The sequence below is a fragment of the Rhipicephalus microplus genome, chromosome X (genome assembly GCF_043290135.1).
Source record: "Rhipicephalus microplus isolate Deutch F79 chromosome X, USDA_Rmic, whole genome shotgun sequence".
NCBI classification, from domain to species: domain Eukaryota; kingdom Metazoa; phylum Arthropoda; class Arachnida; order Ixodida; family Ixodidae; genus Rhipicephalus; species Rhipicephalus microplus.
The window spans coordinates 278,490,099-278,551,273 of NC_134710.1; the positions used below are offsets into that span (position 1 = coordinate 278,490,099).

Here is a 61,175-nt window from a genome sequence, read left to right on the forward strand (position 1 = left end):
AGAAAGTTTGTGCTATGCTTTTGATGTAAGCAGTTAAGCAATCAATTTATTTTTTTTATTCGTATCCCAGCTGTCTACTATGAACATACGTATTCCACCTCATCTCTGATGCGATATCATTTATGCAAGATGTTACTATTGCACTACCATTGACAAGATTTCTCCACCATCGCTTATTCTAAATTGCACTGCTTAGTTGTGGCATCTTAAGAAATAATGACGATCGTGTTTAAACGTGTTGAAAAATATATGCGAGAAATGTGGCTAGGATTTTACCAGCTTAAAACTTTTTGAATAAAATTGTGTGTCCTCCCTGCAGCAAATATTGGGAGCTTTTATATTGTAACGGCATTGCTTGGTAACTAGAAGCAGTTTTAACACTTTTTAAAAAATTTAGCAGAAAACTTTTAACTTCTAGGCCTTGGGAACTCATCTTCATACAAAATGTTGGAAAGATTTTTCTTTAGTGCTGATGCAATTACCCACCATACAGATTCAGAACGTACCTGTACGTATAGTATTGCATTGTGTTGGGTGCATCTATCCTACATTTTACAAGAACAGTAGGCAAAATTAGCGGAAGTCCGATTACAACATTCCGAATTTGCACACAAATATTAATGAAAACCACATTCTCATATTGAGTTGAACATGGTATACTTTTCTGTTCTAAATGAAATGATAGTCTGTTAAAATAAGAACACTCCTTTTAGCATCATTTGACGTATGTAATGCTGTTCACCCTTGAATGTACAGTCTAAGAATCACGTCAGAGAAATCAAAGATTATTGAATCTTCTGCATGTTGGCAATGACCAACATGCACCAGTAAAACAAAGCATAATTCATCATCAAATGTGGGCAGAATGTTGAGTTCATAAAAGGAGTTCAGTGAAATACTAAAAGTCATCATAAAAAGGCAGAAGTTCAGGGGAAGATGCTGGTTCGAAATGATGAAAAATCGAACAGAGGAATGTCACTGGAGCAAAAGTTTCGACCAGTGGATTTGCTAGCAGCATGTTCATGAGAACTTTGCTCAACCTCCCAAGAGTTCAAAGTGGAGGAGAAGAGAAGGCATGTTCATAGAGGAGGGGGCACCTGAGAAAGAGACAGTGCCAAATGAGAATTTTGTAGTTATAGTAATGTACGAATGAAAAGAGAAAAAAGGGGAGAGATAGGCAAAGAGCACAAGGCACTCTGTGTACATTGATATGTGGGGTTCATCATCCCAAAACCACACATGATTATGAGAGACGCCGTACAGGAGAGCTCCAGAAATTTTGACCACCTGGGGTTCTTTAATGTGCACCCAAATTTGAGAACACGGGCTTGCAGCATTTTGGCCTCCATCGAAAATGCAGCCGCTGTACCTGGGACTCGATAATGTGACTTGTGGGTAAGTAGCCTTAACCACTAGACCACCTCGGCAGGGCACTCTGTGGACATGTTTTAACAACATTTGATACCAGCCTTCAGCGTTGGCAAGATGTGACATGAATAAAGTCAATACTACATGTTCCAGCTAATAATAACACAGTCAAGTCCGCTCACCGATACTGTTTATTATAACATATCAGACATAATGATGAACGGTGGCACCATCCACGTTTGTGTGCTTTCTATGGTAAAATAAACTGTTTATTACGAGGCTCCAATACCGTGGTATTGGATATAGTAATTGAATCTGGCTATAGCGCGCACCGCAAAGAGGTCTTGGCACCGACCACGTTGTGCTGTGGATAGTGGTGAGAGTAACGACTCCGACAATGTGGTTGAGTAGACCACCCAGGCATTGTCATTGCAGGAGGTCTAGCAGATGATACAGTTCCTACAGGACCTTGTTTTTGAGAAGGACTTCCCGCTTAGCTACGTGGAGCACCTACATGCTTGCGAGACAGATGTCAGCCAGCTCTGTGTCAAGCAATCAGAGCTGACAGACTATGCGCTTTCTTCAAACGAGTAGTACAAAGTTGCACTACTTTACTTGCATGTAAATGAACTTTATCTCTCTTTTGTCTTTCATTTCTTTTTGTCAGCCCACTTATGACAATTATTGATAACAATGATGAGATTTCCTTGTCACTTGGACATCGTCATACGTGGACTGCACTGTAATGCTATCTGGGGTTTTACATGACGAAATCACAATTCAATTATGAGGCACACTGTAGTGGAGGGCTCTGGACATTTAGACCATTTGGTGTTCTTTAACACGAACCGACAGCGCATGGGCCTCAAGCGTTTCACTTCTATTGAAATGTGGCCGTTGGAGCCGGGATGGCTATTCCTCGTTACTGAGAGGTCGCTAGTCATTTGCTGCCTTCCTACTTAACCTTGCCATCCAAATGTTTCCACCAGAAAATTATGACCACAAATGGACACAAAGGAGACGACTAATGCACCTTCAGAAGTGATGCAGGGCTGCTGACTCGGTGACGTGGCCATTCTTGCGTTGAACACCAATGCTTGGATTTCTTTGATGAGGGTTGAACTTCATGATTGAGTCTCAAAGGTAAATACACTTGCTCATGCACCAGTTTGTTTGTACGGCCAACACATGAATGCCCACAGTTCTTGGGATGTACACTGCCTGAACCACTATTGCTGGCCACCCTGCTCGTCTTATTTGCCATGTTCATATGTGGCCTCCATATTGAATTTATGCTCCATCACAAGTTGCCATGTTTATATGTGGCCTCCATATTTAAATTATGCTCCATCACAAGTTGCCATGTACTATGTCACCTTGATGTCACATCGCATGCCCCTGTTACCAGCATCAAATAGATGTCCTTATTTGATGCTAACTGCACCTTCTTTCCATTTCTGAAAATATCAGTTAATCTACTCAAATCATTCAGACTTCATTCAGAATCAGCGCTTAAGTGTAAAAAAAACAGGAGCCTTACTATCACACATCATAAGATTTTTATAAAAGATCTGTATTTTGCAAAAAAAAGACACACAGAAACATTTTGTATTGTGCAAAAGCTAATACTGGCTAAAACATTTTATTAGTGGCAATGCTCCCAGGCTAAATTGAAATTCAGCTTTTTTGCAAATCTTGTTCAGTAAACGTTTGCTACTACATACTTACTCAGTAAAGCTACTTAGTGGTTAGTAAAGAAACAGCTGTGGCAAAGTGGAGAGGCAAAAAAAAAAAATGTTGTATCCCTTGCAACCGCTTGTTAGTGACATTTTGTGAGTGTCGTAGGAGCAGAAGCCTTTGTCAGGCCACGTGGCCTTTAGCTTCTGCTTCCTGTCTGTTATAAACAGAAGAAATAAAATCAATTCAATTCAATTTTGTTAATTTTATTTGACTGTAATTTCAGTCCTTTTGATTTTTTTCGTGCTTATCGTCTTGTGCCATAACCTTAAAATAGAATGCTGATCCACCAGCATAGACCAAGGTTTTGATGTAGTGGAACAATTTAATTGATGGAAGATGAATTAAGGAGAAGAAGCTTTACAGGAGAGGGGTAAATTGATGCCAGAGGACATGCAATCAATCTTGTTTGTTCTGAGTGTCAGTGTCTACACCCTTTTCCTAACAGCAACTAGATATGTTTCACCATCTACACCAACAAGGAACGCTGCAGAATTACGGTGCCAGATAAGCTTGGCAGAAAAGTGCAACCTCCCTTTCACCAGTTATTTTTGGTAACTACTCGCATATTCCACTATTTATTCACATTCACTAAATTGCACACACAATAGACCAGAGCATGAAATAGTTGCCTGACCAGTAAATGGCACGGAACTTAGAATTGTTCAAAGCTGAATGTTGAGTTGCAAATGAAATGCAAACAAATGATGGAGGGGGGGGGGGGGGGGGGGGATTAACTTCAACACCAAGCCTGCAGTGTGGCAAAAACAAATATATGTCACAACTTAGCCCACTTTTGAGTGATCCATTAGGAGATGAGTAACCAGATTACCGTCTACCGAAATATTTTACTGAACAAGAATGTGACAGGCCAAGGCTTCAGAGCTGTTCGTAAATAAACAAAAACCAAAAGCAGCATTTAAAAAGTCAGCTTTGCCACAAAGGCGTAGCAATGAACACAATAGCAAGAAATTGGAAGGTCACGCGTAGAATGGCAAGCAGATCGAAACGTGCCCCGCGTTTCTGACGCACAAATAAACGGGCCAAAGGATGCATGAGTGAAAAGCCATCGCATGCTCCTTGCGCTATCTTGCTGATAATGCCGAAAATACTATAGTAGTCCCCCCCTCCAAAGATGCCTACCAACAGTGATAAGTGGTAGCTTGCCATTTGAACATTGAAGGAGGTGTCCTTCGATGGCTCAGTGGTTAACGCCTCGCATTCACGACGTGGAGGTTCCACGTCATTTACACCGAAATCATGCACTTCTTGGACTCTAATAACTTTTTTCATTCCGCACAGCATGGATTTCGAAAAAATTTTTCCTGTGAAACCCAACTTGTCCTTTTCGTTCATGATCTGTACACTAACCTGGACAATAACATACAGACTGACACTATCTTTCGTGACTTTGCAAAGGCATTTGACAAAGTACCCCACAACCGCCTGATGTTAAAACTTTCGAAATTAAACTTAGACACTAAAATTTTAACTTGGATTCGAGAATTTTTGACTAATCATTACCAATTCGTAACCGTTAATGGACATAACTCTTACCCTCTGGCAGTAACATCAGGTGTCCCGCAAGGATCTGTTTTTGGACCCCTATTATTCCTAATATACATTAACGATCTACCTTTTCATGTATCCAGCAATATTCGTATGTTTGCAGACGATTGCGTTATATACCGTACTATTACTCACACATCAGCCCAAGTTGCATTACAAGATGACATTAACCATGTGCTTAACTGGTGCAATCGTTGGCAAATGACACTAAACCCTAATAAATGCAAGTCCCTCTCCTTTCACCGTCGGCGCAGCCCCCTCACCTATTCTTATCAAATTGGTAAAGTTGCATCGGAAAATGTCATCACATACAAGTACTTGGGAGTCACTTTGAGTAACGATTTATCATGGCGCGCCCACATTACCAATATCATATCATCAGCTAACAGATTGCTTGGGTTCTTAAAGCGGCACTTACGTCATGCTCCCCCTCCTGTAAAGCTACAAGCTTATAAATCTTTAATTCGCACCCAACTTGAATACGCGTCGCCTATCTGGAGCCCTCATCAAGCATACTTAACCGACGCATTAGAATCACTCCAGAATAGAGCAGCTAGATTCATTCAGTCCTCATATTCATATAACGTGAGTGTTTCATCTCTTAAACAAGAATCCAATCTTTCAAACCACCTTAACATTCGTCGCCGAGTTTTCAGCCTCATTTTGTTCCACAAGCTCTATCACAGTCAACTCGGCCACCCGCCCTATATCTTGCCTCCTGCCCGCACATCTCACCGCACCACTCAATCTTTTCATGTCGGCCGGCCACGCGCCCGTACCACGACATTTTCCGCCTCCTTTTTTTTTCGTGCAGCTTCCGACTGGAATGGCCTTTCCACTGATCTTACCACCATAATGTGCCACTCAACATTTACACAAAATGTCACTCGTTTCTTTTCAATTTGAATACATTACATTGTTCCTTTTTGTGCCACTAGTCCTCAGTTTGTCTTCTTTTTTTGGCAATGTGTTACGACTGTTAATATGTATACTGATCCTGCACATGTATTATTTTATTTCTGTATTGGTTACCCCTGTTCATACTTGTACCCATCCTGCATATGTATTACATTTGTTACATGTTTCCCACCCCTTATGTAATACCCCCTCTAGGGGGTCTTTAAGGTAATAAAGTGAAGTGACGTGAAGTGAAGTTCGGTTCCGTGCGCCGGAGTCTTTTCTTCTGGAACTTTTTTCTTGCATTTTCATATATATAGCTTTATTTCAAGATTTTTTTGTTTTGTGCATTTTCATATATATATATATATATATATATATATATATATATATATATATATAGATATGTATACATACATGGTGCGTGGCATCGACAGCAAAATCCAGCCGAGAGTGTCCATATAATTGCTATAGCAATAATATAAACAAGAATCTCAATGAAGTGTATTGGCAGCAAACGCACAGTAGCTGCCTCTAGGAAAACTTGGAGTGCATCATACGGGAGTGCTTAACATGTCATGAGCACAGAAGAACGGACGTACAATGATTATATGTTTTCTGATGCTGGGACAAAACTTGATGTCACTGTTAATCCCAACTCCAGTCACTGCTCAACACAGACCATGAAGCAGAGGCTGGCTGTGTTGCACCACTGCAATTAGCTGCCATAACAAACAGAGGCAGGCTGAGGCAAGCATTAACAGTACTGACATGCAACCAAACATAACAGTAACCTGTCAAGTGCCATGCTGAATAGGTCTCTCACCACTGGTGAAGATGGTGGTCAGTGTCAAGCTGCCGAAGTACCACCTTGAAAATTATATGAAGCTGGAGTTATCCCTCAGACAAGAGCAAGCTCATGTGTATTTGGATATAGTTGATGGATGAAAAGCTTTTGAATAAGCTTTTCAAACCAACCCAATGATTCCAACTTTGGGAGGGAAGAGAAGGAGTCTGAAAGTTTTGACATCGCAGGCCAGTTTAAAAAGAAACATTTTTTGCATGAATTAAGTGATTTAGTTAAACTTTATTACTCTTGTGATTAGCTATAAGTTTTGGGGTCCTCAAGAGTAAACAAATATTTGAATTCTTATGAGCCGCTGTGGCCTAGTTACATTCTCTCAGGTCCTAATTATATATTAGCTTTTTCTAACCCAAAAATTAGTTTGAGAACAAATTTGCCAAAGAAGTATAAAATAATGCTAATGTGCATACCATCATGCATCGAATATATTCAATAAAAGCAGATCCATTGCATTATTAGGATGTGCGGGTCAATTTCATCAGCTCCAATCCTGCCGTCAAAACAACTGCTGAGGGTGCTTTAGCTTCTTATGGCCAGGTGCAGCAAGCCAAACAGCACTGCTCTTAACATGAAAGTGCATGTATAATGGGAAGGAGAGGACAGGAAGAGGAGTGTTTATGCATTCATCTGTGTGCTGAATATTCTCGTGAAACCAGATTTTGCAATCCTCACGTGTGCCTTCACTTCCCTATGTGGCCCAACTACACATCACACATTACACAATACTAGTTGAGCAGTCTTTTAAAGGTCTGGTAATATTTGCCGTGATATAAAATGCACCTTCAAAACTTGTTACAGATTGTTAATATTGGAACAGTGAGCAAATGCCTACTTTCCTTTATGGTGCTCCAAAAAATTTTTTTGCAATCCTTTCTAAAGGCCCACTAATTATCGAGTTCCATAGTGCTAAGAATATTTTGGTTTCATGCTTGTGTTTTTGGTAAAAAATAGCCAAGGACAAGGAGCTCTACTTGTCAACAGTACTTTTTATTTTCCAGCAATGCTACGAATGAGATGGTTTCACCTCCATGCTATGTGACACCTTTGGTAGATGGAAGCACAATTCACAAAGCAGAACAAGCAGGAGTGAATTAATCCAGGGGGACGAAGTAAAACATGTTAGGGATAGGAGCCTGAAAATAATTTGGCCATTTTAGGGTCAGAATTAAGGATAAGAACACTGAATGGAAGGAGTTAAGGTAAGCAATAAAGAATATTAACATTTAGCAAGTTTAGGATGCTCATGCGAGTAGAAGCACCACACAATCAAGGATACTATGTGTACTCAGGCTACTAAACTAACCGGGGAACTGAGTCAAGCAGAAGTAAATCTATGAGGTCCTTGCCAATGTTCTATAACACCTGTCAATCCAAAAACAAAAGAGAGTTCTCAAAATGACATCTAGGGCATTCAGTGAGTGAGCAGACCACGAAAAACTGCACAGCTGTGGCAAGCAGTGGAACTTTTGCTTTAAATTGCCTTCAGTTCTTGTATCTACTGCATCAAATGTGTTCAAGGTGTTGCCATAAGAAATAAAACAGATTCATGCTCTTTTTCAGGCATTTATTCAAGGACATTTAACCCAGCTTTTTACTTTGCAGGAGCTCAGTATCACAGATGTATATAATAGCTTTCACGAGACCACGTAAGTGCTATAGTTAGCCACTGGAATACAGCAGTGTTCCACAGTGTTTAGCTTATAAACCTTTTGATGCAACATTCATCAACAGCTTGGCATTATTACAGCCACATACAGACAACTTACTAGAAAAAAAAAGGGTCAACAGCAACAAATATATCCTGGCAACACACCAAAAGGTAAGGTGCTGGGAAAGGAAACGGGCCAGTTTACATACAAGCACCAGAAACAGTGGACTGTGGCCATGCTCAGCTTTAAGCAGGAACGATTCTCAGTGGTGGCCCATGTTAGCAAGAAGAAATATCTGCTACTGATGCAGGATAGATGGTTGCCACAAGAAAGCAGTACAACATAGGAGGCAAAAATGAGGCTTCCATGCAGCATTCTACTATTAGTTGTGTAATAAAGAAAATGGAAATCAAGTTCCAAGACTTACAGGTACACGATATGACACTGCCAATACAGTCTTGTGGTTATATACACCGTTCAAAACTGTAAAGCACAACAATGGCTGCAAACTGTGTGTTCATGATGGGCATTTGCTGCTTCACATCACTCTGGTGGCAGTCGTGCATCTGGTGAGGGATATGAGCCTTGACAGCTACCTTGTATATTGTGTGGGTTCACATTACTGAAGTGACAAGGCAAATACCCCAACCACGCGGCCGACAAGTAGACTTTCCAGATCTGCCATAGAGCATGCACTTTTCCAGCACAATCTATGGACCCTTGGTAAAATACCAAACAGATCGAGGTACACACCGCTGACTCAAGATACTTCGACCCCTGCTAGCTGTTCCCATGAGAGGAGGTCTGAAGCAGCACAGACTGTAGCAGGGCCAAGGTGTCCCTGCGCCACCAGCATTATGGACAGTTTTAAGGTCAAAAGCAAAGAGCAAGCATGTCTTCTTTGGTGCTACGACTACTCCCTCTATAAAGCAGTCACTCCACTGGCAGTTTTACTTATTTAGATAGTGGTTGAATATTCGTCCTCGCACGCAGGTGTACAAACAACGTACTGGTGTGCACACACACACAAACACACATTACCCCACCGTCCTTCCCCGTAACAGCAAGTACAAGAAATGTGCCTGCATAAAGCACCCACCACAGTGGCCAATGGCACAAGGTCTGCTCAGGGGTAGTCTCTTCTTTGTGGTTAGCAATGCCATGCATGTCAACACAAATTGCACCGACCCATTGTGCACCACTGATAAGGCGCGCTCTGTTTTGCACTTTGCAAATCTTCAAAAGTCAGGCATGGAAACAAGGTGAAATGGCAACAAGCATCAAAAGGTTCAAGGGCTCATACAAGCACCTCTTTTTCATCCCTTACAAACTGACTTCGGCTTCCATCACTGCATTGAGACGACCCGTTGGAGGTGACCAGGGTTTACGGTGGAAGACTACCGAGAGCATATTCTCCTGGCTGCTTTCAGCTGTTTCTAGCACAAAGAACGGCAACACAGTCCTGACAAATAAATGTGCAGCAGCAAGGCATTTTTCTTTTTCCAGCCCCTGCTCACTCCATGGCACACACACCTTGGCTGACTACAGCATGTGGCTGATGTCCCAAATCTGCACATAATAAAAAAAAAGAAGCTTTGCAACCTTTGACAATGGACACCTCTTAAAAATTATTTCAGCTAATGCTCATTTTTCCTAATGACACCATTAGAAGACTTTTTGCTGCCAAGGAAAAAGTTTGTGTTGTATTGTGCATTTAAGCTTGCTGTATGCAGAGATCTCACAATCTATTTTCTTAATTTTACCAAAGATGGTCAGGCAGTAATGTTCTAAGAACAGTTCAATAAAATATTCAGGGGTAGGATTATAGATTTCCCTTGATGATTCATGCCACAGTCTGGTGGATAACAATTTTTCACTTTCACAAGTATGTTTTGTATTGATCTTATCTATAGATTTTTCGAGCGTTGACAAGCCTTAGGCAGATATAAAAAATTATGACCGTAATTTTTCTAATCTTTATCTTTTCTTGGTGCTTGGCCAAAGAGTGCTGTCATTAGCTTGCTTGGTTCATATAAGTTTGCTCCTTCAAAAATAAAGTATCAGTTGCAGTTCAGAGCTTGTCTCCTGTGTTCTTCCTTCGTCCCTGTCTACATGCACTGTAGCCTTTCATCATGCATTAACAACTTATGTTTTTCACATTTAACAGTGAGAACAGACATATTTAAAGGTCACTACATACTATATGTAAAGACTATAATGCAAAATTATAAACAGGAAGTTTCGTAGTCTCACATGAATCATCTTAGCAAAATATGCTATGCTTTGAATTGTCAGGAGTGCAACAGCTGAAATAGGATTTGGAGCAGTTTTTGAAGCAGCAAGACGTTACTTTCGGAGCAAACAAATCCAAATTTCAAGCAGGTGACAGGAAGAAAAACCCCTATTTTTTTGCCACAAAATCGCCAATTTGGAGCAGAACAATAAAGGGAGTTAACATTAATATATATATATATATATATATATACACACATAAAAAAATGCGCAAGCCATTCAACATCCCTTAAATCGAGCACATTGAATACAAACACTGCTATTTCAATTAAAACAATAGTTTGAACAATGAAAACAATTATAAAGTCCACATCAGCGCACTAGCATTTGTAGTACTCGTCAAATCCTTTGACAGATTGCAAATTGAAACGTGGATCAGCCAAAAAGGTGACCTCAAAATTCAGGAGATCTATAGAACAGTAACGAGTAGGGGTGGTGAAAAAAACTGACACACATTTGTTTGTTGTTTTTTATGGCTGTAAAAACATCACACACTGCTCCAAATGATTGCCAGTAATTTTTTTTTATATGCCAGCAATCATACTAGCACAATTATGTGGCATATACATGCATGAGTAATTGACAAACAAAATGTGCTGTGTCCCTTTACTAGTGCTAACAAATCCTTTCAAATTTTAACATGCTTTTTTGCAGGACACCGGTGTACTGCAGCAAAGGTGGCTTAAGGAGCGTTCTGCACAAGATAGAACAAAGCCAAGAAATTTTGAAACCACTACTCTTTTCCCCACCCACACGCCCCCCTTTTTTTTATTGCGATAGAAATTATATGGACACTCTCGGCTGGATATTTTCGCCGGCGTCGCCGTCACTCATCGTATGTATGTGTATGTATGTATATATATATATATATATATTCAGGGAGGACCCCTCCCGAAACTGTTGGGAAATAAATATATTTATCCTTGTTGACAACGCTCCAGTTGTGCCATATCCCATATATATATATATATATACATACACACACACACACACACACACACACACACACACACACACACACACACACACACACACACACACACACACACACACACACACACACACACACACATCTACAGTGCACTCGCGATGATTCAAACTCTCGCAATTCGCATTCTTGGGTCATTCAAACAAAATTCAATTTTTTGGTTGGCCCTCTATTCTTTCAAAGAATTTAAAAGCCTTTCAATTCAAACTCCATCATTCGGTCAATTCATACTTTTGGAGTTCCATGCCAGAATATATCTGCTGTTTTCCCACTACTACTTAAAATTTGCGTGCTCACATAATCCTAACAGTATAAAAACGAAAACTAAGCACCTCGGGCATTCAAGGAAAAAGGCTTTCCTAATAAACAGATATTTGAAACAAAGCACACGCATGGTAAACCGTGATGCTTCTCAACTGGTAGGGAGAGCTTTGCGCTGGAGGCACATACCTACAGTAAAGAAGCAGTTGGCAATTCACGATTTCTTTAAAAGGTCTGATCAGCAGTAAATGGCCAATAAACTTGTGGATCTTACACCCCTGCTTTCTGATCATAGCGTGCAGTTAGGTTTTAAAAATACTTAAAAATTTTTAAATGTGATAAAATCAATGCATAATCATAACGTGTGGTGTCACCTCACCCATAGTCACCTATCTGAGAACTTCTGATAATTAACTTCTTGATAATTCAAACAAAATTCAGAGGTCCCTTCGAGTTTGAATTAACAAGAGTCGAATGTATATATATGTAAACATAAGAACGAAAAATATTTCAGAAAAAGACTTTGGCATGTGGAATTAAATGTGGGACTTCTGAATCATGAGTGTGAGGTGTTAACCACTGAGCTACGGAGGAGCACCTCCTTCAACGTTCAAACGGCAAGCTATTTATATCTACCACTTACCGCAGGTGACGGGCATCTCGGGGGGGGGGGGGGGGGCACTTTTATTGTGTTTTCAGCATTACTAGCGTGATGGCGCAATGAGAGCGCATTGCCAGATTGTCACGACTCGGCTCTCGCCAGCGCTCGCTGATCTCAGGGTGGGGGCAATCATACGCTTAGGGCTTTCACCGGAATGATTCTGTTGTAGTTACCGAGTGCACAATGGTGACTGCACTTGTAGCAAAGTCTATGTTTGCAAAAAGGGCGTCCTTTTCAAACACAGCGAAGTAAGAACTGAGACGCTTATTCGCATTCATCTGAGAACGTTTCGTGCATCATTTGTGCATAAGAAACGCAGGGTATGTTTCGATCTGCATGACATTCTGCGCGTGACCTTCCAATGTGTTGCTACCGCGTTCATTGCTTTGCCTTTGCGGCAAAGCTGGACTTTTTTTTCTTTAACCGTGGGGTTAGGTATAGGGCACAACTTCTCGGCTCAGTTGCAAGGCATGACTAGATAAACTAAAACGGCAAACATCCGTGATTCGAAGGCGCGCGCTTATTTGAGGGCTCGTTTGTGACAACTGGCTGGACAAAACCCTTGTCCCTAGCTGTTGCTGTGGTATGTGCTATGCGTCAGATAATCACTTGGAATAACGGCGAAACCATGAAGGGTCCAAAGGAGGGTAGAACGGGCAGGTGAAAGAACATCACGCATCCGTTGGTTCGAAGGCGGCACTGGATATCTATCAGTGGGACGACACAAATTCAAGACAGAAAAATTTTTCATGTGCTGTTGCGATGGCAATCAACATGGTCGGCGGCAACATCAGCATTTCTAGCAGGTCGAGTTAGTTTGTCCGCAGAAAACTCAGCATATGCTTTCAGCTTTACTTCCTAACACGCCATAGCCACGTTTGCAGACTAAGAAATTAATATTTCCCGGGAAGTGTTGGTGGCTACGTCAACGCATTTGTGTCTTAAAACCGCATCTTCTCGTCGATAGTTATCCGCTGCGATCAGCAGACCGAGGGTACATGCCGTTGTTACTTTATATGGTCGATCACGTCTCGCGAGTGTTGTAAAACATCGTTTACACTACTCAATTTTAAAGGAGAATTGCCACTCTTACCATCATGCATTTTTAAGGCAGAAAATTCGGAAAAGAAAATACTATAAGCGGTCACACTAACTTCAATTTCTCTTATCAATCCGCTATTGACAAATTCTGATGGCGTGCATCTTCTGGGGCCAACATTGTGTGTGTGTGTATATATATATATACAGTCGAGCCCGCTTATAACGAACCTGAGCGTGACACGGCATCCGTTCACTATATCCCGAAGTTTGTAGTAAATGAAACACAGCTTTTAAAAAAAGTTGCGCGTGAAAACACAAACTTTTTATGCCCCCAAAAGTCTGTGATGCACGTTTTTCGAATAGCAGAAGCGACAAGAGCGGTCTCGAGTTTATTTAAAACAACAGGGCGCTCGTTCGCCGAGGCCCGTGGCATAAGCTGCATCAAGCACTGGCTCCAAAGTTTTGTCGTTCTCGCAATCCGATTCCTCCAAATCGCTCTCGCCGTGTACTTCATTCACGATCCCCCAATCCTTCATGGTATCATCTGCTGTAATTAAACCATTGCAACAGATGTCCCACCCGCTCTCCCAGGTTGGAGTCGACGACGCGCTGCCACAAATCGCCGCCGCGGTTCGGAAGCTTCAGACTCGGCATCGGGCCTGACGTCGACCTCGCGAAAACAGTTTCGCATGCATGTCGTCCTCATCGCCACCCACGAAATATTCACCATCTCCACAGCTGCATACCTGCACGCCCGAAGCGGGAAGTTGGCTGCCAGGTGGTCAACAGCTATGAGCAAGGGCTCCGCAACACGGCACCTAATGCGCGAATTGCATTCAAGCCAAACGATCACACTTTCAACGTTTTGTTGAGCAGCAGGAAAAAGCGTGCTAGTCCTCCCGTCGGCCGTCATGACCACACACGCACATCAATAGCGAGCAAGACGCGCACATGCCAGAACGCGTGGAACAGCTCTGGGCCTGCTTCCGGTGAGAAAACAAAACTAATTCAAGCCAGCGTGGCAGGCGTCGCGGAGCGGTGGAGACGGGCGAAGGGGTTGTGATCACGAGAGGAGAACACACTTGCGAGAAAAGGCCAAGGAGTTGGAATAAGGAGAGGGGAGAATGCGAAGGGAGGGCGACCTTGTAAACCAAAACATACGGGAAGGAGGCAGGTCGGGTAGCTTGCTTGAAAGGTCCAAGAAACTCGCACGTGGAAAAACTTGGAAAGAGTGCATGGCTGCCTGAATTGGTGCACGCGGCGGTGTTCAAAGAATCGGTGGCCGTGGTCACAAATCATTTTGTTGCGCCGGCGGGTATGCGTCGCCTCACGAACTTCGATATTTCGCGATTCGTTCCGCGCAAATTAACAGCCGTTTTCACCCTTCCGCACGCACGTGGAAGGCATGCTGAGCCAAGTGCGAAGTGAGTAAGAATAAGTCCTAAATACAAAACGAATTGCAAATTATCAGAGTCGGTGGGGTAGCGTACGCGCGTGCACTAGACGCAGGCTATCGGAAACAGTCGGTGGCAGGCGATGTTGGAAAATGGTCTGGTCACTCCAGGCCGGCGACGACAGTACTAGCGATCAAAAACTGGGTAGATGGCCGACCGGTCTTCGAAAGATCGGTGGCAGTGTGAAAACATGGGCCTCGTCTGGCGATGCAGAATGCTCAGAGTAGCAGGGGGGAGGGGGGCAAAGGACGGAGGGGTGTGTAACAAAAGCGGTCGTGGAGAGCGGCAACTAGAGGGGCGCGGAGTCAGAGTCGGCGTTTAACAATAAGAATGTATGGGCACCTTGCCGATGCCTGATCAGTGGTCGAAATTGGTTTCCCGGGAAGTCGGCAGACCGCTGACTCCGTTCGCTGTAACCGATCAGTGGCGCTCGGAGACATTCGTTGTAAGTGCGATTTTGTGCCATTGAACCAATGTATATTTTCACGGTCACACGGATATTGTTCGTTTTAAGCGAAAGTTCGTTTTAAGTGGGGCCGTTATATGTGGGCTCGACTGTATGTATGTATATATATATATATATATATATATATATATATATATAAGGAAAGAAGTGTATAGCTAAAGGCTCGTTTTTCGTGATTTTACACAATATTTATGAGCTCTAACAGACAATAGTGCTAAGGAAAGTATAGGGGAAGATATTAGACCAAATTGTAATGTAAATATGAAGAAAAGTTGGTGAAAAGATAACTTGCCGTGGGCAGGATCCTGCCCATGGCAAGTTATATTTTCACCCACTTTTCTTCATATTTACATTACAATTTGGTCTAATATCTTCCCCTATACTTTCCTTAGCATTATTGTCTGTTAGAGCTCATATATATATATATATATATATATATATATATATATATATATATATATGAGATCTAACAGACAGTAATGCCAAGGAATGTACAGGGGAAGTTATTAGAACCAATGGAATGTAAATAAGAAGAAAGAAAAGTGGATGAAAAAATAACCAGCCTGACCTGCTCACGGCTGGTTATTATTTTTTCATCCACTTTTCTTTCTTTTTATTTACATTCCATTGGTTCTAATAACTCCCCTGTACATTCCTTGGCATTACTGTCTGTTAGATCTCATTATTATCGTGTTAAAACACGGAAAAACTAGCCCTTAGGTATACACTTCTTTCCCTTATTTTATATATATATATATATATATATATATATATATATATATATATATATATATATATATATATATATATATATATATATATATATATTGGGAGTAATAATTCAATGGGCCAGTTAGTCTTCGTGAAGGTATGGGATATGGCACAACGGGAGCGTTGTCAACAAGGATAAATATATTTATTTCCCAACAGTTTCGGGAGGGGTCCTCCCTTCATCAGGGGATGAGTTATACCGACATGAACTTCCAAACTTCGTTGCTGCCGCGTCCCTCTCGCCTTGAAAGATGTTTGCGAGAGTGAGAGGGAGCTAAAAAAAGGAAAAAAAAAAACAAAAAACAAAAAGGGGGAGAAAAAAGACGAAAAAGAAAAAGAAAGAAAAATAAAGAAAGTAAAAAAGTAAAAAAAGAGGAAGAACCACTGTTAACACTGAGAACGAAACCAACTATCTGTGTACGTCCACATACGGTTCTTATCACGGGCTGTTCAGTTCTCGACGTGTGTCGGGCCACCCAAGATTGTCGCCGCGGTGCCGGGAGGATCCGTGACGGCGTGCGTAAAGAAAGGGTTTCCCCGTAATGGGTCGGTTGGCGTGCGACGTGCGTAAAGGAAGGGTTTTCCGTTAATGGGTTGGTCGGCTCTTTACCCTTAATCTTCGTCCGACCGACCCATTAACGGGAAACCCTTCCTCTACGCACGCCGCACGCCGACCGACCCATTACGGGGAAACCCTTTCTTTACGCACGCCGTCACGGACCCTCCCGGCACCGCGGCGACAATCTTGGGTGGCCCGACACACGTCGAGAACTGAACAGCACGTGATAAGAACCGTATGTGGACGTACACGGACAGTTGGTTTCGCTCTCAGTGTTGACAGTGGTTCTTCCTCTTTTTTTTACTTTTTTTTACTTTCTTTCTTTTTCGTTTTTTCTCCCCCTTTTTTTGTTTTTTTTTCTTTTTTTTAGCTCCCTCTCACTCTCGCAAACATCTTTCAAGGCGAGAGGGACGCAGCAGCAACGAAGTTTGGAAGTTCATGTCAGTACAACTCATCCCCTGATGAAGGGAGGGCCCCTCCCGAAACTGTTGGGAAATAAATATATTTATCCTTGTTGACAACGCTCCCGTTGTGCCATATTTCATACCTATATATATATATATATATATATATATGACGTAGGAAGGCAGTGACTTGTAGTAGAAGCAGAGAAGAAAGAAGTCAGAATGGAATGGAATAAACAAGGGATATGAGCCAGGCCACGTGGCCCATTCATCATAGCGTCACACGAGTCAACAGGATGAAGACCTCTCAGCCACTTCATCAGTGTCTCATCATCGACGCAGTTCTCCACAAGACGCCCTGACCATACATCAACTACGGAATCATCTCCTGGCCGCACACGGTGACCAGCACCATGACAGAACCATCAGCTGACCTTGACATCCCCAAGTACACCGGATCAGTGGACGACGGACCTGTACAGGACTGGTTCAACCTATTCGAGCTCCATGCCGCCGCTGCATCCTGGTCGGAACGGGAGGTGGTCGCCAAATTTACCAACTACGTCTCCATTGAGGCCTTCAAATTCTACCACACCCACATATTTCAAAACGACGAGTCATGGGAAAAGATCAAACAAGAAACGATCATTTAGTTTAAAGAATACAATGACGACTATGACGAAGACTTGCTTATAGCCCACAATCCACAGACAACCACACTCGGTCGTCACAGTCAAAAGCAGCCTTGACGCATTGGCACACCTCCTGCTTTTCCATCACGTGGATCTTCGGTCGTTCACAACACCCACCTCGCGTCTCACACGTTCACCATGGTCGGAATAGAGCAGAGAAGCTTGGAGCACACTCAGTCAAGACCGGGACCTACAGTTCATTTTTATGCGCCAGAAGAGCTCGCATCGTTCATTACCAAAAAGACAGTAATTCCCAACTAGAATTTGACCAAACCACGCCTATTGCGGTGTCACTATTGAGAGCACAGCCATCTGAAAGCCCAAACACAGGAGGCTCGAAAGCAACTCTTACAGGTTGCCAGGTGCCAGAAGCCTACGTAATGAATGCTGTCGCAGGCACCTCTCATGTTCCTCCAGTGAAATCTGTCCTACCAACTTCGCTGCTTGAAAAGCGTTGCAACAGAGACCAACTGGACACCACGTCAAATTGCCAAGAAAAGCATTGTCCTACTCCAAAACGGCTGCCATCTCAACACTTTTCGCAACATCAGCAAGGCCAGCACAATAAAATGGGCCAGGTTAAGCGCCTTGTTATTCGACACGGACAACTAGAGACGTCGGAAGAACACACACGGCGTCAAGAAAGACGTTTACGTTACAAACGACTCAAAGCGACAACATATTCAAGATGTCTCACTCGAGACGAAAAAAGCATCGAATCCCAGACATTTTCCCGAAGGTTGTCGAGTAAGTTTTCTCCAGCGGAGATCAATACTCAGACAACGTGACATACGACGACGGAAAAGGCGCAAACCAACACCCTATATCCGGAAGGACACTGAAATCACCGCAACAACCTTGGTCAACAAATACGCAAACGGGTGGCGCCACATGTGTACCAATCAAGACAAAAAGCACGATGCCTACGCAAATTATGCTGCTGGTGCTCCAAAGCCTTCACACCACGTTCATTCCTCGCAAGAATACAAGCAGTGTCATCATCAGTTTCCACGCTAAAAGTGTACTTGTGTTTTCCAGAACGCAACAGTCAGCCTCGTCCACCAGAATTCCAGCATTTACCGGACTGCTGCACTCTCCTGTGAAGCTAAAGTTTAATAGTTTGTTTACGAAAACTTCCTGGTACATGGAATGATGTGCCCTTTTTGACATTGTTCACTTTTAAGCTATGCATGTTTAGTTTTCTTTGTTGTTCATCTGACGCGACTTATTTTTGAATAGGGGGAATCCTGTGACGTAGGAAGGCAGTGACTTGTAGTAAAAGCAGAGAAGGAAGAAGTCAGAATAGAATAAACATGGCGTATGAGTCAGGCCACGTCGCCCATTCATCATAGTGTCATATTATATATATGTATATATATATATATATATATATATATATATATATATATTAGATCTAACAGACAATTATGCCAAGGAATGTATAGGGGAATTTATTAGAACCAATGTGAAGTAAATAAGAAGAAAGAATAGTGGGTGAAAAATAACTTGCCGTGAGCAGGAAGTTATTCCTGCTCACGGCAAGTTATTTGCCATGAACGCCGACCCTGCTTCCGGGACCCTCTAGTTGCCGCTCTCCCCAACCCATGGAGGAAGGAAAGTTGTTTCTTTCCTCCATGCCCCGACTGCTTTTTGTTACGCCCCCCTCCGTTTTTTGTCCCCTCGCTACTCTGAGCACCCCGCATCACCAGGCGAGGCCTCCCGTGTTTTCACACTGCCACCGATCTTTCGAAAACCGGTCGGCCGTCTACCCTGTTTTTGATCACTGGTACTGTCGTTGACGTCGCCGGCCTGAAGTGACCAGAATAATTTGCCAACATCGTCGGCCACTGAGTTTATCTGATAGTCTGCGTCTAATGCACGCGCGTACGCTACCTCACCGACTCTGATAATTTGCAATTCGTTTCGTGTTTACGATTTGTTCTCGCTCACTTCGCACTCGGCTCAGCATGCCTTCCGCGCTCATGCGGAAGCGCGAAAAGGGCTGTTACTTGTGTGGAACTAATTGCGAAATATTGAAGTTCGTGAAGCTACACAAACCCGCCAGCACAACAAAACGATTTTTTCCCCACAGCCGCCGATTCTTCGAACACCGCCGCAAGCACCAATTCAGGCGACCATGCTTTGAATTCTGCGCGCGCAGGTACTCTTTTCAAGTTTTTCTATGTGCGAGTTTTGCGGACCTTTCAAGCAAGCTACCCAACCTGCCTCCTTCTCGTGAGCTTTGGTTTTCAAGGTCGCCCTCCCGCCGTATCCTCCCATCTCTTCTCTCGCAAGTCTGCTCTCCTCTCTTGATCACAACGCCTTCACCCGTCTCCACCGCTCCGCGACACCCGCCACGCTGGCTCGAACTAGTTTTGTTTTCTGACTGGAAGCAGGCCCAGAGCTGTTCCACGCGTTCTGGCATGTGTGTCGCGTGTGCGCGTCTTGCTCGCTCTTGGTGTGCGTGTGTGGTCATGACGGCCGACAGGAGGACTAGCACGCTTTTTCCTGCCGCTCAACAAAACGTTGAAAGTGTGACCGCTTGGCTTGAGTGCAATCCGCGCATTAGCTGCCGCGTTGCGGAGCGCTTGCTCATAGCTGTTGACCATCTAGCAGCCAACTTGCCGCTTCAGGCATCCCGGTATTCAGCTGTGGAGATGGTGAATATTTCGTGGGCAGCGATGAGGACGACATGCACGCGAAACTGTTTTCGCGAGGCCGACTTCGTCGGCGTCGGGCCCGATGCCGAGCCTGAAGCTTCCGAACTCCGGCGGCGATTTGTGGCAGCGTGTCGTCGACTCCGACCTGGGAGAGCGGGTGGGACATCTGTTGCGATGGTTTAATTACGGCCGATGATACCACGCACGGATAGGGGGATCGTGAATGAAGTACACGACGAGAGCGATTTGGAGGAATCAAATTGCGAGAACAACGAAATTTTGGAGCCAGTGCTTCATGCAGCTTATGCCACAGACCTCGGTGAACGAGCACACTGCCGGTGAACTTAAGACCGCCCTTATCGCTTCTGCTCTTTGAAACACGTGCATCACGGAATTTTCGGGGCAAAAAAAGTTTGTGTTTTTTACTTGCAACTTTTTTTAAAACCTGTGTTTCATTCACTACGAACTTAGGGATACATCGAACAAATGCCGCGTAACGCTCAGGTTCGTTATAAGGGGGCTCGACTGTAATTGCTCCAAACCTACTCTCCGAAATGACACAAAGAATGAGAATAACGAATTTTACTGTTCGCTGTACTGATAATTTTTACTGCTTAAACGATTCAAAAGTCCTGAAGAAACTGAAAAGAATCTGTGTACTATCATCCCAGTGTGCTACTAGTTAGCAGCATTATAGGCTTTGATTTCATTTGTGCGACAACTGGCATACTGAATTTATAGCTCATTTAGCTATTTTTTTCTTATCTAGACGTGCATGCTAGTGTGGTGGAATATGAAATTAGCAGAATTGCTTTCATCTTATATCGATTATCTACTGCTTGTTTGGCAACAGTTATATGGGGCTGTGATTACTTTTAAAATATGGCCCTCAGCTATTCCGGTTTGATTTGATTCCTGCCACAAATACTAGTATTTTAAAGTGTAGCTAGCTCATTTCACAGCACACTTTTGACAACCTTCCATTGTTTGCTTTAGAAAATTTACATTAATTATTGTCTGTTAAATATACTTCATAATAAATAATATATACGAGGTGCTTCAACATGCTCTGAACTCTAGTTACTGTATCAAAAATTTAACATACGCTCTTAAATTACCAATAGCTGCTCTAAATTAGAACTTTTTTCTGTTACAAAAACACTTATGGCTGCTCCAAAGCAGTACTTTTTCTGCTCCAAATTATGCTACAAAAAGTAAAACGTCCCTTCCATATCTCTCTCTCTCTCTCTCTCTCTCACACACACACACACACACACACACACACACACACACACACACACACACACACACACACACACACACACGCGCGCGCACGCACGCACACACACACACACACACACACGCGTGGACGGGGCGATAGCCGTCGTGGTAGCTCAGTTGGTAGATCCTCGGACACGTTATTCGAAGGTCACATGTACGGTCCCTGCCCATGGCAAGCCATCTTTTCGTCTACTTTTCTTTCTTCACATTTACACTACATTCACCAACTAATAGGTAGCATCCCCTATACTTTCTTTGGCAGTGTTGTCTTTTAGTTCTTGTTAATACTGTGTTCTAAGAGGCATATAAGGGACGTAACGTAACAAGATTCAGAAAAATATAAGGGCCTATCTGCTCAATGCGAAAAAAGGGCTTCATGGCCTATAACGTGAAAATAAAGAAAACCCAAAGAATGGATCCAGGGCCAATCTTTTCAACAGACACGATTTTCGCCTAAGAACCCCCGCAGTTGAATGAAGTGACACCAAGATTCATGTGCTATAGTTTTAGTGTGAAGCAACAGTACAGATTACAAACAAAAATTTACCCATCTGATGTACATTCAGTGTTTCACTTCAAGTGCCCCTGCAAAAATAGCAGTGTATTGTATGAGATAGCATGAAAAACCTAACAAAGACTGACTCACCTTTATGACCCTATCTGAGCCTGTTGTTAGAAGATGGCCACGGGTCAGGTCCAGATGCATGTGGACAATTGAGTGCTTTGCATCGTGGAACGTGGCCATCGAAGTTCGGCTGAGATAAATAAGGGGAACCAGTTTAGCCTGCATTCAGTGTAAGTGCCCACAACCAGCCAACCATAGCTTAAACTACTCACTAAATGTAGACTTCTATAAGTTATGCCCAAATTAAAGCAGTGAAAAAAGAAACTGTTAAGTATTTTGCTCCTTCATAGAGATTGATTTATTTCTAACTGGTAAGGCTTTTGGAAATTGTGTCAATAAATACGGATTCAATTTTGGCAACGTTAAAATCTAAAATTTTTATTGCCATTGTTAATGATATTCAAAAACAATTTCATTATATGAGCAACTACAGAAACAATATCCTTTTTTTTTTTCAGTGTTTTCAGTGTAATAATATCTGATGCTTCAGGTCCCAAAACACTGATATGATTATAAGAGAAGCCGTGGTAGAGGTTTCTGAAAATTTTGACCAGCTGATGTGCTGTAAAGTGCACTGACATTGCACAGCACAGAAGCCTCTAGCATTCTGCCTCCACTGAAATGCTACTGCCACAGCCGGGATCGAACCCACAACTTTCAGTTTAGCAGCTGAACACCATAACCACTGCTCCACTACGGTGAACATTTTTTTTTTTTCACATTGTCGACTTTTTTGTGATAACGATGCTACACAAAAACAATTCCAGAATTTTTTCAAGCAATGTAACTGGTAAATGAACCAGGAACTAAATTGAGGTGGTGTCCGTCGGCACAGTACACATGATGCTTCAGGGACACCACTTCAATTTATGAAAATGCTAAATTGGAGGCAAGTTGCTATCATTACAGTCTCTAAGGTTTTTCATGAAAACAGAAAACTGCATGTAAAGCAACTTGCCAAAATTTATGCAGTGATACCACGGAAACTTGGAATTAAATAGAACATATGCTTTTAGAAGTAATTAAAAATTTGGTTGCTGCCTCATGACATTAAAGCAAAGTTTTAGGATATAGTTCTATAAGCATGTGTCTTGTTAAATTCTTATTTTATTGTATCCATTCCAATAATGAAAGCACACATAATATTGATTGTAACAACTTCCTTCCTTTTAAAATTTCAAATTCATATTTAGATGCAAATGTGTATACTTGGACAAGCGTTGCAAAAGTTAAGCTGACGGTTTCTATAAATGCACTTTTTGCCCAGACCAGCACTGCTTTTGAGCTGCGAATGTGAAACATGTTTTCCTGCAAACCAGACCAACTTAACTGCTGAAGCAAGTGCTAACTGTACAAAAGTGAAGTTACTCACTCATCATCAGTGATGACCACATGGCACTCGTCACAAACACGTACATCGAATTCGTAGCCCATGATGGGAATACAACTCCGGTTTGAACTGCACTTGTCGCAGACTGCCTTGCCACACTTGCGACAGTGGTGCTGGTCACAATCAGAAAAAAAAAAAAAAAGGAGTGAGAAAAACGGGCTGGTTTTGCATACTAACTTATAGCATACTATCGGTAAACTTGGTGATCACTGAAATAACTACACTCAAACCTCTACATAACAAACCCGGATATAATGAAATATTGGTTGATTGATTTGTGGGGTGTAACGTCCCAAAACCACCATATGATTATGAGAGACGCTGTAGTGGAGGGCTCCGGAAATTTAGACCACCTGGGGTTCTCTAACGTGCACCCAAATCTGAGCACACGGGCCTACAACATTTCCGCCTCCATCGGAAATGCAATAAAATATCGGTTATAACAAAGTAAACGAAGAAGAATGTTGTAATAGATATAGTGTTAGGATGATACCTTTATAACAAATTTTCGGATATAACGAACTTATTCTCATGTAATATGCAACATTGTTATAATAAGGTCTGAGTGTATATGCGCTAGAAAAATGCAAATAAGCCCTGAAAAATGCAAGTGACTGGAAAATTGCAGAAGCAACTCAGCAAAAGAAGCGCAAATCCACTTACTGAAGGCGCATTTACACTACAAAGACACGACGGCCATTTTAACGTGGTAGCGTTAGAGAGCTTGAGTCGCAGAAATTCCGTCTTCGGCGTCGACACAGTTGATTGTGAGTGAATAATCGTCCGTGAGCAAAAATCAAGAAAGAAGCAAATAAAATAAAGAATAAAATTTTCGGTCCCATTGAGGATCGAACCCAGGACGTTCGTGTGGCAAGCAAGTGTCCTACCACAAAGCTACCATGTTACTGGCAGCTTCTTCGGGAAAAAACACTACATAAATGCCATGTAGTGGAAGGAGTCTCCTTAATGCATTTTGTTTGACAGGTGTCCCATCAAAAACAAGCCTCTTCGGCGCTTTGTAGGCGCATTAGGGTGGCCACCAAAGGTCGAAAAAGGCCGGGATAGTGCAGCCATCGCCACCAAAAACACATGGGAACTTTCAAGCAGCTCTAAAGATGGACAACTATGTCCATCTAGCGGAAAACATATCATGCCTTTCCAGAGGCATTGATCAAGCAAACAGCAAACGCTAGATAATGTGCTGCCCCCTGTGAGGCATTGTGAGACTTTACGGCCTCTGATATGGCAAGCGTGCTGCATTTATCTTGGAAACCATGCAACTCTTGCTTTAGATCAAAAACCTGTATGGACTATTCGCACGTGCACTGGTCCAATCTACTGTGTGTGCGCACGTGTGTGTGTAACAAAACATATTAATAAGTATGCACTTAGCGGTTGAAGACCGAACTAGGGGCCCGGTTTCGCTATCGTGTTCAACTCTTAAAGGCGAAGCTTAAGGGTTCTCCAATTTTGGGTCCGCCCACTGTCTTTCGTCCTATTGACACAAACAGTCCGCGATGGTCTCTGGAAGACTTTGTCCGCACCTTGTCGTGTTCACAGCCTTTCGTTGGCCAATTCTCTAGTCACACTGGTGGCACACGGGGTGACACCCACTAAACTTGCACACCTGCATCTCATTTTCAGCCATGCTCCCTGCTCCGCCATTGTCCCTCTCCCACTATGTCCCTTGAGAGTGGGGAGACACAAAAGGGAAGCAAGACTTCCGTGAGGTACGCAAGAAGCCTATTCAAACACCATAGAAGCCTTGGACGGGCATTGTTGTCTCCCCCAAGATTTCCCCCTTTGTGGTGGTTTGAAGCAAAGACATGGGCAAATTTTTGTTCAGCCACAGATCTCAATGATGATGACAGGTCTGCCGATACGTTCTGCTGGTGTTTTCGGTCTGTCATGATGTTACACTATGGCAACATGCTGTCTTTTGAAGCGTCGTCGTCATCGGCCGACCGTCACGGTCTGCCTTGTATGTTAGGGGTTGTGTCAGTATCGTGTCGCTCCAGAGTGAATGCGCCTTAAGAGTGGCACTGTAAACTGGCACCAAAGCAACATAATTTAAAAAGTGTGCACGTTGCTCGGCAGGCGGCACTATAGAAGCAAAACCTCAATAAGTTGAAAAGCTACTACCAAGATAATTTCTTAACTTCTTCCCGCTTTGCGATACCAGCTCCTTCACTGGAAGTCCTCAGTGCTTGTTCATGTAAATATATTCTGATCTGCACAACGTTTTACCTTAGTGTATTTGCTCGGCAATGTCTAGCTATGTTAAATTTAAACACAATTCCCACATAGGTCCCACAACTTCATGGGTTGTAACTGTCAGAGCAGGAGCAGCACGTTTGAGATCTTGTGTCTAACTTTACGAACAGCTGTTGTCAAACTTGCCAGACATCCCACTTCTATTTCTGTGTGTAGTTGTAGCCTTTCATGAAAATATATGTTCATTGTCTAATACGTAGTTAATTTTGCAAAATATTGCTGCTTACAACCCTTCTGGTCAAGCCTCCGATTTGTGTGCCCTTCAAGTGCTGCTTGCTGACAGGCTCGTTGGTAATGCGTTGCTCATACTGTTAAGAAATATTATACTATGCTTTGACAAACAAGACATGGAACCATAAGTGCTAACTTTCAGCTCACAGTTTTACTGAGAGAAGCTTGCTTATATGAATATGCAAAGACCTCATCTATAGAAGAAAACTTTGAAACGTGCAATGTGTGGTAACAACTACACTTTAATGATGACTGCTCAAGTGCTGTAAAGTGGCATTTCATACTTTTGTAGTGCTAAGAGCCAAAAATAAGATGATGAGATACTATACGAAGAATATAATGCTTTCTGCTAAAAATTGCATTGTTTAGTCAGCTATTCTTTAATACTCAAACAACACCGCAGGAAGTCTTGTGAAAAATCACCAGGCAAAATTAGGCAGCAGTCTTCAATAACAGCCTGCAACATGAAACTACATCTTCACTTACCTGCAGAATGTAGATGACAGGTGAGCGAAAGCCTGGTTTCCTGCAGTAGGCTGTTATGGAAAACTCATAAGTCCTCATTGTTCATTATGTGGGGAAATAGCCACCTTGAATGTATTCTATAGGAATGCAGGAAAGACCATTTCTTCCCCACCCAATCTCCTGATCACTCCCTTCCCTGTGCAAGAGGGGGAATACTTTTACCTGACAACCCAAGTCTAGCTTTGGGCCATAAAATTGAGATGGGGACGTGACTGACAGACATAGCCGGGCAGACCAACCTCCCCTAATGATCAACAAACGTTTCGTACTACTACTACTACTACTACTACTACTACTACTACTACTACTACTACTACTACTACTACTACTACTACTAATACTACTACTACTACTCACCTGTCGGATCCCGATCGTTTTCTGGTCCACCATTGCCTTTATGTTCCAGAAGAACGGACGAGAACACCGTTGGCACGTGTCGCTCTCCCCCCACTCGGGAGTCTGAGAAAACACAACACGGATAGTAATAAAGAAAAACATCCTACTAAACAAAATTGGGCTACTCTGCAACTTCATTTGTGGAATTACCATACCAAAGTGGCATTTCCACTATGACAAATACTCTTGACTACATATGACCACATCAACTGGTTTAAAGAGGCCTCGCAACATTCTTTAAACATAAATTGGGAAAAAATGTTGCCCATCTATAATCAAGGCTCCCAAGGTTGTGAGAGCCAAATATTATGGAACTTCCCGAAGCAGAGAAACAATTTCATGTCAAAAAACAAAACAAAAAAAACTGCCACAAATCGCTAGCGCTTTCCATTGAAATGTCATTACTAACTATGCAGCAACCGACCCAACCCATGCAGCCAGTGAGCATTATGGGTACTGCAGAATGTCATGAACAGTCCGAGGCTACATCCTAAATCACGTAAGTACTTATGCCGCTTTGGTGTGCCATCACATACTGAAATTGTGCAAGTCTGAACCAGACGTATTAGCCAATACGATGAAAAATGATTGAGGCTATGATGCATGATGACTTGACTGTTGGGTGGATGCGTTGCCCTCTTGGCATCCCAAGATATACCGCACTTACTCGCATAATTAGCACACTTCTAATAATTCACCGGCCCGTGAACGGATACTTTGAACCTTTGGATGTTTCAAATGGGCGCGCGCCTCGCCGAGCAAGCTAGCGCATTCAAACAGGCTGCGAGTGCAAGTCTCTTCATCCGAGCACTTTGCTCGAATGTATCCCATGCCGTACCTGAACGCTTAAACCTGTTGATGGGTCACCAGTAGTGATTTTTGAAGGAAAGAAAAAAGGCACCTGATTTATGTCTGCCTCGTGTGCGACACGGCGCAATGCCTTGTAGGGGATGGGATAAAGGGATGAAAAGAATAGTAGAAGGAGAAAGATACAGAAGACGGAGCACTTGCCGCACACAAGTGAAAAAAGAAAAGAAGGTCGAAAAAGAAAAGAAAGAAAAGATGGTCGAAGGAGTCCGAGGCCGGGGCACCACTCTGCGAGAGGAACATGGCGTCAGGAGGTCGCGGATGGCAGGCCGATCGGTGAGAGCTATGCTGGCATCGGGTATCGTGGGTGGCGCAACCATTGGGCACAGAATCCAGCAAGCGAGTCTGTTGATGAATTGCCAGAACTGCTCAAGCGTTTGCCTCTATCTCCCCATCTCTACCACCTGTCTACTACCGTGAGAATGCACACTTGCGTCACAGCACGGACAACCTTCTGCACCGGAGGCGTGCGAAGGCCTGTCATGCTAACTGTTCCCCTCGTTCTCTGCGTCCGTGCTGCAATGCACTCTTGGTTGATTTCAGAAGTTTAAGTTTCGCTATTCATCCGTCGCGTTTTTACTGTTCTCTTGTGATGGGCTGCAGCAATTATATATACGGCAAAGTTCAAGCTCGCTGTTAGACAGTTTGCCAAAGAAAACAGCAACAATTCAGCATGAAGCTTGCTTTGCAACGTGTGACGATCGGCACGCGAGAAAGCAGAAGAGTGCGCGCTTGCTCATACAAGTTTTTTTGCCGCTGCAGGCCTTTTCAATTATGCACGAACGTTTAACTCATCCAGGATCGCCGTGCCGTGGGACCCAGTTTCTCCAAGCATTGTCCAGAAGAGCTTCCGGAAAATAGGACATTCGGATGCGCTCGACAGAACTGAGGACGATGAGCTTTGGGAGGGCGAGGACGATGACATGATTGCGACAATGTTTCTCAATTTGGACCTCTTGATCAGTGATTTCAACTAGGTCACGCATGACCGGTTCTGGCTGGTCAAAGTACATGCTAATTCTGTTAAATTACAAAGTACAGTTTGTTTGTGCTCTAACTTATATTTTTTTTATTTCGTATCCATTCACGAATTCCCACCCCTGTGATTTTCGCATCCCCAACTCAGAGCCCCTAACTTGCGAAAAAAAAGTGCGTAAATTATGCGAATAAATACAGTATATATATATATATATATATATATATATGAGATCTAACAGACGATAATGCCAAGGAATGTATAGGGGAAGTTATTAGAACCAATGTAATGTAAAAAAGAAGAAGAAAAGTGTTTGAAAAAATAACTTTCCGTGAGCAGGAATCGAACCTACGACCTTCGAATAACGCGTTCGATGCATCGAAGGCGTGTACACGTACGTGGACAGTGCACACGTACTTTCTTGTTTTTGTTTTCTTGTTTTTTCTTCCTTTTTTTCTTTTTTCCGCATGCACATACAAAGAGTTTACGTTTGCCTACCACTTGATGACCATTGAAGGGAAACGGACGAAGATTAAAGGTAAAGAGCCGACCGACCCATTAACGGAAAACCCTTCCTTTACACACGCCGCACGCCAACCGACCCATTACAAGGAAACCGTTTCTTTACACACGCCGTCAAGGACCCTCCCGGCACTGCGGCCACAATCTTGGGTGGCCCGACACACGTCGAGAACTGAACAGCACGTGATAAGAACCGTATGTGGACGTACACGGACAGTTGGTTTTGTTCTCAGTGTTGACAGTGGTTCTTCCTCTTTTTGCACTTTCTTTCTTTTCTTTCTTTTTCTTTTTCGTCTTTTTTCTCCCCCTTTTTTTGTTTTTTTCCTTTTTTAAGTTACCTCTCACTCTCGCAAACATCTTTCAAGACGAAAGGGACGCGGCAGCAACGAAGTTTGGAAGTTCATGTCAGTATAACTCATCCCCTGATGAAGGGAGGACCCCTCCCGAAACTGTTGGGAAATAAATATATTTATCCTTGTTGACAACGTTCCCGTTGTGCCATATCCCATACATTCACGAAGACTAACTGGCCCATTGAGTTATTACTCCCACTATATATTATATATATATATATATATATATATATATATATATATATATATATACATATATATATATATATACAACAGGCACATAGTATACACAATGAGTTATTTTTAAATAAGGTTTCAATATGCAAATCCACGTACCTCTATCCTCTTGGTTGTCATGTTCCAGAAAACAAGCATTGAATCTTCACCCGCCGAAATAAGCGTCTTTCCTGGACTATGATAACACAATGCAGTCACTTTGTTGCTAGAAAACAAAAGAGAGCACTTGTCAAGATATCGGAGAGCCAAAGTGTCGGGCATAGCGAGAATTTAATTTTGGAGGGAGAAGTCGGGGTGAACCCTCTTAAACTCCTTTTAGATATTAGGCTCATGCGAATAGCAATTTTGGGTTTGCAGCAAAATAGAAGTGAATAGTAATAGAATTTGAATAGTATACAGCACATATCACCAAGAAAAATCGGCATGTTTGTCATGACTTAACTAACCTGCACAATATTTCTTAAAACGTAAAAACAACGCCTGTTGAGCCAAATACCACATTTTTTAGCTCAACAGATGTGAAAATAACTTTTAATGGCAGGTCTTGACTTCTAGTAGAATGCAAGTCATAACCTGTAAGATATGTTACATTTTGAAAATTTACTATACTTGAAGCATATAACTTCATATAACAAGTTTTTAAGTTAAAAAATGTTGAATCTATGTGAGGATAATATGTTCATTTAAAATTGAAGTAAGCCTTCATGGCAATGCAGATTTTTCTTGGAAAGGTATTTTCAAGGCTTATCAGCTCTTGGCTGTAGTGAAAGCACCTTTATAGTCTGCAACATGTAGACTAATATATATGAGCTAAGATAAGATAAGGATAAGGATAAGAGCTTTCATGGCTCAGTAACCCTCCACTGCAGTGCAATCACCTTCACAGGGAGCTGCATGCGGACTAATAATAACACCTATTTGTTCATTTTGAATACTTTGAAATGTCCAGCGATTTAAATTACAATCGAAGTGAATTCGAATATTCAAAGCATACAAATATTTGCACAAGTCTACTCAATTTTTCATACATATGGCTAATCATATTTGTTTCAAGAGATAAGTAACACTAAATCAAATTATTATGCCAGTACAGTGCAATGCTTCAAATTTATAACAGTGCACAGGTTAGCATAAATAGCTTATCACTGAATGCTGCTACAGTGATTAAAAAGGGCACTTAGTTGCCCCGTGATTTCAGTAGCAGCTGCAATGAATCTGGCAAGGAGTTACGATCTGTAATTACCAGTCTGATATGATTTCGAATATTATAGCTGCCATAACAACTAGCCAGCAAAGTGGGAAGACTTAGCGGACTTACATACTCGTGGGAGTGAATTACATAGATCTATTAAATCAGCTGACTTTTACTGTTCTGTGCTACAGATCCCTTCATACACAATTGAAGGCCTTGGTGATAGTAAATGTGCCCCCATTTATCTCTGGATGAATGATATGTTGACATGCTGCCAAAACATGGAGAAAATTTACCACACAACTTTTATGAGCTATGAATGAATAGTAGTCATCAACATCCTGAAACTCGGTGTGCCATATCATGAGGGAAAAAAATGAGTGCGACAGTAATACTAATGCAGATACATGAGTGACTTTTGTGATGTCCCACAACCTTTACAGGTCAATTATCTTTTAATTTTTATTAAATGGCTCAGCACAGCTCATCATTTTTGGCATATGCTATGTTCAACTAATTCCAATTTACTGCTCCTTCATCTGATGGGAAAAAAGTAATATTAATAATAATTTTATTAAGCAAGATAGATGTATTCGAGACCACTAATAGTGGTACACACAACTTTTCCTCAAACATTAACCATTATCGCATGTCATGTGAACTTGAAACAGTTTTGCAAGTTATGCACGAGATAGTCATACAGGCATGTTCACTACAATTGAAAAACAAAGGAAACGAAACTGGGTGTTTCTTCTTAAAGGGTAGCTTTTGAAGAATTCAGCAACAGAAGCTGCATATAGGGTTAAAAGAGTGAGGAGAACAATGCGAGACAGGAGCACAGATCGTGTGAGTGTTTAACACAAACGAGTGCTTACACCGAGCGTGCGACAGCATGAAACCATAGCGGAAACGGTAAGCCTTGACAGAGTGTACACATAAAAAAAAATTTACACCATCTACCGCTAAAGGGTACTATGTGTAGATGCGAAACAGCGGGTGCTAACGCTTACACTGGTGGCGGCACTGACGCTGGTGCTCACCGCAGTGTTGTTCAGGAGAGAAACCTGGGAAGGCGCAATGCACACAGTGATGGCACCGTGTTTCATACTAGAACATTCTAATCGCTGCTAATGACAATGAGAGACAAAAGACTCCAACTGGACACAGCCGCAGTCCACTTTTAGTTAACGCATATGCTGTGAATTTTTATTGTTCAACAACGCACAGGAAAAATCTCTCACCAGCACTACCTTGGAGGTCAAGATCCAGTGTGTATATATATATATATATATATATATATATATATATATATATATATATATATATATATATATATATATATATATATATATATATATATATATATATATATATGGGGCAGCCAGTGAACGGTTTTGCAGCGCGAGCAGTCAGCTTTTCAATCCAGACACTCCCTACATCGGCTTGCGAGGCAAGAGAGTGGGGGAGACAAGAGAGATGGGGGGGGACACGAATGCGCAATGGGAGTGACAACACAGCTAGGATGGATGTCTAAAGGAGAAAAAGGGGGGAGTGAGCGTTGGCTAGCAGACGCTGCCGGCAATGCAAGGCGAGAGAAGAGGGAGCGTAGGAAAGGAGAGAGAGGGATGTGCATGCTAATTACTGCTGCGAGGGATGCCGGCGTGGCCACCTTGATAGTGCATGCGCTGTCAGGGTGGTCACGCCGCAAACCGGATTGAGCTCAACCTTAAGATGCTTCGCATCTAAAAAACAACCATCATGAGACTCCAAGGTGCTCCCGCCTACAACCAGCACGCTTCAAATGAAGCGCTTGCACAGGGACTGAAAAAACTGAGAAACCTGATGCGAAGCCATATCAAGCAAAGCTGCTGCGGTAGACGTGTTTGGCATAGCTAGACAAATGTCTGAGAAGGAACTAGCTCCTTCCCAAGCCTTCACTATGCTATGCAAATACGAGTCATGTTAAAACATCTCAAACCATGACACAACTCAACATAAGTGCACAGAGACTGGTCAGTGAGTGCTACGATTAGCCAGACAAGTGTTGTGTTATGATGTAGTAGTGCCAGTCAATCTATCTTGAAAGAAGTGCTGAGAAACGATGTCATGCGATCAGTGAAGTGTTTTGACGACAGTGCCATATAGACATGTGATTGGAACTACATGATTCAAGAAACTTCATTTTGCTATTACAGCAAAGTTTTGCATGGCTAGGGCATTCTGTGTGTACACCAAAAACCCCTGAGTGTCCTCTAGAAAGCAGTAAAAAAAAAAAAAAAAAAACTTGCAGGGTAGCTTATGCATATGCCTAATACGACGCAAAGGCGAAGCCTTGGTTTTATTGCGATAACTATATGGACAATCTCGACTGGTTTTTGCCATATCTGTTAGCTTTAGTGTAATGCCCAAATTGTTAACATCCCCCAGTGCACTATATGTTTTACTGTCGGGTGAAAGCGCGCGAGCGGAAGCGACGAAAGTGGTTGAAGCATACATAAAAAGATCTATCTCCGCTGCACAGAGGGTGCATGCGATAATCTCACCCGCGTGCAGGATTGCTACTCAAGCAGAGAGGAATGCGCCGCCTGTCTTCAAATAGCATCAAATAGCCAACACGGTTGCGTCAGCACCAAGCCCAGCATCGTGGATGACTTGGGACGCATGCATGACCACTGTTTACTTAACTGAATAGTTCTAGGTACGTGGTTCTGACTTTGATGGCACCGAGAACAAGCTGGACATGTTTCGATGCGCCGGCGTGGCTATCGCTGATGATAGACGCTCCCAAATTCAACTTTGGCGCACTTTGGTGCCATTTCCATTGATAACATCAGAATAACACAGTAAATCTGATTTGGTGCGCTTTAGCGCAGAAGTGGAATCACTCCGAAACTTACTGGTGTCCCTGCAGTTCATAGGCAGTGCCTTGCTTGCCACCAATATCCCACACAATGATGGTCTGGTCAAATCCACCGGAAAAAAGCAGTTTGCGTTCTGCATCCCAAGTTAGGCACCGTATGCTCCCTGCAACAAGCACACATAATGAATGTCAAGGTATCCCCAAACAAGTGTGGAAATAGTCATTACACAAAAGAGTCTAAGACTGAACTCCAACTCCAGAATTACACATGAAAATTGTCCAATGCACTGAAAAGGCAGTATGTGTAATGGTTAAATTGTCTTACCACCTTTACATTGACATGCAACAAGATAAACTGATCTGCAGTATCAATGATTATGCAACCAGTCACAAAATTGCAATCACTGATAAATTCTACACAACACAAAGAAAAACAAAAGCCAATTTTTCAACCCTACCTCATTCAAAAAAGTATTCCTGGAGTGTTCATTCATATTACCAGTAATGCCACCGAGGTTTTCCGATTTGAAGCAATTTTCGAACCAGCAAAACTTTCCTTTTGGAGCACTTTTTTGAGCAGCGAAATTTTTCATTTGAAGCACTTTGGAACAGTAAATTTTCTATTATGGAGCGATCTGGAGCAGCTAACTTCAAATTCCGGAGGAGAAACAAGTTGCATTTACATTCAAGGAGATGAAAAATTGTTCCGAGGCTCTTGCGAACAGCTAGAAATATTTCAATTCATTGCGAATTTCATGGAGCCAAACTTTCTTAGAAGCACTCGCCATTTCAGTTGATGATACAGGAATAATGGCATCATGCTATTGAGCATTCCGGAAAAACTTGTTCAGTGATTATTCCCGTAGTAAAAAACAGAATACTGGTTGAATAAATTTTACTTTATGAATTAACAATATAGATTGATTTGTAGGGTTTAACGTCCCAAAACCACCATATGATTAGGAGAGACGCCATAGTGGAGGGCTCCAGAAATTTCGACCACCTGGCGTTCTTTAACGTGCAACCAAATCTGAGCACACGGGCCTACAACATTTCCGCCTCCATTGGAAATGCAGCCGCCGCAGCCGGGATTAGATCCCACGACCTGCGGGTCAGCAGCCAAGTACCTTAGCCACTAGACCACCGCGGCGGGGCAAATAACAATTTAAATACACCTATGGGACTATCAGCAGATATGGTAGACAAACGCTGAGACACGCTAGAGACTCGCACAGTCCCAAGTGCATTTCCCTAAGATGACTTCAAGAATGAAAAACTCACAGCTTTGCTGCAAAGGCGAAGCCCTGAACGTGATAGCAACAAATTGGAAGGTCACGCGCAGATTGGCAAGCAGATCGAAACGTGCCCCGTGTTTCTCATGCACAAAAGATGCATAAAACATACTCACAGGTACAGATTAACGGGAATAAGCGTCTCAGTTGTTACTTCACTGTGTCTGGAAAGCACGCCCTTTTCGCAATTGAAGGTTGTACAACGCCCGGTAACTACAACAGAATCGTTCCGACAAAACTCAAAGGCTAGCCAAGACGTACAATGCCAAAGTACGTGTGAGAGATGAGAGCCACCCCGCGCTCACTGCGCCATTTTGCTGATAATGCTGAAAACATGATAGTTCTCCCCCCCCCTCCCCCCCCCCCCCCGAGATGCCTGCAAACAGTGGTGAGTGGTAGATATGAATAGCTTGCTGTTTGAATGTTGAAGGAGGTACCTCTCGGTGGCACAGTGGTTAACACCTCGCATTCACGACGCAGAGGTCCCCCATTTGATTCCGCGTGCTGGAGTTTTTTTCATGGAATTTTTTTTCTTTCTTACACTTTCATATATATAGATACCTTACATATACGGTGCTTGACATCAATGCCAACGCCGGCGGTAAAATCCAGTGGAGAGTGTCCATATACTTCCTATCGCAACAAAAAAAGGTTCTTTTTCTTCACAACGTCCCCCGGCACTCATCTCTGTGCTGAAACTACACAATTTAACAAACTTCATTTTCCTTTTGCAGCAATATTTTATGTTACTAGAGCATTCTGTCTATACTCCAAAGACCCCCTACGGTGTCCTCTAAAAAGCAGTGCATAAAAAAAAAAAATCTCACAGGGTTCCGTACGCATTTGCCTTAGACAACTCGAAGGCAAGATTCATTTTTTTTTAATGGGATAGCAATTATATGGACATTCTCACCTGGTTTTTACCGTTGCCAGAAAAAAAGCTAAAAATTTTAAAACATTTGGGGGGTGGAATTTGCAACTTGATCTGAAGGGGGTTGAGTGGGCAGGGATAAGGTCATTTTGCGCTATATATGACATGGCAAAAAAAATTGGGAGGTTGGAGGGGGGCATGTTCCCGATGTGCCCCGCGCCTGGCTATGCCACGAACCGTCACACTTTGTGTATTGTTTCAATCGATAACATCCCCCGGGGCATCGTATTTTACACGCGGTAAAAGCGCGCGAGCGGGGGCGATGAATACAGCCAAAGCAGAGATAACAGGAGCCCACCAGTCTCCATTGCACTGGCGGATGCGATAACATCACCCCGCGTGCAAGCCTCTCACTTATTCTTACTCAAGCAGAGAGGAACGCGCCGCCCATGTCCAAGGAACAGGAAGGAGCTAAACGCGAGGAGGAGGAGGGCGTTGTTATGAACTTTGACTTTAAGGGTGTGATCGCTGGCGCAAGTGCTACTTACAGCAGGTATACCCTTCTACCTTGTACTCTCAACGTGAAGTGACTGAGCGAAAGTGCTTCGCTTTCTGGAGCGGCAATATAGGGGTGTGCACTGAGCCTTGATCGCAAGGCAGTTGCACCATAGTCGTGCCATTTTGGAGGTCCATTCGTATGCGCCGTTTATAAAATCAAAGTTATTTAAAGCAGCAAAACGCATGCCTGCCGACAGAGTTGTTGGCCGTGGCTTTTATCTCATGTTAGCTAAAAGCTTTCATTGATGGTCACATTATAACACAAGGACTTAACATGCAGTATGACCATGTTTGGTATTACGGCGGCTCTCTTTACTTATTTCTGAAAAAAAAAAAAAAAAAGTACGGCCACTGGAGCAGCCGGCTGGGCATGCAAGAGATGTTTCGAAGGTCTCTAGCCACCCAAGTCGCTGATATCGAACACCGCGTGTGCAACAAGTGTTTGTGAGTGCGCAGACCTTGGAAACTGCAACCCTGCCACTAATGCTTCTCACGGATGATGTCAAGCCTTGTTATTTGGCATAACAATACAATTTATTGGTATCGCACTCATTGCTAAGAGCGTAAGTAAAACCAATTATATATTTTAGATCTCATATTGCCGATATCGCGCAACTCAAAAGAATGCTGGTTAAAGGGACAATGATCACTCTAGTTGCCGAAGCTTTCGTGCTATCAGTTATCTAAACGCGAAGCAGAGGTTAGTAGCACAGAACGTTCGCGAGCAGTCTCATTATACCTCGAGATAGCGGGTGCCAGCTACTTCAAGCGACAAAATAAATGCGATGCCCTGATGTTCTTTTTTTTTATCGTCAACTACTGACCTTGTAAATAGAGAGGCAGACATAACAAAGCGAGGCCGCTTCACAGGCCTTTTGACACCAGAGCCACCAGCGATGGCATCACTATACCTGCGTGTATTATTATCGAATTGTGGCCGCTCCGACCAGGAGGCATGCTTTTATAAATGAGATGATATTTAAAAAGAAAGCATGGAAGAGTTTTCCATTCGGACCATAGAAACCTCGAGTTCAAAAGAGCAGGGTCTTTTACCATCACAGCGATTGTAAACATGGATGTACGTGCTTGTGGAAGGACTTACGAAGCAGCTCTTCTGTATGATGATCCATAGATAAAGTATATTAGAGGAAAAGTGTCAATGTGTTCCCATCATTTAAGTGTTCTTCTGCGGAGGCAAAACACTGAAAATTAGATCGCGATGTCCAAACATAAACTTGAAAGACATTCTGGCGGCACACGTGCAGTTATTAGTGAAAATTGCTTTATTACATGCCGTGCAACTTTTCAAACGAGCTATCAACAACATTCCTAGAACGAACGATGTCTGCCACTGAATAACCACCACAGTTTCACGCTACCGATTGGACTAGACGTCAGGAGCTCCCATAGAGAATGCGTTTCGCCGTTAAGCGAACTTGCAGAACAGAGTTGCATCGGCACGAGCTCCCGTAGAGAATGCGTTTCGCCGTTAAGCGAACTTGCAGAACAGAGTTGCATCGGCACCAAACATAGCATCGTGGATTTTAGGGCACATGCGCAACCACTGTTTATTCAGCGTAATAAAATAGGTACGTAATTGTGACTTTAGTGGCCCCGAGAACAAGGTGGACATGTATTGACGCGATGACATAGCTATTGCCGGTGATAGACCATCCCAAATCCGACTTTGGCACAGTTTGGCGCAATTTCCGTTGATATTATCAGGATGTCACAGTAAACCTGATTTTGCGCACTTTGGCGCAAGAGTGGGATCACTCTACTGAAGTCAACTTGTTTCTGGGCGAGTTGTTGAAGTTGTTGTTGAAAAAGTGAATGTAGTGCAAAATGGGAGACTGTACTAGATGCCATGAGCACTACAGTTATTCATATTACTGTTACCGTCCACATAAACTCATCCCAAACCCAACAGCACAAACTTCGCAAGGTTACTAGAACAAAAAACCTTTGAAGTTAAGAGGTTTCTTCTCGAGCGCTTGAACAATTCTTCACAGAGTTTCATACCAAAAACACCACAGGAAGGTATAGTGCAAGAGCCTCCTTATGCCACCAGTATATCAGTAAGGTTGTTCAGACAGCGTGAAAAGGATAACTAGTATAAAATATTCCTTAAATATCATCTTGCTAGCTTTAATAATAACATTTATAGAAAAAAATAACAATCCCATTTCAGAAATTAAACCTGCAAGATAGTGGTAAAAATGTACTTGGATTTAAAAGGACCCTGCAGCACTTTTTCAAGGAGCCCTTTATTGAATTCACTAAAGGAGCTTATTTCCTCGGGAATTCACCACCGCGAGAACATTTAGAATACATCCTAATCGAGCGGACTTACAAAGAATTGTATCACACTGCAACTGCATTCTCTCTTCCCTCATCCCGATGAAAGCGCTGGAAACTAAGCAGGAGGAATGGCACCAGGCAAGAAAAACGTCACGTGCGCCGCGTGACCTTGAACACTTTTTCTTTCTTTTTTTTTCTTCGAATACGCGACTTTTCAGTGCGATTGTGTGGTACATGTGGACAAGTCGCAACCTTCCATTGCGATCCTCATAACAAACGAGCGCACCATGCTCAAATCAGCCAATGGCTGATGCCATGGCTTTAAAAAACGCAACGATTTTGGCTATCATACATCATTTCAAGAGAGAAGAGAAAGCGATTTTTAAGCGAGTTTGAGGATTTATTGCAAATTACAGGCCACAAGCCGTGCTATATTATGTGGCTCGCATGTTCTCGGGAGCCTCGACTACTGATCAACAGCGTTTTCTGAACATGCTCAAAAAGTGTTGCAGGGCCCCTTTAATGCTTTAATAAGATGAGAAACAAAGAAAGCAGAAAACAAAGGAGTTGCATTCCCAGTCAACAGCTTCACTGTAACCATGCAAGTCTGGCTGATGAATGAGGCAAACTGCAAACTGCGGACGCCTACTGAGAATTCAATGTGAACCACATGACCTACAGGGAGATCACATTGTCATGTACTTTGCTAAGCACCATGCTCGATATCAAGCCAGAGAACTAAGCAGGTCGTTGTCATAGGTGCCAGTGCCAACCCATTCACAATGCTAAAGCACAATCTCAGGTGTTTTAAAAAAGGACCATGCTTTTCCAAAGCAAACTTTATTACTGCTCTTAAAAGTACTTTAAGCCTTTAGCCGATAGTCCTGTGCCTTTTTACCCACTTGCTTCTTTCCTTAATAGGCTTTCCCTAAAAGTTTTTGGAATCCAGTTTGTGTTTTCTCAGCAGTTATGCTTATAAAAATATTCAACATTTTGTTGCAAGTAGCAATGATGTACCTTAACTTGAACAAAAACAGCCTTGTCTAACTTTTTGCAGGGCTTGTGCTCTAGCAAGTTGTAAAATTTCTTAATAAAAGTGCTGTGCTTCCCCTCTTCTGACAATTTATATAAGATATAATTTTTTTAGCAATGCAATCTGCAACTAAGGAATTCATATGCAAGAAATTTTAGGGCCATAATAATAAAGTAAAACTTTGGTGAAGGTAAAAAAAAAAAAAAACCCAAAGCATTGCTTTGACTCAAGTGATCTTTAAAACACACCGACAAAATACAATATTTTGGCTCCAACATGGAAGCTATGTTCACAATTAAAATGAGAACATGTGTCCGAGTCTTTTGCCTTGTCTACGCTTGAATATATCACGCAGGCAGCATACATACATTGACGGTAGATTGTTATCGTTTCTGTTGAGAGAGCGCGGAGCTGTCCGTGTAACGAGCGACTTTAACTCTTTGAGACGCCAACTATGAATGACTGCCTGTAAATATGTCAAATTCGCACAGTACGATTTCAAGGCCCTCTATATCATATTGCAGCAATATATTTATAAAAGATCAATTTATGCATTTTATAGCAGGTAACTGAAATTAGGTTTATATTAAATGTCTACTTATTTTGAAAACATTCATGTTTGGTTCTTGCATATATAGAACCAAATCACAGGCTAGAAATATAGTCTATATTGGCTTCCAATTTCGTCAATATAGAGAAAAGAAAAATAATATATTTCGACATGGCTCCAGGGAAGTGCCACGTCGAATGACTCTTCAATTATGGTAGTGTCTTCAAAAAAGCGATTATATCCAACAGTATGGTCAAAACTTAAGTTAAATGAAGACAAGTTTATTAGGCAAGAGGTTCATTTCATCTAAAACTCATTGTATCTTGCCCTTTCTTAGCCCCTAGTTGACACAACTAGCAAAAACGGGTGATGTACACAATTGTCTACAAAGTGTCTGAAAGGGTCAAGATAAAGACATTGCGACACTCCTTTTTTCTAGCACAAATTTGTACCTTCCTCCAGTCAATTGCGTAAAAAAAGACTGTCACGACGTCCATGTTGAGCCGCTTGCGATATAGACTCCGCACACCCTCAAAAAGGACGATGTCAAATTACTGTTAGTGTAAGCATCCCACCAGCGTGATATATTCAGTGTACATAAGGTAAACTGCTTGGACAGGTGTTTTCATTTTGCTTGTGAACAAGGCTGTGCGTTTTAAAATACATTTTGGTTGGTGCAGTGCCTCCCATTTTCTATCTCTACAATAAATTATTCCGTCCAGACCGCTTTCCATCAAACGTTTAAGTAAGACTTTGATGACACTATGTCTCAAGGGCATCTGCAATTTTTCATCTTGAAATTCACACGATGCAAAATAAACCACAATCACCACCAAAGTGAATGAGAAACATTATTGTTTATTTATAGTGAGTACTCTTAGTTGATTATGTCTTCCCTTGATGGCATTCAGGAAGCTTATTTCCCCAATGATAACAAAGAGAACTTTTTGAAATGCGCAAGACTGCATTTATTTTTTTATCTCCATCGCCATCACTCACTACATAACACAGTGAGCACATCTCAAATATCCAGGTTGTTGTCATAAGCACAGAAAACAAGAATTTCATATGCAGACTTCGCAACTGCCCACCACAGCCATATTTTCCTCGAGTTTGATAAATGCTGCAGCAGTTCAGAAGAGGTAAGTCATAGCATCTGAGAAATTATTATCATTTCCCTCCATCCTGGAGAGCATTTGAGGTACCCAGAAACATAACACACAGCACTTTATGCACTTTGGCTAACACTTTTTGAAATTGATTGATTGATATGTGGGGTTTAACGTCCCAAAACCACCATATCATTATGAGAGACGCCGTAGTGGAGGGCTCCGGAAATTTAGACCACCTGGGGTTCTTTAACGTGCACCCAAATCTGAGCACACGGGCCTCCTTCATTTCCGCCTCCATCGGAAATGCAGCCGCCGCAGCCGGGATTCGAACCCGCGACCTGCGGGTCAGCAGCCGAGTACCTTAGCCACTAGACCACTGCGGCGGGAACTTTTTGAAAATTATAATCAAGTGTGACTGTATAATTAATTTTACAGCATTTAACAAACTTCAAGAAAGGGGTGAACAGAAATGATTACGTTTGTAGCACATTTAAAAACGGCAAAAAAATGATCGCTTCCAAGATTAAATGTAGCACTGTAAATACCTCACTACTGCTGCAGTAAATGCTACCAACTTGTACATTTCGATATGCCCGAAATCCTTGCAGTTTTAGTCGCACTGACTGCTTTCCAACTAGAACTCACTAAATGGGACAGAGTGGCATTGTTGTCTTTGGTTACGTAATCTAGACATTCTCATTGCGGTGCAGTGTTTCATCAATACATTTTCATCCCTAATGATTTTCAATCACATGATTGCTCAAAAGTCAGCTGCACATCAAAAGCACAACAAAGGTTACAATGTTTTAAAATAGAAACCGATATTTTGTATGATAGAAATCATATGCACCCGTTGCTTTCAATGTGGTGACCAGCCACAACATCTCCAGTGGGGTATTTCTGCAGTAAGGGGATATGGCCCCACTAAAGATTCTTTCGAAAAGAAGAATTGTCTGTCAGTGAATGAAAAATTTATTCAATTATATCTACACAGTCTGGCTCATACAAGGTACAGTTCTACAGCTTGTATACCCTTGTAGCTGAAGTTCCCTCACAAGTTTCCTTGTAGTACATGACAATTATGTGACCATTCAATCCACAGCAAGCTTAACTTCAGCAGTCGGTGCTGTTGAACACAGCTTGCCCAAACAGCCTACTTTTACTTTGCAGCCATATTTCATGCAACAGGTGTCACACTGATAATTTGAGCAGAATTTATTTCTGGCATTTATAAATTAAAACAGAATTTATTTTTAGCATTTAAAAACTAAATGTGGTACTTATAGTAGCTATGCCTATTTATATTACCTCAAAAAATCAGTTCAACAAATATCTGCAGGGTAGGGGATGCTTAGTGAAATATTTGAACTGTCATCATCCACACATCAAGGCCCTTGATAGTAACTCATTTCTAAACTTATTTCCAGCTGAAAGACCCTCATGCTGAGGAAAATAATTCACAGTTCTTATCCCCTTGATGACCAAATTACTTTTCATAAGTATAGACACAGTGCTTATTCACGAATAATGAAAAAAAAAATGACAGACACGCTTATGTTAAAATTCAGCAGATCCCTCTGTACCGTGAAAATCAATGATATGCAATGCATGCATGAAGAAGTTTGCTATGTGACACTTTTAATATAATGAAGTAATGAGAACTAAGATCTGATTAATACTGCATCTAACAAAAAAAAAATGAGCCCTTAAATTTACACTCTTAAAATAAGCCTACCATTACCAGGCGGCCACTCAAAATTCTGAAAAATGGAGGCATGGAAGCATCATTTGAATATAGCGGCAGTACATATAAACCAGCGCCCACCTGTGAACTGTTTAAACTGCCCCTGTGTGCCCGTAGGCACTCAATGAGCGAACATCAAGTGGTAACCTATTGAAAGATTAATAATCAGAAAAATGCCAGTTTTTACGAGAGCAATGAATGAAAACTGCCTAAGAAACGAAAATCGAAATTGCTGCCACACACCCACACAGATGTGCGTGTGATAATTCATGCATTAGTCTAAACAAATGTTGGGATGAAAATCAGATGTCAATGGCAGAAGAAAAAAATTCACTGCCCCCTCCAACATGGTGACAACATTTACTGGGCAAGCAAAAATAGTTGAAAATTGCCAGGTTTTTCGAACATACAGACGGTATTATAGATGTACAGCATTCGACATTTAGAACTTTTTTGCAGCACTGTACACTTATGTAAATGACTCTCAAAGAGTTACAAACAAATTTCCTATTTGTGCAATAAATACTGCCCACTCTTGGACTTTCGAGAGTTGAACTTGTGAGTGGTTTGCCCTGGCCATCCTGCAATGGGTTACACTAAAGTGGGATGTTCTCCATGTTAAATATTTTGTTGAGGTGAAAAAAGGTTAACATTGTTGATGTAATCACCTAATGCTTTTCATATTTAATAACACTGATAGCACCAGAAAAATTAAAAGGACACCAACCATGAAGGAATAAGAAAAAAAGGCATATCAGCTCTCCTGAAAAAGCCATGTAGTGAACAAGACTCCCATTAGGAAAGCCGAAACAGCTCTTCTTTTCTATTTTTTTTTTTCATAGTACGTGTCCTCCTAATTTTTATATTACTTCCCGATCAGACGGGCTTCTGTCAAAGCCTTTACTTCACTCAATACTGTGTTTAATGTTTGTGTAGTTTCACTCACAGGTAGTACATAATGCAAGAACTGTCTTGCTTCTTTTTTTTTTTACTGCATCCATTCTGATCAAAACCCAGCAGACTTCCTGTACCATAATCCCAAAAGCAGTTTGAAAGCTCACCCTTTCAATGGTGTTCACACTATCCAATGAGCTGTTGTACAAATAAGCAGTCAGAGTCTCAGAGAGGTCACAGCAGATGACTTTTAGGGAGCCTTTGTAGCGTAGGAATTACACTACTTTGTGTATCAATGCTAACGGAAACTATTTTGGAGAAGTTAAATAATATCTACTGAGTAGATTAAATACTTCTTCTTAAGTGACCAAGTTTCATTATTTTATGGATAGACCTTGCATGTAGTGTCTGCAATCACGCTTAATTGTGTAAGAGGTATTGAACAATGTTATCAGTGAAAGTTTAATGCAGGTGTGAGTGAATATTAGAAATTTCATATCTTTTTTTAGATAAGACTTTTTTATTTGATATTATTTACACTGTAATTTAGCTATTCATACTATTTGAGCTACCTGAGGATAAATACAGTCAACGTCCCATTGACAATGACTTCAGATTTTTTAATATGCTTCCCCCCAATCACACACTCGCATTGCAGCAAAGCTGCCTTTCAGCCTCTGCTTCGGTTGCAAATGTATTGATTAAAAAAAAAAAAGCACTAGCTTCAACATATAGATTATAGATATGGCAGAAAGGGGGCTCAGTAAATGCTGTTTTGCACCCAAATTAGGGCAGGAAGTGCAAATAATAAGTCGCTGAAGATTTTTAGCATCCAAAACTTCAGATATTATTAGGTATGTATTGACTTCTAAGAGGCAGATTTAGAACTTCGGACTCTAAGAAAGCACAACCTTGTCCACCGTGTCAGTTGGGCTTTTCCAGAAGTTGAAAGAGAAGGACAGGCTGCGAAAATAACATCTTTGCCTTTCACATGTGTAGTGTTGTCGGCAATACTTTGGTTGCACCAAATTATGCACATAAATTAAATCAATTTCGCCTTTGCATTGCTTCATTATTGATAATACAAATATGAAACACTGCCCTGCTAGCACTTCATCAACTGAGCCAGAAAAAACACTTTCATGTTGCTATCTCTGAAAATATTCTAAGAAATCTTCTTCAGTTTTGTTTTCTGACATTTCATTTTGAAGTCTATAAAATCATCCGAAAACATTGAAAAAAAAAATATTTTATGATATTCACACTCACACTTGAACATTCAAATTTGCTTACACTCAAAATTTTGCTATTCACACAGGGCTAGTTCAGTATGATCGCACATTCTTGAAAAGAAGGTTACTAGAGGACCTTCTGGTGTAAACTACGTAATACAGTGCACTGGTGTGTCCACCAACCACAGTGGGACTGCAATGTTCCAACTACGCACACAAGCCACAAGAATCTGCTGTTTCATGGATCCCATAATGTGCAAGCCTTCAATGACCTAGAGTACAGTTAGGCCCATTTATCCCTCCCTTATACTGCCGCCTTTCAAGAAATGGTGTATGGCAGATGCCATACTTTTTGCATGAGCCATATTGCAATGTATTTCACACTGCCTCTTGCTCAACATGGCACTCAAGAAAAATGCCTCAAGCAGCAAAAGTCTGGAAGCAATAACCTGGCATCTCATAAACAAATTCAGTATGTTTGAGCAAAAGCATCAATGCCTATAAAAAATGAGAAAACCAAATAAAGATAAACGACAAATACCAAGCGATCTCTTTACACTGCATTCATAATGCTTCATGCTGAACCAACAGAGGTAATGTGGCATGGTGGTTCTTAAAAGTGCTCAGCGGTACCACCCACATGATGACATCAAATGAGAGGCCCCAATGAAAATAACTTAAGCAAGATGCAAAACATGTCTTTGCAATTGCAGCATGTTATACATTCAAAACAAAGGATGTGTAGCACCAGCTTTGTACTGTAGAATGCATACTGTTGTACCGAATTAGGGTTAGTTACAGAACAACATTTAGGATACGCTTAGCTAAAAAAAAAAAAAAGGGCTTACCAGAGTGTCCCTTGAGTGTAGTGACAGGCTTATAGCCAGTTTGTTCCACCTTCAGCATAGTTATCTGCCCAGAGTAGTCTCCAACAAATGCATGCTTGGACTGTGCATCAAACCTGGCAGGCATCAATTAAGGTAATACAGCCAGCTGCGACAAAGCAGTGACAATCCCAGTTCAGGGCTTGAGTGGCGAGGTCTGCCCTCTCAATCAATGAAGTCGTGCATGTCAGGAGAGTTATATCAACCAAGACATTCAGTAGAAATTAATAATATCTAAGGTTTAATGCCCCAAAACCATGATGGGATTATGAGAGAAGCCATAGTGGAGGGCCCCGGAAATTTCGATCACTTGGGTTTCTTTAAAGTGCACCTAAATCTAAGCACACCGGCCTCAAAAATTTTCGCCTCCATCGAAAATGCATCTGCTGCAGCCGGAATTTGGTCATGCACTCTTTGAGTTAACAGTTGAGAGCCATAACCACTAGACCACCACGGTGAGGCCACATTCTGTAGGAGCATTGGCTAAGAGGTGCATGCACAGACCAATTCTGTAGTAGTGGTAGATGGATGCATGCACCAGTTAACCTTAACAGCTCCCTCCTGTGCTTAATTCAAGACAGGCTTACCATTCCTACATAAAATGGTGCTGCTTATAAAGCTGAAGCTTTCTTGCAGACTTCTTACAACTTGCTGGCCAAGACAATATGGGACACATTACACTGTCATATGATAACGTCGTGATCGTGGAAAAAAAAAGATAAGATTATGCAGTGAATCTAATAAAGGAAACTCTTGTTAACTAATATTAACTGCTTTATACTCCAGCTGAAGTGCTCCAGTTTTAATTTAACCAGTAGTTTTACATCCTGACAAGCACTGCACATACGTACATAAAAAGTTAGGCTGGTTCCAAATGGTCGGAACAGTATCTGCACAATGGAGCAATGTGCCTTAAAACTTCCCATAACATTGAAAAAAGGCACTGTCTGAAAGATGGTGTTCTTTTTTGAAGGCTATAAAACAAATTTTTATCTTAAGAGTTCTTTTAAAGCACGTAAAAACTCTTGTTTGGCACTTTCTTTCACAATAACAACCCAGCATGGTTTAGTATTGGCGGCTGACGTGCATGCCGTGCTTCATCCACATTATGTCATGTACATATTGCCATGTATTTAAGGCATGACATTTAAGCCAACTGTGTGAAACAAGCAAATGTCAAGAGCTGTGTTTTCTACAATGCCACACAATGATTCATTAAAACTACCAATAAGCAGAGTGATGGCATAGAGTCGTACCAAGTAAGCCATCATAATTGATGGGGTTTAATGCCCCAAACCACAATATACGATTATGAGAGGCGCTTTAGTGGGGGGCTCCAGAAATTTCGACCCTCTGGGGTTCTTTTATTAGCACCTAAATCCAAGTACATGGGTGTGGACTGCCATTTTGCCCCCATCGAAATTCGGTTGTCAAGGGTGGGGATTGATCCTGGGTCCTCAATCTTAGCAGCGCAACATCATGCATATCAAAATATCACAGCCGGTGTATCAAGAAAAAAAGAGTGGAGTACTGCGGCCCGTATTTTGTAAGAATGCTACAGTCACTTTCATTAGTATTTTTTCATTCATCGACACTGCCCAAGATTGTGACCTTGCTATACCTCCACACTAAGTAAGATAACCAATAAATTTACGATCAGAGGAAAAGAATCCTCCCTGGATATGGCCTCTGGCCGCAAGTACTCTTTACCTAACTTAATAATGATAAGAAGGCCAAACGAGCAGTGCATTTTAGACCCTTGAAGGGTTCACATGATAGGCCTCAGTAAGCGAGCATTTTGCAGCATCAAGTGCTGTAGGTGAAGATACAGTCAACAACATTGTGCTTGGCAACAGGGCAAGATATCCTATCAGTGGTATGGACGTGAGAGGAGCACGAGAAGGATACTGGAGAGCCATGCACCAGGCCCCACTCTGGAAGGCACCCAGCCGCCGGCCTGTCTCTGAGCAGTGCCACAGGAAGTGCTTGTCCCTGGCCACACTCAGCACCCACTCAGCGATGAGTGAGAAGACTATGCCCATCACTCGGCCCTGGTGTGCTGCACAGCCACCACAGAAGCCCTATCTTAAGATGAAACACATTTAAAATCACATGCAAAGCCGAGAAGAGGGAACAGGATTAATAGCGTTGCTGCTGCTATATCTACCCAGGCAGCCCCTTCTACAAATATTAAGAAGTTCCCTTTTGACCTGAACCAAATGAATGATCAATCATTTAGGTAGTATTCATCTTCACATTTAGGACACTCAGTTTTATTGTATTTTGTTATGTTCACTTTTGCTGCCGAAAACCATGTTTTAAATCATTGCGTGTGACATTATGTATTATGACATTATGCCTGTGACATTATGTAGCATTCATAACTCTAAGCTTGCGGTTATGGTAGTCACTCAATTTCAGTGATGTAATACAGTAGATTCATTAATTCAAACTCTGATAATTTATACTTTCAATTCATTCAAACAAAACTAATTTTTTTGGTTGGCCCTCTATTCTTTGAATGTATTTTAAAGCCTCTTAATTCAAACTCCATCATTCGGTTAATGCTGTTTCATACCAGAAAATATCTGCTACTTTCCGACTACTGTTTAAAAACTTGAGTGCTTATATAACCTTAACAGACTAAAAATGAAAAGCAAGCGCCTTGGGTCTTCAAGGGAAAAGGCTTTGCTAATAAACAAATGCTTGAAACGAAGCACACGCATGATAAACCCGTGATGCCTCTCAACTCGTATAGAGAACTTTGCACTGAAGGCACATATAGCAAAGAGGCAGTTGGCAATTCACGATTTGTTTAAAAGGTCTGATCAGCAGTAAATGGCCAATAAACTCTAGACCTCACACCTCTGCTTTCTGTTCACTGCATGCAGTTAGGGGTTAAAAATGCTTTAGAAATTTTTTAACCTGATAAATCAATGCCTAATCATAATGTATCCTGTCACCTCAGCCCAAGTCATATCTGAAACTTCTGATAATTCAAACAAAACTCAGAGGTCTCTTCGAGTTTGAACTAATGAGTCGACTGTATTTAACACAAGCATATTGTGCGTGTTTCCACCACCCACGCACAATTCATTGACCACTAATGGTCAATAAGTGGGGAAAAATACTCAGTTGTACTGATAATAAATCCCAGAAAATATGAAAATAACATGTATAAAACCACTCATTACAATGTGGTTAAACTCCACTTTTAATATTTTCGAAACGGACAGTGTGGCTCACACTTAAAAACTGTGCAAAAGAAAATAGTACTAAAAGTAAGCCTTTATATGAGACTAACTCCATACAACTGCATGGCAGCAGATCATTTCATTATGGTGACACAATGTAAAATATCTTTAAATAGATAGACTCCATCCATGCTTAGTACGCACATACAACACTAATAAAATCTTATGCATCAACACACTTCATATAATAGTGCTGTTCATGGCGCACTTGTTAACTTGGACTAGAATCTACAAGCAATCCAAAAGCAGAAGAAAAAGATAATTATTTGCATGTAGGAACTACTCTATGAGCAAAGGCTTCAAACGAAACGACAAAACTGACTGAAGCCAAGTGTTACATGTTTACACATTATTCATTTCTATCTAGTAATAAGCAAGAAGCATGCTTCGAAGATCATACGTGCTTTCAAAATCAACTGCAACAAAATTCAACTTTGGACGATTCGTTATAAAAATATTTACCATATACTCCTGAACCCACCATCAAAGCTGAAGGTACAGTATCTTGATTTTTTTACCAAAATCATTTGAATATCACCTCAGTGAATGACACATGAACTTTATGGTTAGCACATTTGATGTACATATCGGTACACTATCTCCAAGATCGCATCATGGGCACTGCCCGATCTCAAAGGTCATGCCGAAAAGCCGTCATAGTTCCGAACATTTTGGGTCTGTTTAGTTCCTAGCAATTTTTTTTTTAGGTTGTAGTATGAAAAAAATCTACACCATCCACCCTTTTTGCAACAAGTCTGCCTGCATTTTCCAAAACTAGGAGTTTCCTACGTTGTAGGAAATTCCATTGCAGTGGCTTTTAAATTTGAGAGGCTGCTCTACTCTCTTGAAAGTCATGCAGAATTGCTTTATTACATTTATGTGCCCCAGTTCAACTTGCATAAGGTGAACTCAGCGCATTATGTTTAAGTCTTTTAATACAATATTTACATTCAAGCAAATAAGCTTTAACTCACCTAAATAATTTCTCTGATGAGTCATCTTGTTGAAATCGTCAGAAATTTGAAACTCCTGCAACAAGAAAAGGTAGATAAGACTCACAAGAGGCTATGTGCTGCCAGAGATAAAGAGCAAACAGCTTCTCGCATGCCAACGCACCGATATGGAGCCATTGTCCATCCCAATAAATAACCTTCGAGTTTCAGAGTTGTAGTCCATCGCTGATGCAGCAGCTAGAGAATAAAGAAAAAAATTGTAACTGCAAACTTTTAGTGAAATAAATGTAAAGAACACTCGAGAAAACCTCGGAAACATGGAAGTAAAAATTATAAGGACTGATCGTAAAGTAGATAACAAAAGGTGGTATAAATTCCCAAGAAATACGGCATGTATCACTTACACGGCATGGTGTGGCATATGCTTGGCCAATACTGCCCGGTGTCTCTGCGCAGCCATACTCTGACGGTCCTGTAAGAAATTGCCATAAAGCTTCTGACACAGCAGGAATATTGCCACATATATAGAATACCTTTTTGTTTTCACTGTTGAAAACAATCTAGTAAGCCAAGTCATTCGTTTTTGTACCTGGGCCACCAAACTAGGAGGCACTTCAGGTAACAGATTTCCTTGTTTAAATTGATTGATTAGTTTAACTCTAATATTTAACCTTTTATTAAAAGCTTTAGAGCATGTATGTATGTATGAATATATATATATATATATATATATATATATATATATATATATATATATATATATATATATTGTAAGAATACTGTTAGACGCCCCGCCGGGGTGAGGCAACCGTTTAATGGGCCTAACAACAGCGAGACAGCAGCCAGCGGTTTCAGCAGCAGCTGCAGCAGCACGAGCCTCCACCACAACAAACGTCTTCTTCGTCGTCTCTAGCGAGCCCGTATTCGTCACTAAATTGATTCTCCGGCGCAAAAAGAGCCACCCTGGCCACCTATGGCACAGACAGGACCGGTGGGTCGTAGTGAAGTTTTAGACGGTCGACGTGCACACTTTCGCGCCAGCGGCGCCGTTGATCTGTAGGTGGTTGAATAGGTTCAACCATGTGGTTGACTGGTGATGTCTGGCGCAAGATCCTGTACAGACCGTCATACTTGGGTATGAACTTTGAGCAAAGGCCTGGGGCAGACGATGGCACGCGGAGCCACACCATTGTTCCAGGCGCGTATGACGATGGGGATGAGCGCCGGTCATGGGAGTGCTTCTGGCGAGCCTGATCGTGTGTAGTAAGCGCACGTGCGAGCTGCCGACATTCTTCGGCATATGTGGCGGCTTCGGCCAAAGTCGTCTCTTCTGAAGGATCTGGGCGGTACAGAAGGATAGTATCCAAGAACGATGAAGGATCACGACCATAAAAAAGAAGGAACGGGGAGAATCCAGTTGTAGATTGAATTGTGCTGTTGTAAGTGTAAGTAATGAATGGCAGTATGCAATCCCAGTTCGTATGGTCATCGGAAACATACATGAAAAGCATGTCACCCAGCGTGCAATTAAATCGCTCGGTCATCCCGTTGGTTTGGGTGTGATATGCGGTGGTTGCTCGATGCACAATGTTGCATTCGCGTAGGAGGGCTTCTACAGCTTCCGACAAGAAGGAACGCCCACGGTCACTGAGAAGCTCACTGGGTTCACCATGCCGAAGGACGAAGTTGTGCAGAACCAACAAGCCGACTTCACGCGCAGTGGCCTCGGGAAGCGCCGAAGTTTCGGTGTAACGCGTAAGGTGGTCCACGGCTACGATGACCCAGCAGTTTCCTTTCCATTTGGTGTGTATGGCAGGGGATCGTACAAGTCGATTCCGATGCGGCCGAGAAGGACACGGCAGTGGCTGGAGTGGCCCTGTGATTGTGCGAGGGGAGCTCTTCCGGCGTTGGCACAAGGTACATGAACGGACGTACTGCCTAACAAAGCAGTACATTCTGCGCCAGTAATATCGAATTCGTTGGCGAGCATATGTCTTCACTACACCTGCGTGGGCGCATTGCGGATCCGCGTGGAAGGAGGCACAGACGTCAGAACGTAAGTGGCGAGGTATCACCAGCAATCATTTGCGGCCATCAGATAGGTAGTTTCGCCGGTACAGAAGACTGTCACGGATGGTAAAATGGTGAGCAGTTCGTCGAAGTAAACGGTTGTCGGTACGTGGAGACATCTGAGACAGGTACTCTAACAGAGACGCTATCCATGGATCCTGGTGTTGCTCAGCAGACATGACATGTTCAAGCGAAGAACATTCGTAGCGGGAAACAGACGCTGTAACATAATCGTGGGGAAGTGGCGAGCGAGAAAGAGCGCCGGCGTCCGAATGCTTGCGGCCTGAATGCTTGCAGCCTTGGAGACGTGGTGCCCAGCGAGCTAGGCGACCAGATGGTTCTTTTAATTATGACAACCAACACAATGTGTGGTGATCAGTTACGACGTCAAATAGGCGGCCATAAACAAGGTCGGAATTTCGTGATTGCCCTAACAATGGCAAAGCATTCTTTCTCGGTGACTGAATAGCTCTTTTTCACTTTAGTAAGGGTGCGACTAGCGTAGGATACAACATACTCATCGAAGCCAGATTTACGCTGAGCAAGAATAGCGCCGAGGCCTACTCCACTAGCGTCCGTATGGATTTCGGTTGGAGCGTCTGGATCAAAGTGGCGTACGATAGGTGGTGATGTCAGAAGATGCCGTAACAAGGCGAATGCTTCATCGCATGCTGGGGACCACGCAGAGATGTCTTGGCTGTCGGCAAGTAGCTGCGTCAGGGGTGTGATTATGGTGGCGAAATTGCGCACGAAACGGCGTAAGTATGAGCAGAGGCCGATGAAGCTGCGGAGTTCTTTTAGTGTAGCCGGTCTGGGAAAGTCGGCAACAGTGCTAAGCTTGGCTGGATCAGGACAGACACCAAGCTTGCTAACAACATGCCCTAAGATGGTAAGCTGGCGGGCAGCGAAGTGGTATTTCTTCAAATTCAGCTGCAGTCCAGCGTCCGAAAGACAAGTCAGGACGCTTGCGAGGCGGCTGAGGTGGGAGTCAAAGTCCTTCGAGAAAACGACGACGTCATCCAAATAGCACAGGCATGTGTTCCATTTAAAGCCTCTAAAGATGTTGTCCATCAGACGTTCAAAGGTGGCAGGCGCATTACAGAGGCCAAATGGCATCACGTTAAATTCGTACAATCCGTCAGGCGTTACAAACGCAGTCTTCGGGCGGTCGCCTTCATTCATAGAAACCTGCCAGTAGCCCGATTGAAGGTCTAAAGAAGAAAAGAACTCTGCTTCTTGCAGGCAACCGAGGGCGTCATCAATTCTTGGCAGCGGATAAACAGTTTGAGACAACTAGCACTCTCCACCAAATGTAAGAATAGTGTTAGATGCCACGCCGGGGTGAGGCAATCGTTTAATGGGCCGAACAATAGCGAGACAGCAGCCAGCGGTTGCAGCAGCAGCTGCAGCAGCACGAGCCTCCGCCACAACAAACGTATTCTTTGTCGTCTCTACCAAGCCCACATTTGTCACTACAATATATATATATATCATAAATTCAGGCATTACAAACAATCGAGCATAATTTACACTGAATTTCTAACCATCAGAAGCTGAAGTTATTCCACAGCCTCGTTTACAACCATGCCCCCATCACAGCGCAAAGCCCACCCACAAGGTCCTATTGTTCATGGTCACAGATAAGAGGTGTCACATTACAAATCGTGAGACATCCTGGTCACAAGGCTAGAAGTGGTTATCCAAGTTGGCCAGACAGAGTGCGTCGTGAAACAGGGTGTATTATCACTTGCATAACTATGTCACTTAAAGAGACCAACAATTACCAGAAGGTGTGATTAGATCCTAGTAGAAATGAAAAGACTATGAATATAATAAAGTCACAAAGTCAAGCATTCTTTTTATCATTGAGAGTACGCTTTATACATTTAAATTATACTTAAAGGTAACAAAAATCGTGATGTGGCACAGCCTAGTGGAAGAGAGTTGAAGTTGGATTATGAAATATGGAGTCGATCACTTTCCTGTACGTAGTCTGATGCTGTCATGAGTGCCAGCCCTCAAAATTAGAGTGCATATATTATTATCCAGCCCTGCTCGATTCTGCACTGCTTACGGCATAAAAGATGTTGCACAGTTAGAAATGGCGCTACTGTGAAGCCACAGCGCATGCGCGCAATGCACAATAAATCACCACATTTGAACACATACTCTCGCGCTCACCGTTTGCAGCATACGAGTATATGAGCATATATTCGCTGCAGAAAAAAGTCTGATTGCAAATGTTTTGCAGCATTTTCCACAGCGCCATTCCGTGATTAGACACACTGGCCAGTATACGTTTTGTTGGGCTAAATAAAATGGCCTCATAAAAATTGGTTCTTGGCCAAGTATAATACAAAAATGCATGTGTGCTTATAGGGATACTGAACAAAAATTGGAAAAACTGATAAAACTTCGTAATTTTACCCAGAAGATGCGACTTTTCTGAAAAACAGAGTTAAGTTCCCATATTTTTGAACGGCTGTATTTTTGATGGATTGTCAGCACGCCACGGCTTCAGGCGAGCGGGAGCCTTGACGTCAGATTCGCCGAGGCACAGGCAGAGTGCACGGGTTCTCGTCCTCCTCTTCCCTTTCTCCACCTCTCCTTTGATTCCACTTTTCCCGTTCTGCAAAAACGCTGATATTTGCCTAAGCCGGGAGGATTGTTCGCAAGCGGTGCTGGTCATACCGGTTCTAGGAACCATAGGGGGAGATGAGCAAGTCCAGAGATGCAAGTGACTGCTGGCATTGTTGGTTTGCCCATTTTGGGTGTGTCACCTCCTGTAGTTCACGGCGTGGCTGCTGGAGGTGGCAGTTTGTGAAAAACGCACTAAACTGATTATTTTCTTGAGTTTCTGCGTGGAATGATGGCTGTCTTTATCGATTTCGGCACCTAATCTTTCAATTTCGTTGAAAATCTGGGTGGCAAAAATTTTGTTCAGCATCCCTTTACTATGTGCGATTCAGTAAAGGTAGGGAGAATTTGTAGTAAATAAATCAAATGATGGGATTTACTTGAACATTTCAAAGTACAAACCACGTTTAGAGTTAGTATTTTTGAGCCTATAAATTCCAATTAAAATAGCAAGTCCCATCTAAGCAAGTTAAACAAGGAATTACAACTTGTGGATAGTCTAGGGTCAGAGGTTATGTCTCTGCCATAGCAGCCCTTTTTTTTTACATAACTGTGTGACGTTATTACCTTTGCATTACTTTTCAAATCTATTATCTTTATGTCTGCAAACATTATGCACATGCACAAACTTTTTCCTAATCTGACTACCATGTGGGAAGGCTCAGAAAAAAGAAAACAATAGTAATATTTAGCACATTTACTTCTTCTATAAAGCTGAGAAAAATAATATGAGGTAAAAAAATGCCTAATACAACTAAGTAAATACTAAACATGTCTTTTATGACACAAGAGATAAGTGCAGTATTGAGATACAATCCATTTATAATTTTGCATTGTTAGTTCTAGCCCAACCAAGAAAATGCACTTGAGAAAGTGCATTTCATCATATGTCAAAAAAATCTGCAGTCCTTATGGTCATTCAAGATCACTTTTGTTATGTATAATTGTGCAGCTTATAAATCAAATGCTCTACATAGGTGCATATACAAAAAAAGCACACCCAACCCGTAAGGTAGTGACCGATTTTCGATAAAATGCTTTAAACCGAAAGCTTTTCAACTATTTCCAGACTTGTTTATTGACATTAACTTTTAGCCATGCAGATTTACTAGAAGCACAGTAGTGTAGGAGCAAATACTGTTCCGAAATGAAATAATGACAGCCACCAGATTGCACACTCTCCCAAAAGCCAATGACAATAGTCGAGCTCAAAGCGAGTTCTGAGATTTCTGTATTGCGGATATAAAAGTAAAGAATGATTTAGTTATGAAGTGTGCAATAATTGTTTGGCTTTAATGTCTCAAAATCGTGACATCCTTATGAAAAACGCCGTAGTAGAGGACTCCGGAAATTTCAACCACCTTTCACGTGCAGCTAAATCTAAGTATACGGGCCTCAAACATTTTTCCCTCCACCACAAAATGGCTGCGGCAGCCGGGATTCGATTCCGTGACCTGCGAGTTGGCAGTCGAGCACCTGGTTATGACTTGGTTATGGTCATTAAACAGAAAGAAAAAAAAAGCAGACTGTGCCAGCCACATAAGAAGAGAGCCAACAGTAAATCCAGATTTAAAAAATTGTAGTACAGTGCTACTGATGCGAAAATGCCCTGAAACAATACAGCAGATGCATTAAATATCAATACAATCTTGGTTATGCAGGAAACTATTTCTCACACTATGATGCTGCTGAGATCTGTACAGGTGTCACATGGTCACTTTTCATAGTGATCAGGCTGGATGCAGCATGAATTCCTTGTGCACAAGGGACAGTGAATGCTGCCTATTCAGTCCAGTATTACCGGCCGAGTTGAATTAAAGTGAGCTTAAGTGCACCTAATTTCATCAGTACATCTACAGCATTCTTCATATTTGATTAACATACTGTCAAAACTAGTATCAGCAGTTTTTCAAGCATTATGAACAAAATACTACATCTCACTTGCCGAGCTGCACGGTGTCACGGCTATAAATACATATTTGCAAAATAGCACACACACGTATACACTTCTAAATGTTAATTCGAGCGCGAACACGCGACACAATCACTCGCACAAACCCAGGCATCAAACACACACAGCGCTGTGTGTGTTTGATGCCTGGGTGTGTGTGTGTGCGATTGTGTCATGCTCGAATTAACTTTTAGAAATGTTGTACCAACTAGCCCAACAACAAGTTATTTTACATTTATACACACACACTTGTTCTTAATCTGACTTGTTTTTTATTTATCTGCTTTTGTAACATTTGTTTTTACTGTATTTCTATACAACCATTCCTCCAAGTTTTGTTTAGTCTGCACTTTGAATGACAAAAGTGTATACTTGCTAAGGGCTTCAGCTATTCATGGGTACATTGATAAACTTACATGGTTGCACTCCCAGAGAACTTATTCAACTGCTTATTGCATAGTCTTGATGCCATAGTTTGTGCAGCACCGCATCCTTGAAGCATTGGTAATATCGTCTATCATGTACAAAGTATTTCATAGCAGACTCTTAACAACAATGACCATGTTAGAAGTTGCACTTGATGAAATTTAGTTCAGCACTTTCACAGCTTTGACAGCCATGACCGGCACCATGCTGCATACTGGCTTCTGATTCAATACGTAATGACAAACATCGCTATGATTCGTCGCATTGTCCTAAAACACAAAGAAAACCTAATGGTATCACAGTATGCTGACTTCTATATTTCACTATCCTTAAAGGCACATTAGATTTTTAAAAAAAGTTTTGAGCCGATTTTATGTTACTTTGTACACCTGTGTGGCCAAAGTGTAATGAATACCTGAAAAAAAAAAAAAACTATGTGTTCCAAATCTGCCGTTTGTGTTTCCAAGACATCTTTGTAATTTTTGGCCTAATAGCCATACAGTTTCCTAAATATACACTATAGGGAACTCTGGCACTAGCGTCTAGGGAGTTGCAACGCATGGTGATTGATTGATTGATATGTGGGGTTTAACGTCCCAAAACCACCATTTGATTATGAGAGACGCCGTAGTGGAGGGCTCCGAAAATTTCGACCACCTGGGGTTCTTTAACGTGCACCCAAATCTGAGCACACGGGCCTACAACATTTCCGCCTCCATCAAAAATGCAGCCGCCGCAGCCGAGATTTGCACCCGCAACCTGCGGGTTAGCAGCAGAGTACCTTAGCCACTAGACCACCGCGGCGGGGCCGCAACGCATGGTGCTTCAGCGAGCATGGGAATTATCGTAGTACATAGATTTGCCTAGTCTTCATACCTTACATTTATTCTGGCTTGCGTGGCTTGAAGCTGTTTTGTCACGAAACAACAATCAGCGAAAGTTAGGCAGTTACGCTTCAAAACGTTCAACTTTTAGGATCACCATTTCAAATCTGGTCACGTGGTTCGAGAAGGTTTATTCTTTCCTTTAAAACAAAACTAAAAATTAGCAATAAACAAAGTCACGAGTGCGATCCACAAGTACGAAGAACAGGCAAATCCACATCATACCCGTGATTCCCATGGTCGCTGTACAATTGCAGCACCAGAGTCCCCTCTGGTTAAGTTTTAAAAACTGTGTTATTAGCAAAGTATTCAAAAATAAAAATAGAGGCTAATAAGAGGAAAGCTAAAAACCATGCCTATTTACAATCACTGCTGGGAGGCAGCCCTCAAATGCAATGCTGTGCTTTTGGTTTCATCGTGAGACATTCATAATCTCCATAAGCCACAACTTTCTGTAGATGAATATATAGCCTTTCGGAGGTTTCCCTAATGAACTATGTATACTTCTCCATAAAATATTCTTGCATACTGAGCGACATCAGCCAGGTAGAGATTGTCTTGATCAAGATCGAGCACAATCACAATGAAAAGAAATCATGCAGGACTACCTGATCTGGATCAGGGCCAATCACGATTGAACGTGACTGTGTGACAGAGGCATAAAAAGAACCAGTGTTATAATACTTGCGAGAACTTTGTCCAGCCACATGACTATGGGTGTCCTATGCACAGATGCAAACAGCTTGGACGCTTTTGACAGAACCTCCGGCTCTTGGTGTTAATTTTTTTAATAAACAGAAGTGCATGACACCTTAGTTAACATAAAAATAATAGTTATCTAACGATCAAAAACCGCACTGCATTTGACCAGTGTGTTGTGCTGACTGCTTCCACCCTCTGACAAATTGGTAAGCTAAAGACAATGCACCTGCGGTCAGACCAGGTGCATGGCCTCCAACTTTTTGTTCACAACACTTTCAAGGCATAAGTAGGATAATTCATATTGTTCAAAAATACTTGCGTTGAACGAACTGCGGTCACTTCCTTGACAGTCATGCCAATGCATAATTGAGCTAGGAACTGTAAACACAGCATTTATTTCAATACAGCCATACCAACCACTGCGAAACGATATGACCCATGTTACTAAAGTATGTAACCCGCAAACTTTTGGACAATTGATGAGAACGAATTCTTGACATGCTGAAACTATGTGACCAACCACAGCGACACGCCCACATGACTGGGCTGCCTAAACATAAGCGAGATTATGTGCACGGGACTACTGGGGCCTACGACTGTGTCTAAGCTAGCAGGCGATAAGATCCAGACGAACTGCAAGCGCCGCCGCCACTGTTTACAAGGCAGAAGGAATGCAAATACTAGGCGCTGGAATGATGCCAAGCAGCATGCTTGAAGATTCACCATTTTACCTGTCATCGCTGATGCTTATGACTCCGTCTTCACCAGGTATGATGACGGCCACGTTCACCGGCTCTTGGTGGCCTTCGAGCTTGTTGATCAGCTGAGGCTTTTTCGCGCTGCTGACCTGACCGTCGGGCCCAACGATCGGCTTTATTTCCGCAGCCATGGATACGGCGATTGCACACCACACCGCTACCTGTCAAAGCCGCAAATTAAACGCACAAGAAGCGTTAAAAGGCGATTGCCGGCTGCCGTTGCAGCTTCGAGGCTACCTAGATGGTTACCGACTGATAAAGAGACATCGTAATGAGCAATAAGCAATTTAGACGGTGCTATCAAGTATTCATATTCGTCTGTAAGCCTAAACTCGTCATAAGGGGGCGGCTGTGTCGTCATGCTAGTAGGCAACGCTCTCCCGTGACAAGTGCTGTTCACACGGGATCAAGTCGTACCTTTTATGCATGCAACTGCTGCCGAAGATGACCGCTGCCGCTGTTTTCGTGGAGTTTTAAAAACTGTCGAGATTTCGGTCGCGACTCCTGTCGCTCAAAGCAGCGACGGCCCGTTTCTTTTCTCTGTCGTCGGCTGCAAAGTGCACCCGACCTCTGGCGGCTTCGGCCGCGGAAGCCAGGTCTGCCAGGGCGAGCTGTTGGCAGATGGCAGCACAAGCACAACGTTCGGGTAATGGTGTGGTTTGGGGGGAGGGCGAGGGGCGTTGTTTCAGTCTCGTTTGTTTCAGTTGTTTTGCTTCAGACGACAGGCTTGCAGCTACGCTTCAAAACTCAGGTTCAGAAAAGTTTGCTTTCAGTACTGTGTGGTGTTAACCGACACAGTCGCTGCATATTACTTTATGAATGTTTCTTATGTAGCTTATGCGAGGCATATCCACGCATTCGGATCGCGCGTGGAGTGTTCGCGCTGCTATTTTGGTAGCGATGCTGTTCAATCGATTGCATGCGCTTCTAGACCGACTAGTACGATTGATAACACGTCCACTGCAGTGCGTAAAGAAAGAATAGCGAGGTACGTATAATGTGTCGG

General features: G+C 42.3%; 1 protein-coding gene across 3 annotated transcripts; it reads right to left on the reverse strand.

Moving 5' to 3' along the window:
• Window positions 1-8,980: 8,980 nt before the first annotated feature.
• Window positions 8,981-60,723, reverse strand: Wdfy2 (WD repeat and FYVE domain containing 2). 3 transcript variants are annotated; one of them, XM_037413948.2, is made up of 14 exons: window positions 60,587-60,723; window positions 60,143-60,330; window positions 51,146-51,213; window positions 50,905-50,978; window positions 50,763-50,817; window positions 48,443-48,593; window positions 46,499-46,611; window positions 34,101-34,227; window positions 30,111-30,216; window positions 27,018-27,119; window positions 23,613-23,743; window positions 22,262-22,370; window positions 22,163-22,200; window positions 9,525-9,654 (listed from the first exon to the last, which is right to left on the reverse strand). In XM_037413948.2, the coding sequence occupies exons 2-13, from the start codon at window positions 60,298-60,300 to the stop codon at window positions 22,186-22,188; spliced, it is 1,209 nt and encodes a 402-aa protein (XP_037269845.1). In that variant the 5' UTR covers window positions 60,301-60,330; window positions 60,587-60,723; the 3' UTR covers window positions 9,525-9,654; window positions 22,163-22,185. The 3 variants fall into 3 exon arrangements, with proteins under 3 accessions (XP_037269844.1, XP_075735343.1, XP_037269845.1); XM_037413947.2 differs by lacking the exon at window positions 22,163-22,200 and having other exon boundaries at window positions 8,981-9,654; XM_075879228.1 differs by lacking the exons at window positions 22,163-22,200; window positions 60,143-60,330; window positions 60,587-60,723 and adding an exon at window positions 59,731-59,875 and having other exon boundaries at window positions 8,981-9,654.
• Between the last annotated feature and the right edge of the window lie 452 nt (window positions 60,724-61,175).

Excerpts from the sequence above, each read along its gene's own strand:
- Wdfy2 (XM_037413947.2), bottom strand. The coding sequence starts at position 60,300 with ATGGCTGCGGAAATAAAGCCGATCGTTGGGCCCGACGGTCAGGTCAGC. Across the intron at positions 50,979-51,145 it reads CATATGCCACACCATGCCGT|CTGCTGCATCAGCGATGGAC; the intron begins GTAAGTGATACA and ends TTTATTCTCTAG. Across the intron at positions 50,818-50,904 it reads TGGACAATGGCTCCATATCG|GAGTTTCAAATTTCTGACGA; the intron begins GTGCGTTGGCAT and ends TTCTTGTTGCAG.